We start from the raw sequence: 71,280 nt of genomic DNA on the forward strand, positions 1-71,280 counted from the left end.
ATATTATTAAAATTAGGGATTGTGAACTAAATATGGAAGAAATTTGCAGGGATATTAGCAATGTTGTGATTACGTCCCGGGTAAACTCATCTTCTTCATTAAAAGGGTATTTATTGTCTTCTCCATTAATGTGTGATAAATTGAAAACGAGTATGGACCAATGGAATATAAACTTGGTAAACCTTGTGAAGCTTATAGCAACTGGACAACAAAAATGGCAGTTGGACTTGACACTGGAGTCCCATGAGTTATCATTTTTTTATGCTTTTTGTTGTATAGGTACGAAATGATTAGCTTGCTCTGGTTTGACTTGAATATACATATGATCTCTGATTAGCATGCTCTTATACAAGTCACATGTACACGTGGACTGTTATGTTATGACTTGAATATGTATGAACTGATTAAGCTTGCTCTGATTTGATTTGCATTAGATGTCTAAATCAAATTAAGCATGAATAGGCATGAACTGATTAGCATGTATGCATAAGTTAAACAAACAATTTAAACTAATTAAGCTTGTTGTTTGTTTGACATATATGCATAAGTTAGACCAACAAGTTAGGTATGAATATGTATGAACTGATTATTATGATATGGTTTCACTTGCATCAGATGTCTACTTTGTATCTCAAAATGACAGAACAAGTTATTCGTTACAAAAAACGACATATATGCACAAGTTAGACAAACAAGTTAGGCATGAATAGGTATGAACTGATTAGCATGATCTGGTTTCACTTGCATATACATATGATCTCTTATTAGCATGCTCTATACAAGGCACATGTAGATGCAGAGTGTTATGTTATGACTTAAATAGGCATGGATAAGTATGAACTGATTATCATGCTACGGTTTCACTTCATTAGATGTCTACTTTGTATCTCAAAATGACAGAACAAGTTGTTAATTACAGAATACGACATATATGCACAAGTTAGACAAACAAGTTAGGCATGAATAGGTATGAACTGATTAGCATGATATGCGCCTTATCTAGCTCGTGTATCACACACACCAAATTTAGACTTATCAAAACCGCCATGATTTTCTTTTCTGTTTCAGTAAAATTACCTTTTCAGTCCGGAGCCTTAACCAATCGTGGCTGTATCCAGACAAAGGTAATATACCCGCTAGTGATTTAGATGCATCCACATTAACTTATTTTAGTTGCAAGTCACTCTTTTTCTATGACCATTAGGGATGCTCTTATATCTCTCATGTTTCTTGTTATTTTTTCTTTTCATTTTTTATTTTCATTTTGTTTGGAATTCATGTCTTATCGGATTTCTTTTTTCGTTTGATTTTCATATGGTATCCATAATTTTTTATGCAATAAGCTGCAAAAATACCTATTGGCAATAAAGAACAATTTTATTGCTAACATCATAAATTTGTACCCTCAAACGTTTATAAGTTGGACCAACCTTACTCGTTACTTACAATTATATTTTATATAGTCATGATTCTCGTTATCTCCACTTTGTGTGCTATGCTCATCACCAACATATCAAAAAATTATAGAACATTCAAAAAAAAATATCTCATGTGTACCAAAAATTATTATAAACACCGGAGTAAAACCCATCAACAAGCTAACACCACGATGATAAATCATCAAGCGATTTCAACCCCTTTAGCAAAATGAGATCAAGCGAGCAAAACGTCGATGAGAATTCACCGTAGCCGATGTGAGTGTAAACAGAGGGGCAATTGTCCGAAACACCACTGAAGGCATGGATAGTAAAATCATCCATTCGCCCAGGAATCCTAGCGTCCTATATACCGAATGAAAAACCCAATATTTTGTGATGTGTCTACCACACATGTTATCATACCAATGTAATGTAACACTTTACTAATGTCTCCAGGACCAGGTGGTTACAGAGGTATTCCACCCTTACATTAGTGTTATTCAATTTTTGTATTCCATCTGAACGGTAAAGACTGAAAAATGAGACAGAATTCAGGCGGGTATTCCCTCTCAGTTCTTACACATAAATTAAATATAATGGAGTATTAAAGTTTCGATTCGAAAATCTTCCTGCACCTTCCCTTCCCTCCCTCTGTAGGTAGAATGAGTGAGAGATGAAATAAATTCTCACATTGAATGCACCCAACAACCATAAAGCTATGGAATTCAATTCTCAAGCAGCACCTCACAAATGGTCCCATGTCTTTTGTAAGTTTTACTTACTTCATTGGCTTTTCCTTTTTGAATTAGCTTCCATTCCAACATCTCTCTCTTTCTCTCTCTCTATCAATTCAATTATAAAGAACCCATTTGAAGGCATTATTTCCTCTCCTCCTCCTCCTCCACCTCCTCCTCTCCCTTTGTTTGTAATTGGGTATTTAAAGCAGTTTGTTTGTGTGAATTGTATGATGCCCTTTAATTATATCATGAATTCCATGTGAGAGTTTGGTGTTTATGAGTTAATGATGAATAGTAAAAATGTGGATGATGTTCATACTCTTATGAAGAGAGAGAATGGAAGTAATTATTCTTTTCCACCTCCACTCCATCACAGACGTTCTAGGAGGTTTGTAATCAATCAAAGCTTCTCTTTCTTTGTTGTTATTTGGTTTTATGCTTGTGAATGCTGTGTTTGTTCAAAGTAGGAAAGCATAGATTAATATATGTGAAGATCTAGTTAGTTTATTCTCTAACATAATTGTTAGATATCCCATATTACTTAATTAGAGAGCTATATATGACTTCTTATTTAGGTAAGTCAATCATCCAGGGATGAATTAGGCCTTTGTTTACATTGTATTCAGCCTTTGTATCCGATGTCGGGTCACTCATGGCTATTTGCTTGGTTCCGATGGTTCTTTTGAGGTATCTTTTGGATGAGTTAGTCTTTTGCATCAGTTTCCTTTCTTTGACATGTATTTTGTGGCAGGTTGTACTGCATTTTTCTTTTCTTGATTCCTTTTCTGTGGCTTCTGATTTGAGTGGTATACTTTTTCTCTCTATTTATGTATAAGTTTTAGAGAGAATCTTTAAAAGTAATTTATAAAATTAACTAGTGTTTTCAGTTGTTCAGATTTTACTATATAGAAGTTGATAATAACAAGATTGGCAGCATCAAGATAGATGCTATCATTTTACCTCTTATTCTTATAAAATTGGCAACTTCTCTTTGGAAAAAAAAAACAAAAATACTTCTTCATTTTGAAGTAAGAGATATGATGATATGATTTATGGAATTCTAGCTCATAGCTCCAATTTGGCTAGCTGAAGACACTTATTCATAAGCAACCTCTCTGGGCACTTCTCCGGAAACATTTTCGAGAAGTTTGAAACTTGGTTGCAACTTCAACTGTTGCACTGTTCGCAAAGAGATATATTTTGTTCACAAACCTGTGGCGATCCAGTCTTGACGGGTGGTGCCGGTATGTAAGCCTTGAGTAAGGAGCCTCTCTAAAAGATGGTGATTGGAATAGGAACGAACTGAATCCCATATTGAAAATGGAGAGAGAATGGCTGAGCTATATTAGTAAGATGTGTTTTGGCCTGTTACACAACTGGCCCTGAACTCACCCGGTGATAAATGGCTCAGTTGCAACATAGTTCTTTCCCTTTGCTTGTTGCACAGTTCATTCACAATTCCATAGTCTTGTAATATGAAGTTATTTCCACATTTGTGATTCTTTATTGCAAAAATGGTTATATATATTGCAAATTTGAAATTAATCTTGATGTTTTCTTGACCCTCTGGCTGTACTTTATCCTTTTCAGTGCATCTGAAAAGAAATTGGTGGTTTCAAGAGATGGAATTTCGCATTCAGTAAAGAAGGAGCATAATGGGAAACATGTGAGACTGCAACTTTCCTTCTATGTTGGATTCTTCAAATTTCTTTTTCCTTTATACTCAAAATTCATGCCTGGTTTACAGATGCCAGCAAGGCTTAATAGGACACAAAGTCCTCTTCGTGGCTATCCTGCTCATTCTGGGAATAATGCTTCATCAAACCATAGAGCCTCCTTAGAAAATGATGTATGCACCCAAACTGTTTTTCTATCTCTACTGTATTATTCTGATTTTGACTTACAAAAAGGACTTAAATGCAGATAGAGCTACTGCAATTACAGTTGCAGCAAGAGAAGTCTATGCGCATGGTGCTCGAGAGAGCAATGGGCCGAGCTTCTAGTACTTTATCTCCTGGACATAGGCATTTTGCTACTCAGGTAACTGATATAAGTAAATCCGATTAATCGGTTCAAAGCTGTTGCATACACTAAAATTTAAACTCGATATCTCTAGCTTAACCTATTTCAAGTCCTTTAACTTAGTTCTCAGGATTTTACTTTTGAGTCCAGAAATGAGCATAATTTGGTATGAGCCTAATTATCCTATTAACAGCAGTATACTAGTTGGCTTCTGAACTTGCCACATTAGTTTATGGGTTTAGCCTTTGACCTTTTATTTAATAACATTGAGAGCCTTGGCTATTTGATGCCATTGAGCCCCTGATCTTGATGAACTATATAAATTAGGTGTTAATAATTTGGGTAAATAATTTATTAGTCTCTACATTTTTAGCTAACATACTGTTTAGTCCTTGTATTTTTAATAATACACTGTTTAGTCCTTAATTTTTGCTTAATTCAAAAGTTTAGTCTCTTATAGAGGGTCTAAACTGTTGAATGATTCAAATATTTGAGTGACTAAACTGTTGAATATAATGACTAAACAGTGTATTACTAAAATACGAGTAGTAAACAATGTGTCAAGTAAAAATGTAGGGACTGATAAATTATTTACCCTAATAATTTTGCTAAAGTCAAATGCCAAATGTTAAAGAATAACATCAAGTAATGACGTAATCATATTCGTTAAGGTGACATGCACAGATGACGTGGTGAGTCGGGTGTAATGATAAATTTTTCCCAAAAATGTGATTTTAACTGTAGTCTTTTTAGCTTAGAATTGGCATACGCGTAATAAAGCCTAGTTTTACTTGCAAATTGTTGGTTGATGACAGACAAAAGAGTTGATTTCGGAGATTGAGCTACTGGAAGAAGAGGTTGCTAACAGGGAGCAGCATGTGCTATCTTTATACAGGAACATATTTGAAAAGAGTGTAACTCGAGCTTCTTCTGAGCAGAACTCAAATGTGGCTTCTCCTGCCCGCGGTGCAAAGCATACATCAAGAAAACATCCAAGTGTCATTTCGACTGCTTTCTGCTCCTCAAAGAACTTCCCTTTCAGACCTTTGCAAGCCCTGGTTTCCATCGCTGGCTCTGGGAAGAAATCCTTCAAGCCTACTGATGCTCCATTATTCATTGGAAAAGCCGACCTTCATTTTGAGAAGGCTTGTCTTGACCAGATTAAGGTATCAATTTTATGCCAACATTTCACTGTTGTCGCACAAAAGATCGAAAATTCATCCAAGAAAACTCATAAAAGAATTCATATCAGTGCTATTAAAGTTATATAAACTCCACTTCTCGACCAATAACAAGTGGAAAAGCAATCATTTCTCATCTCTCAAATTAACAAGAATGACAAGTCATCTAATTCAAATTCAGATTACAGATTGTTTGGACTAAAGTGTAGAGTTTATGGCTTTAATCTTCTATAAATTGACCTTTCAGATCATAGTGTAACATTTCCATAAATTTGATGAAGTTTATATGCAGTATAGTACTGATTTCATCTCAAGTTTCAACCCTTTTGTGTATGTTATTTGTTAGGCTTATGAAAAGATTAAACCAGGCATGGATGAGAAAACTTCAATGGTGAGAACTCTGAAAGATCATCTGTATCAGTGCCCAGTAAAATTGTCGGAAGATATGGTGAGGGGCATGGCTGCAGTATATTGCTGGCTCCGCAGCACAGCATCTGGGAAAAACAGATCACCTGTATTGTCAAGGTCATCCACCAATGTTGTACGAATTCCCCGCCGCGGAGAGGATCAAGAATGGTCTTGCAAATCCATATCCTGGATTTCAACTGATAAAAACCATTTCTCTCGTGCATCTTTTGCCATCAATAACTATAGGTACATTACATTTTCAATCCATGCTATTCCATTTTGGTAAGTATATGACAACTTGCATTTTTATAATATATTGTTAAATTCAGGGTTCTAGTTGAGCAACTGGAAAGAGTAACATTCAATCAGATGGAAAACAATGCACGAATCGCGTTCTGGATCAACGTGTACAATTCCCTTATCATGCATGTATGTAGCGATATGTACTTCATATTTTTTTATTTTCAGTTTGCATATAGGTAAGAGATTGTTGAATTTTGTTGATAGGCATATCTAGCGTATGGAATACCCCACAGCTCTCTGAGGAGGTTAGCCTTGTTTCATAAGGTACTTCCCTTCCCATCCTTTCTCTTCATCTAAAAACTAATGTAGAACCCACAAATTAGTTCAAAATGGCATGTCTTATTTTGTATTAATTTGTGTTCTATGAGCCAAGTTGAAGGTGCACAGAAGATTTTGTGGTCAATGTGTGTGGGGATATTCTTTGTTTTTTGGATAATTTCTTCATCTGGAAATGAGAAGTGATTGATGGGCATCCATCCATGTGTAGTGCAGGCTGCTTATAACATTGGTGGTCACATAATTAGTGCAAACGCAATAGAGCAGTCAATATTTTGCCTCCGAACACACCGAGTTGGGAAGGTACTTTACTCTAATCCTATTGCAAAATGCTTTCTTTTATTCAATTAACAGCATGATATGCATAGAATTCAAATATTAAGGGTGATTCATTGCATAAGTTATTCCCAGTTTAGTAATATTCTGTAATCAGATTATATTTCTTGATTAGCTATTAATCTAATGTACCGGATACACCCTATGCGCACACATATGATATGCATAACATTCTATAATTGCTAAACTTTGGGCTTGGTTCTGTAAAAAATTAATGCAGTGGCTTGAGACTATCCTCTCCACTGCTTTGAGGAAAAAATCTGGTGACGGAAGACAACTCATCGGTTCAAAGTTTCGACTTTTAGATGCCCAACCGCTGGTCTGCTTTGCGCTCTGTACTGGAGCCTTTTCTGATCCTGTGGTAATTCCTCCTCTCCATTTCTTTACAATGATTGTAGTTTGTGTACATGATATCTTAAACACCAACAACAACAACAACAAAGCCTTAGTCCCGAAATGATTCGGGGTCGGCTAACATGAACCATCATATAAAACCGTGAAAATCAAGTCGTGTCAGCGACACAGATTCGCTCCCTCCACTCCGTCCTATCCACTACCATATTTTCCTCAATTCCCAATAAACTCATATCACTCTCGATCACCCTCCTCCAAGTTTGCTTAGGTCTTCCCCTACCCCTCACCACTACATCTCTTTGCCACTCTTCGGTTCTCCTAACCGGCGCATCAAGCCCTCTACGTCTCACATGGCCAAACCACCTTAGTCGGTTTTCTCTCATTTTATTCTCAATAGATGTGACCCCTACTTTTGTCCTAATTATTTCATTACGCACCCGGTCCTTTCTCGTGTGACCACACATCCATCTCAACATACGCATCTAAACACCAGCGAGAAATAATTGCTGACACAAATGATTTGAACAACGCTCTTTTAACTAAGTTTGATGTTTATAGCTAACTTTTATGGTAACTAGAGACGTAAAATGTGTACAATTATGATGGATCAAACTAATAGCTTCTTGTGATTTGCATATTGGTAGCTAAAAGTATACACAGCATCTGGTGTTAAAGAGGAATTGGAGTCTGCAAAAAGAGAGTTTCTTGAGGCAAATGTAGTAGTAAACAAGTCAAAGAAAGTTTTTCTACCCAAATTGATAGAAAGATATGCAAAGGAAGCCTCTATAAGTTCAGATGATCTTCTCAAGTGGGTTACAGAAAATGTTGTTGAGAAGAAACTCCATGATTCAATTGTGAAATGCATGGATCATAAAAAGGCGTCTCAGATTATAGAATGGTTACCTTACAGTTCAAAGTTCCAGTATGCATTCTCAAAAGAGCTAACAGAGAAGCCTAGATGGATATGATATGACCTCCTTCTAAATGCCTTATTCAAAAGGGAAAACACTTTAAGGAGCAGAGGGAAATTAAATTATGAATGCTTCTTTGTGCATATGAACTTTGCCAATTTTAGATACAACTTTGTTGTCCATGAACCTATAGTTTTAACTTTCAAATTAAATTAGCCGTTGTAACATAATTTTAACATCTTCTGTCTAATTGTAGAATGTGGCTGCAGACAGTCATGTTTTTTATGTATTTGTATACCAATTTAAGCTGTTAATCTACATCATACAGACTCTCTTATTTTCTTTTCTTCTCTCTTACGCATGGCTGGCCTCTCAACTCAAGGTAGACTTTCTTTAGGTAGACCTTACTTTCTTTGAAACCAGATATAAAAGTTTCTAAACTTTGTTCTTTATTAATACAAAGCACCTTATAAAAGCAAACGACGATACGAGATGTAAAATTCTAAAAATGTAGTTTTCCCATGAAATCATTATTTTTTATTTTCCAAATCATCTTTTTCTGAAATTTCTCTTTCTATATAGTTACTTTCTCGCCTCTAATCAAATAACATGTAAACAACCTCAAACTTATAAGATTCAAGAAAAACTGTATATTAGGGTCATGATTGTAATTTACCCTCTCTTTTTCATTGTGCCTCAGAATGTTAACTTTCTTCAAGTGCCTAGGAAAGGAAATTCCAATAAGTTTCTAGTTTTGATATTGATTTTTCTTTGATTTCAAATGTATAATGATATCATTTGAAGAACTTATTTTGGAAGTTTGTTATTGAAGCAGAACTGCAGAAGAGATGAGAATTAAATGCATAATCAATGACCCACTCCAAGAGCTATAAATGTAATGACCACATCCTTCCTTTGTTGTAAACAGAGTAAACCATACTTGGCTTATGATTATCACCTCAGGATGGAAGCAACCATACAGCACTTTTTTCCTTCATTAAAGACATCCTAAAACAGCATCACATACATTTTAAACCGTTATAAGACAAGAGTTAAGAGGAAACAAACTTTCACATCTTCCTTCTACAATCTTATAGGTTACCTACCTAATCTGACAAAACTACAATGAAACAAGGAATGTTCCATCTATTGAGATCAAACAACACCATCATTTCCTACTATCAACAGCCAGTGGGACGGGAAGCAACATCAAACAACTACAAACATTCGTGTCATTTTGCATCTTCAGCACCATCACCACCAGAATTCCCTTGGCCATCACCACCTGATCCTCCTGTCTCAGAGGCATCCTGTTTGTTTCCGCTACGACCATCATTAGAACCCCCAGTTGCAGAGGGCCCACTGCCTCCAAGATTGGCCTCGGAATGCATGGGATGCATTCCATTATTGGCTCCCAAAGGTCTCATTCCCATTTGTCCTTGGAGGGCTGCTTGATGTAACTGCTGAGGGTCCTGTATTTGATGAGGATTATTGAATTGTAACGGCATCTTTGGAGGGAATATACCAGACTGCTGAGCCATTGCTGCTGCTGCTGCCGCCTGAGGATGTTGCATGTAATAGGCTCCTTGTTGCATCGCAGGATGTGGGGCCATCTGAAAGCATAGGTTTAAGATGAGCATGACGCGTAATAAGAATCAATGAATAAATCAACAACTACTACACACCTGAGGTGGCATGGTCGGTGTCGGTGGTTGTGCATCAGCAATCGCAGCTAAATACATCAAATTCTTTTGCAGCACGGCTTGATACCTAGAGGATCAAAATTTTATATGGACACTGCACAAATGTCGGATATGCAAACATGCACCAGACAAACAAATCTCAAACAACAGCTAGATCTCATTGCCCGGGAAAAAAAAAAGGACAGGGGCAAAACCAACCCCCATCCTACATCAAAAAGAAGTCATGAAGTTGCCTGCAAGCTAAACAAGTACATGAAATACTAGCTTCAAATACACCCTCAACTACACCCAGAACATATTTCAGATATACTAGCAACTGACTTAAATGAATATTATGATCATCATTAATCATTAGCATATAAGTGATTTTGAATAGCAAAATGATTGATGGTCCCTTCTGATGTAAAATAATTGAATATACTCCCAGAAATTTATGTATTGTTAATGGATCAACATGTGAACCAAGGTCTAAGCATTTGAAATGCAATTCCAAATATTCTTTTTTTTTTTTCAAATCATAATCTTATTATATTTGTTTATGCTCAATCATGGCAGTATTAATAACAATAATCAAACGCTAAATCATATGAGATAATGCATGTCAATAACACACTATTTACCATCTTTAAGTAATGGCAAGAACAGCTCAGTGGCCTAAATTGGAATCAGTTAACACCAAACCACATCATTTCTTCATTTTTCTTGTCGACAATGGAAAAAGAAAAGAAAAAAGAGGAAGAAGAAGAAGTTCCAAACAAAGGGAGTGCAACTCCAAGCCAAGTTACTGAAAGCAAGGTACAGAACCTAATATTAAAGCTCAGATTGGATATATCTTGATAAAGAGGTATCAAGAATAGTTGAAAACAAGCTTATCATGCTGATGGATAATGAATGCACAGCAGTCATCAAGAGGTAACTAGTGACACTTATATGCACTTATATCATGTGTCACTGGCTGTTTAGGAACATGTATACAAATTGAAGAAAACTCAAGAAGCATAGACTCGAGACATGATCATTAGACACACACACATACTCTCTCTCTCTCTCTCTCTCTCTCTCTCTGTGTATATACATATATTATTGTCTCTCCCTATGTTAATCTCTGCAAGTGAATGCTAACTCAAAAATAATATTGGACATGCTGGCCACCTTAGCATGCATTCTAAGTCTTCTTTTGTGTTCTCAGATAGCTTCCTCTTCACTATGTATAAAGCCCGGATTGCATAGGATTGCTTTTGTCTAGAAGAGTTTAGGTATACACAGTCATACAAACCCATCAGCAGAAGGAAACATGCAACTCCAGGATTTTAATAGGAACAATGTTCTCACACTTGAAACTGCAGGTATTCATTTTAACAGATTGACAAAAATTTGAACTGGCAATGGGGAAGTAGCGGTTCCAAACTACTGATATGGTCATGTTCTGAAGCAGCACTAAAATAAAATAAAAAAAATATGACATTCAACACAATTTCTAATTGGCAAGGGAAGGCTTGCCCCCAATACACCCTTGTGGTGGGACCCCTCCCCGGACCCTCGCTCAGCGGGGACGCGTAATGCGACCGGGCCGCCCTTTACCCTTCACAATACAGTACTTATAAAGCAAACAATGAAGACCTCACATTATGACCTAAAATACATAAAATTACACCTTAATATATAAGGTACATGCAGGATGGTGTGCACTCACTGCAAATACACACACAGAGAGAAAGAGAGAGAGAATACGGAACTTACTGGGCACATTCAGCGAGTTTTCCAAGGTTTTGATTATCCAAGATCGCCATAATCAACTTTTTATTTTCATCAAGATACTGCATCAAGCATTAAAGTTACAAAAATCAAGTTTTTATTTTCATCAAATTACTGCATCAGAAATAAATGTCATAAACATAAACTTTATGTACATCATTACATCATCTGCTCTAAACCTGATAGCTTTAATTGGCAAACAAGTTCACCAAAATGATTCTTGAAAATATAGACATAACCCAGTTTTCATTTCTCAATGCTCAGCATAAATGGATGTTACTACTCATGTTTTCTCTTTATGTTTAATTAACTTGCAAGCTTGGTTGAAGGCAGATAGATTATGAATAACCTAAGAGTAAGAGTGTCAGAATAATAGTATACAGATAATGTGGCATTCATTCACTATAAATTAGAGTTATTTAAACCTTATTGGTTGCAAAATGGATAAATTTTAATATTGCAAATACTTATGAATATAGAACAACTAAGCTAGTGAATCACCAGGAATTTCATGAAGATGCTACATATTTGGACCAAATATATGTGCATCTATACTAGAGAATTATGATTGACAAGGGAAAATAAATTTCCTTTCTTCAAATAAACAATAAAGTTAACTTCCTTGGGATCAAAATTGTAACCTTTTACTTCCATATGGTAAAACTTCAATTACAGATTAACCAGTTTGTCCTATATAACAAGCTGTAACGTCTTTTTACTAATTACTGCCAACCATTTATTTAAGGGGAGAAATAAAAAAACAAACCAAAACCTAAAAGCTGAATGCATCAAATAGCCAAATCTAGTTTATCAATCTTAAGCTATTATTAATTAGATCCTCTTCTTAAGAATTGTCAAAGTATGTCCGTCCATAAAGTTCGCAACTATTATCATGGTTCTGATTAATCAACTGAATAAGCATGCCAATTTAGCATAAAGGCATAAAATTTTATTATTACTTTGATTCCTGTGACAACTTTATCACCATAGAAATAGGTTTAACTTTGTTTTAAAAAAAACATAGAATTCCCCTGGAATAATAGAAGGATAAAAAAGACTCACAGTATGATATTAAATGATAAAACATCATAAACAAAATGTTGCGAAATGTATCTTCAATTGGAGAAAAACAAGTAAGAGCATCACTGGGTTGCAATCCAAGTAACTTTTTATTCATCAATACATCAGTTACTAGCAAGCAAAAGTTAGTTATCTGGACAACATATTTGTTCAAATACCCAAATCGTAAGCATTGGCGCAACGGTAAAAACATTGTTGCCGTGTGACCTGAGGTCACGGGTTCGAGTCTTAGGAGCGGCCTCTTGCCAATTAAATTGGCAAGGGAAGGCTTGCCCCCAATACACCCTTGTGGTGGGACCCCTCCCCCGACCCTCGCTCAGCGGGGACGCGTAATGCGACCGGGCCGCCCTTTTTTACCCAAATCGTAAGCATTATAAGACCCAGTCTTTGACTAACACAAAACCCCAAGTAACCATATCCTCATCCATGCACACATTAAGCAATAAATGACTACAGAAATGCAATAAGGTAAACCTTTTGGATTTGCTCAGTGGTTATGTTTGCTGGTGGATATGAAGGCATCATAGGCATCATCTGCGGTTGCTGCTGCATCTTGTGATCCTCGGTTTGCTTTGCTTTAGACAAAGCCTAAACCTATAGTCAAAAATTCCCCAAATGGAGTTCAAAAACAGAAAATGGGCACACAAAAAAAATAAATGCAAGTATCAGAACATACATACCGATTTAAAGATAGGGAAAAGCAGAGACCTTTGCATGGTTTTTATAAGAGGTGTTTAAGTTTAATTAATTAACATCGAGTGGAATTTAAGACAGAAGTAACGTGTTGTATAAATTCTTTATTCACCAAAAAAACAAAGGTGATGCTTTTAATTTGATAAATGTTACTAAGGTGTTATCCTTCTATTCACCAAAAAACAACGATGTTTAAGTTTGATAAATGCTATTAATGATCAGATAACCCGACCATTAATAAAGCCCAGTCCGTTATTCATCACGAATAATTCTCCTAGGCAGCAACAACAGCTTACCTTTTCAAGAATTGAAGGTTGAGAAATAGAGCTAAGTTGTTGGCTACCTGCTGAAGAGATGAACGCAACACTAGTCCATCGGCGAACAGAGAAGATCGGCGGCAAGACACAAAGAGGGTCAGAGAAAAAAGAGATGCGGACAGAGACAGAACCAGTGAGTAACAAACGGCGAGAATAACGGTGAAAACAGAAGAGCGGAGGCCGGCGAGTGTGAGGGAGAAGAATAATCAGAAAAGTTAGGGAGGGTATGGTTTACTTGGGCGGCTGCTAGGGTTGAGTAGAAGGGGGAAGTTGCATGTGATGAAAAAGATTGGGAATAAATGGTCAAATTCGCCCATAAATTAGTATGAATAATCAATTTAGCCCAAATGAATTTTTGGGTATTAATTCAATCCATTTTAATAGTGAAGTAATCGAATCTAATCAACCTATTTTGAAAGTATAATATATTATTGATACATCAACTTTGTTATGTTTATATTTTGATACCTAAAAATTCATTTTTATACGTAAAATATATTAAAACCGTACTAACAAAAGAAATCTCTAAAAAAAACCCTCAAAATAGGAGTATAGGTTACGAACAACTAATTCTCACAGTAGCTCTTCGAAATAGGGGCAAAAACATCACTAAATCTCTCAAAATAGTGTTACTGCATCGATATTATGCAATGTTATATAAAAAATTTTGTACTCATGAATATTGTAGCAAAAAATAATATGTGCATATAATATTGTTTGAATTTTGTATATTTTAGTTTTTACTAAAAAAAATCACTTTAATTGGAAGACTTTTAGCATGAAATAGGTTTCACGTACAAAATAGCACCAAATAGGTTTAATGTTTAAAAAATGTACCAATTTAGGCCTCGATAACAGAACGTGACACGTTATATATATTACTTCGTTAAGTTCTATCAATTGTACGTGGAAAGAGGAATCATAACTTAACGGATTAATATGAATGACGTGTTACGTGCCGTTATCAATGCCTAAATCTGTACCTTTTTTAACGTTAAATCTATATTGGTGATATTTTGTATGTGGAGCCTAAATTGATATTTTCTCAAAAATATAGACCTGTTTTGATACTTTATCCCTTTTATTTATAAAAAGAACATACTCGATAGAATTAATTAAATTTAAAATTTTAATTCTATTAAATTGTTTTTTAAAATTGTTTTTTACTAATGACATAATTATATTAAGTGACAAAATGTGAAAAAATAAATAGAGGTGAAAACCGGTGGTGAAGCTCTTAGCCTAGTGGTTGAGAGCTTACCTATGCCTTGGGAGGTCATGGGTTCGAATCACATCCGGGTCTGGTGGGGATACAAAATAAAATAAATCTTTAAAATCCCTCAAAATAGGAGTATGGGCAAGAACAATTCATTATGGTAGAAACTCTTCGAAATAGATACAAAAAAAACCTTCATTAAACCCCTCAAAATAATATTGGTACATTTTTTTTTTTGGTAGGAAATGAAAGAAAAAAAACAAACAAACAAAACAACTCAACCCGGGATCAGCCTAGGAAAACTGACCCCCACCACATCCTCCAAGATCAAAGAAGAAATGAAGCCCGGTGGAGAAGAAAAGGTAGAAAGACCCAACAAACCAGAGTGCCCTTCCATTGCAAGACGGTCCGCGACGCGGTTCTGCTCCCTATAAATATGAACAAACTTAATAGACTCAAAGGAGGACCCAATCCTTTTAATGCCTTTAATAATATTCAAACTATTCCGGCAAACAGATTTGCCCTCAGAAATCATTTTAACCGCTTCTTGGTTATCTGACTCAACCAGAAGCTTCTTCACCCCTAGATCCTTAGCCACCTTCAGGCCAGAGAGAATCCCCCAAAGCTCTGCAGAAAAGGAAGAACCAATACCCAAATTCTGAGAGAAGCCAGAAACCCACCTGCCTCCATCGTCTCTAAGGACCCCTCCTGCAGCAATTCTCCCGTCTCTCAGACAAGAACCATCAGTGTTGAGCTTAACCACACCTTCACTCGGCCTACACCAGCCTAAAAGATTGACCTCCTTCATCTGAACCACCCTAGCTAAGGGGTCCTCACCAAAACTCTCAACCCAGGTACTAATCTGCTTAGAAAATAAATCAAGGACATTTGGCATAGAAACCACTCCTCCTCCAAAGATCTCCTCGTTCCGCCACCTCCAAATCTGATGGCACACCGCCACAAAAAGAAGAACACCTTGATTCCCAGGCAGAAGAATCCCATTAATACCATCAACAAACAAATTATTTTCAGACTGGGCTAAAAATGAAGGAAGCACATCCCTAGGGAGAATTCTTCTCCAAACCTCTAAACTTTTCTCACAATCCCTGAGAGCATGGCACAACATCTCCTCAAACCCTCTGCATCTGCCACAGGCTCCAGAATCCACCAGGTGCCTCCTTTTTCTATCCGAGTTAGTAAGCAACCTATTCCTAGCCCCAAGCCACATGAAGCTCCTAATGCGGTATGGTACTTTCAAGCCCTAAATCGTCTTCCACTCCCCTGGGGAAGAAGAATCCAAACCCTGATAGAATGCCTGAAAAGCAGATTTACACGAATAGGCCCCATTATTTGTCAGCGTCCAACAGTAACTATCCTGATCCTCAATTTGATTACTAATGTGAACCTCTCTAATAGAAAGGAGCGATTCCAGACTGAGGTAAGAATCAAATTTATCCCAAATCCACTCACCCTCAGAATCCACAACATCAGCAATCCTCCAGTCCTGAACGTCCAACGGAGGCAAGGAAGTACAAACCTCTAATAAAGGCTTCTTACCTACCTAAATATCCTTCCAGAAACTGATGGACCTGCCATTACCCACATTCCACCCAATCCCAGAACAAAATTCAGTAAACACAACACTAATGCCTTTCCAAAGAAAGGAACAATTAACCACTCTCTCCTTAGCCCCCCCCCCCCCCCCCCCAACACCTTATCCTTCCGGTACTTCCCGCATAAGAGCTGGACCCAAAGAGCTGTAGGACACTGCCACATTCGCCACAGGAGTTTCATTAATAAGACTTTATTATTATCTTTAGCTTTCCTAATGCCCAGACCTCCTGAATCTTTAGGCTGACAAACCTCACTCCAAGGCACAAGATGGATCTTTCTCCCCTAAATAATATTGGTACATTAATATTCTTTACTGGCGCATAAAATAATGCGTTGATGCCAAAGCGTTTTACGGATGCGCATAATATAATAGTTTTTAAGTATAAAAATAGATTTTAAATTCATAACCAAAGATTCCTTTAGGCTAAATTAACCCTTCGTACCCAAAGATTTCTCAGTTTGAGATTCGTTAGGCACTCTTTAAGTGGATCCTTTCCCAATGATGTGACTCAAACTCGAAACCTAACTTAAGCAACTTGAAGCCTTTAACCACTCAAACCCTAATTGGTTGTTGGGCTATTAAGTTGATAAGTTCAACTCAAAATCTATTTCCTAAACATGCCATGTCACCATTAGCTAAATTAAGGTCTAAAAAAACTCACAAAAAATTCATACAACACCATCACTAAAATTTAACACAACAATATATTGAATTAATTTATATTGACCTTCTTTTTATATTCTTGAAACATCTTTATCTTATTGACTTTTAATTTCATCTTCAATCAATTAATAAATTGATATTAATTTTATATATATATAAAATCTATATCTATCTATATAAAAGCATAAACGATTCTTAAAAAAACAGAAACCAATAGTATATTTAAGATTAACATATAGGATTTTTTATGATGTGTCAAAATATAAAAAAATCTCAATTTATATAATTTGTTTTCCTCTATTCTTTCATATTTAACAACATCCAAAAATTACCTTAGGGCGAAACCTAAGGAATCAATGGATACTGTGAAATGAGACACAAATGTGAAATATAATAAAACACTCTTATTGATTATGATATTGTTTACATGTATTTATACTATTATTTACAATATCTATTTACGATTCTACCCTTTATATGTTTATGTAATTATATTAATACCCCCTCCTCAAACTGGAGGCTGTGAGGAAACGAGACCCAGTTTGGGAAGAAAAAAAATGAAGCGCCGCTGCGGGTAAAGGTTTTGTAAGTAAATCAGCGAGTTGAAGTTTGGTAGAAATATGTGAGGTAGAAAGAAAACCATAAGTAATGTGTTCACGAACAAGATGACAATCAATATCCAAGTGTTTGATTTGTTCACGAAAGACCAGATTAGAAGCAATGTGAATAGCGGCTTGACCATCACAATGTAGTTGTATAAGTAAGGAACACGAAATTTGAAATTCGCGGAATAAATATGAGATCCATTTAAGTTCACAACTGGTAGTTGCCATACTACGATATTCGGCTTCAGCAAAAGCTTTACTAACCGTAGGTTGTTTCTTTGCCTTCCAGGAAATGAGGGCTTTTCCGAAAAAAATGCAGTAACCACCGATGGATCTGCGTGTTTCTTTGCACCTGCCCCAATCAGTGTCACAATAAGCTGCGAGTCGAAAATCCGAATTGACACCATAGAATAAACCATAATGAAGTGTGCCTTTGAGGTAGCGCAAAAGATAGAATAATGCCTCAAGGTGATGAGAACATGGTTGGTGCATAAACAGACTAAGTTGTTGAACTGCAAAACCAATGTCAGGGCGAGTAAAGTTTAAATATAGTAGTCGTCCAACAAGCTTTCGATATTGATCGGGAGCGGGAATAAGAGTGTCAAGAGAGGGGTCCAAATTAGTACAAGATTGCATTGGATATGGAGAAGGGTGAGCAGAAGCTAAACCCATATCAGAAAGCAAGTCAGAAATATATTTTTGTTGGGATAAAAAAATATGCCCGTATTATCACCAGCAAGTTCAATCCCTAAGAAGTATTTAGCAGGACCAATATCCTTAATAGTAAAAAGAGAATGTAAGTGATCTTTTACGTGATAAATGACCTCCTCGGAGTTACCGATAATGAGGATATCATCAACATAAACAATAAGTACAATGAAAATATGTGTTTGGGTATAAGTGAATAAGCAATGATCACAAGAAGCTTGGATAAAACCAAAAGCAAGAATCTGAGATGTGAATTCTTTATTCCATAGACGACCCGCTTGTTTAAGACCGTAGAGAGATTTACGGAGTTTACACATACTTGGCCTGATTTAACCTTTAGATACCCATCCAGAGGATGGAGGTAGATGTCTTTGTCCACGAAACCGTGGAGATGGGCATTATTTATATCAATTTGATGAATGGGCCAAGCGTTGGTGGCAGCAATGGCAATCATGAATCGAACGGTGACAACTTTGGCCACCGAAGAAAAACTCTCTAAATAGTCAATACCTTGGATTTGGTTATAACCACGGGCCACTAAACGGGCTTTATATCGATCAATTGAACCATCAGGTTTATGTTTAATGTGGAAGATCCAACGAGTGGTAATAGCTTTCTTTCCATGAGGTAAAGAGGTAATTTCCCAAGTATTATTTTCTTCTAATGCTTTTAATTCAACATCCATAGCTTGAAGCCATTGTGGATTAGAAGCAGTCTGTTTGTAACTGGTAAGTTCAATAGATGTGTTGAGTGTGGAAATAAAAGCAGAATGTGGTTGGCTAAATGGAGGTAAAATTAAAACAGAAGAAGAAGAAACATGAGAAGAGGAATTAGGGGAAGTAGTATCGAAATCTTGAAGCCATAATGGGGTTTTAATTGGTCTTCCAAAGTGAGAACGTTGTGGAAGAGTAGGAGAATTATGTGGCTCCAAATTTTGTGAAGAAGAGATAATGGGTTGAATAGATGGAGAATTATGAGTAGATAAAGGACAAGAAGAGGAAATAGATGGAAGATTAGGGGTAAGAGATTTGTCATGTAGTGAAGGAAAAGGTGATGAATTAGGATTATTAGGAGGAACGGCATCAGATGGTAAAAATGGTGGTCTCAATGGGAGGAATAGTGGGTGATGAATTGATAGGTGTAGAAGAGGTGGGGGCCGAAATAGTAGGAGTGGAATTAATAATGTGAGGTATGGTTGGTGTAGGGGGAGGATTAGTAGTAAGAATTGGTATTGTAGTAATATTAGATGGTATACAAGGTATAATATTGGTAACAGGAAATGTGGTAGATTCAATTTGTATAAAATTTGAATTGGGAGGATTTGAAGCATGTGGGAAAAAAATTTCATTGAACACAACATCACGGGAGATAATGATTCTATGTGTTTGAAGATTATAAATTTTATACGCTTTATGATCTAAAGCATAACCGACAAAAATACCGGAAAATGCTCGAGGATCCAATTTATCACGGGATGGTTGAAGATAATTAGAAACAAAGCAAAAACAACCAAAAACCTTAAGAAAAGAATAATTTGGTTTTGTGCCATGTAATTTTTCGTAAGGAGATTTCCAATCCAATAATGGAGTTAGTAGTAGATTAATGAGATAAGTAGCGGTTAAAAGTGCTTCACCCCAAAACTTTTTAGGAAGGGATGCGTGAAATAATAATGCATGTGCTATTTCAAGTAAATGTTTATATTTACGTTCAACGATCCCATTTTGTTGAGGGGTATAAACCGAAGTTTTTTGATGAAAAATTCCTTGATTTGGAAAAAAAAAACTTGACAATTGTGATTAAGAAATTTTGTTCCATGATCGGTCCGAATCTGTTTAATTTTGGTGTTAAATTGATTTTCAATTAAGACAATAAATGACTTAGTGACATTAAAAACTTGGCTTTTATCACTTAAAATAATAGTCCAAGTAGCATGTGTGTAATTATCAACAATGGACAGAAAATATTTAGCTCCCGTAAGGGTAGCTAATTTATAAGGTCCCTAAAGGTCCATATGTAACAATTGAAATGGTAAAGTAGTGGATATATCAGTATAGGAAAAGGAAAGACAGTGTTGTTTAGCCATAGGGCAAATATTACATGACATAGTATGTGAAACAGGAGGAACAACTGAAATATGTGCTAATTTGTATGCCGAAGCATGCCTTAATCGATAATGCCACAAAAAACGGAATCATTGTCATGAACAACATTAGTGAGTGGAAAAGTAGGGAAAATAGATGGAGTGTTGTCAACTTTATTACAAACATAAGTAGCTATAGTGGTAGGATCAAAAGATTGAGCTATAAGGTATTATAAGCCTCTTTGGGAAAAAGCCAACAACAACAACATGATCAGACTGAGGGGCCTGAAATAAGCAAAAATGAGGGGGGAAATGGAGAATGAAATGAGAATCATGTATTAAACGTCCAACCGATAACAAGTTATGAGTAAAAGCAGGGATATGTAAAACATTATGAAGTATAAAATCAGAACTTATGGTAATAGAACCAACATGTGTAATTTTATTTTTGGAGCCATCTGGTAAATGAACCCAATTATTAGAAGTAATAGAAGTAAAACTGTTAAGCATATTACACATATGCGATGTAGCTCCAATATCTATAATCCAAACAGGAGAAGTAGACTTGGAAGAATAAGTAGAATGATAAATAGTATAATTAAGTTGTGAATTACCAAATGATAATGAATTTTACCAGTTGGGCAAAGCCATGAGGCATGGTATAGTTAGAAAACATATTTTCCTTGTTTTCAGAATCAGATCCGTCCAAAGGTGTATCTCCTGGAATTGAAACATGATTAGGACGAGTCTTAGAGTTCTTGTTTTTCTTCTTTTTAAACTCCTGAAACCATTCAGGAAACCCATGAAGTTTGAAACAGGAATCCTTCTCGTGACTGGGCTTGTTGCAATGAGTACAAAACCTATCAGCCTTGTTGCTTGAATCTCTTTTCTGACCATGTAAGTTATTAGATGTAGTAGGAACAGAAGATTTTGTAGCAAGAGCAGCAATATCCAATTGAACATGATCCGAATTGACCTTCCTTTGTTTCTCAATATTTTGCAACATTGAATAAGCTTTGTGTAAACTTGGTAAAGGATCTAATAGTAGCAATTGATGTATAACAGGAGAATAGTCAGAGTGAAGGCCCATAAGAAATTGCACTAGCTTATCTGTATTATATGATTCATGCATCTTCTGTATAGCTAAACAAGTACAGATGTGAGAAGCTTCACATGAACACACAAAAACAGGGCATAAGTAGGCTAACTCATCCCATAAGCGTTTAAGTTTAGTAAAATATAGTGCAATGGATAAATTTTCCTGTCTAAAATCATTAATCTCTCTTTTCAATTGGTAAAGTAGAGGACCATTTGAGCCTCCAAAAACGTTGTTCAAGTTCCTTCCAGAGTGTCCTAGCAGAAGAAGAGAACACAAAAGCATCTGCTAGATCTTTAGAAATTGTATTTAGGATCCAGGACATTACGATGCAGTCAGCTCGATGCCATTTATGAAAGTTTGGTGAGGTTTTGCTAGGAGTGAAGTCATCACTAAGCACAAAATCGAGTTTCTCCTTAGTGGAGAGAGCCAATAACATAGCTCGCCTCCAAGTGACGTAATTAGAACCATTCAAAGGAACTGTAACAAGCACAGTGCCAGAATTATCAGCTACAATAAGCTGTAGAGAGTATGTATGATCATTTTGAACATAAGAGGACCGGTGTCTATAAGTATTTCTGTCATGAAACCGTATATTGTTCATATCATGTAATGGTGTAGGAGATAGAACTTGATCAGAAAAATTAGGCCGATGTACCTTAGAGTTCAGTTGAGACATAGAATCAATGGTTTGTGTCTGGTCAAAAATTACACGTCTGGTTGTTAGAGGAACTAGAGCAGAGACAGGCAATTCCGGTAAGAATAACTCCGGTGGAGGTGCTGACGATTTAGCCATCATTGATGGAGATAGAGAAGAGTCAGAAGAAACTTCGAAGTCGATAAATCCAGGTTCTGTCATTTCAGTTGAATTAGAGAAAACCAGATGATATGAAGATCAGCAAAGAGAAGGATGAAATCCAGACAAAATCGATTAGATGAAATGATAAAATCCAGCAAACCAAATTAGAGAAAACCAGATGAGATGAAGATCAGCAGAGAAAATGATGAAATCCAGACAAAACCGATTAGATGAACTGATAAAATCCAGTAAATCGATTCAGAGAAACTTATGAAATCCAGAAATGCCGCTCAACCGATGAAATATGGAAAAAACACGATCAAAAAAGAAACTGATGAAATCCAGCAGAATATCATTCATAAATCTGAAGGAAACGATGAATATGAAAGCTAGGAAAAAATCGATCTATAATCTGAATAAGACGAGCAAGATGAAATACCGATCTAGAGAAAGTCGATAAAAAAAACACAGATGAATACTGATCAGTTATGTAAAACGGGAAGAGAAAGAAAACTTCAATCGGAACCAGACATTAGAGAGATGGATCCGTTGAAAACAAAATTAAAGGAGAGAAAATGATTATAGAGACTAGTGATTCTTCATTCCAAGACGTACAGGGACGTGATGGGAGAGAAGAGAAGATAAAAACAACGCAATTTTTCTTTCCAATGCAATGAGAAAATCAATTATAACTGTTGAATGTAAAATTATAGATTTGGTTCATAAGAAATATGAATATTCTAATATGACTTGAGAGTGTGAATTTTTTTGCTCTGATACCATGTGAAATGAGACACAAATGTGAAATATAATAAAACACTTTTATTGATTATAATATTGTTTACATGTATTTATACTATTATTTACAATGTCTATTTACTATTCTACCCTTTATATATTTATGTAATTACATCGATACTAAATACATTAATAGATACAAGGACCTAATGGTATAAAACCACAACAATGGACTACATCCACTATCTTAAAGATGCGCCATAAAGGATCTGACATGTCGCAAGGATACGGATCCGCCACCCAAGATGGATATGCTTGCGCCGCCATATCACCGTTTCCCTAGAAAATGGTGGTATTTAAGAGGCATTAATCAACCTCAATAAATGCATTAACAGTCAAACATAAAGAATGTATACTTAATGAACATTCAATGGCAATAAATGCAAGACACTTCGATAGTTACAGAAATATATATAAATACCCCAATCTTGAGGTATTCAAGGTACATTTTCCAAAAACACTACTTTGTGCTTACTGTGTATTCTCTATATAATTATTACTAACTTAAGCATCGTAATGTCCCCGGCCGAACCCAGCGGCGCCTCACAATGAAGTATTCCGGTGAAGGAAATTCTGCGAGATATCAATATTGTATCTATTATAAATATATAATAGTTGAAATGGATAATATATCTAAAATTGACACATATGATTTTTTAATGACATGTCAAACTATAAAAATCTTAATTTATATAAAAAAAATCTATATTACTATTAACGGTTTGTCTAATTTAATAAATAAAAAATTTAATTTTTTGTCTAAATATAAAAAATCCTAATTTAACTCCGCCTGTGAGGGCCATTTGGTGGCCTTTACAGCCAGTCCCAAGCCCGGACAAAGGAGGAGGGTTCCGGTAGGTTTGTGGCGGCCAGCATAAAACTTAGCCACATCTTATGAGATGAACCATACTATAAAAATCGTTGGGGCGTTCCCTACTCAGCGATGCGCTGCACTTCCTAGACCCGGGTGTAGTGATAAATGTGCAAGGGTTGCTAGGTCGTCGCCCCGAAGCGGCACGCCACCTCAGGACCCGGGGGTGGTGTCAAATATGCAAGGGTTGCGGGTAAATAAGCTAGTCCACGGTAATGGTAGGGGTAGGGTAAGGGTAGTAGGTTACGCTTTAGGACATGGAACATAGGTTCTTTGACAGGAAGATTAGCTGAAATTGTAGATGTTATGAAGAGGAGGAGAATAAATATAATGTGCCTACAAGAAACCAAGTGGGTTGGAGCCAAGGCTAGAGAGATAGCTCCTTGGGGTTATAAGCTTTGGTACTCAGGAAAGGATAAGGGTAGAAATGGAGTAGGTATTCTTATTGATAGGGAGAATATTGTTGATGTAGTAGCGGTGTCTAGGAAGAGCGATAGAATTATGAGTGTTAAGCTAGTGATAGGGGATGAGGTTGTGAATGTCATTAGTGCATATGCGCCACAAATAGGATTAGATGTCTCTATAAGACAAGCTTTTTGGGAGGACTTAGAGGAAGTGGTGCAACAGGTTCCTAGGGATGAAAAAATGGTATTGGGGGGTGATCTCAATGGACACGTGGGTTCTAGGCGAGATAGGTTTGAGAGTGTTCATGGAGGGTATGGTTTTGGAGATAAGAATGAAGCAGGAAATGATATTTTGGAATTCGTATCAGCCTATGACTTGAGTATCATGAACACATGGTTTATGAAGAGAACATCCCACTCAGTGACTTATCAGAGTGGCGGTAATGCGAGCCAAATTGACTTCTTCTTAGTAAGGAGTGCTTAGAGAAAGAGTTATATTGATTGTAAGGTGATCCCTGGTGAGAGCACGACAACCCAACATAGAGTAGTGGTGCTTGATTTTCGAAGTAGGAAATGTATAAGAAAACAAACACCACAAGTAGAGACTAAGATTAAGTGGTGGAAATTGCAAGGGGAGAATCAACAAAAATTTGTGGATGAGATGACCAAAAAAGATGTTTGGACTTGTAATATGGATTTAGATATAGATTCAATATGGACTAATATGGAGCATAGTATAAGGGAAGTAGCGAAGGAAGTTCTAGGGGAATCTAAAGGTAGCATGCCACCGGGTAAGGACACATCTTGGTGGACAGAAGAAGTACGACAAGCAGTAAAGAGTAAGCGAGAATCCTATAAAATATTAGGGAAATGTAGGAGTGATGAGAACTACGAAAAATATAAAGAGGCTAAAAGGGAAGTAAAGAAGGTCATACGAGATGCTAGAGCAAAGGTGAATCGGGATCTGTATACAAGATTAGATACGAAAGAAGGGGAAAGAGACATATATAGAATTGCTCGGATGAGAGATAGGAAGACGAGAGATCTCGGAAAAGTTAAATGTGTGAAGGATGTAGACCAGAAAGTCCTAGTTGGAGATAAGGATATCAAGGAACGATGGAGGTCCTATTTTGATGACTTATTTAATGGAGATCGCAGACAAGATGTTGGAGATATAAGTATCCATCACGATATGATAAATCATGAATGCCTGCGGATAATTCAAAAGGGTGAAGTCAAAATGGCATTAAGTAATATGAAGTTGAAGAAAGCAGTAGGACCTGATGGCATCCCTATTGAGATTTGGAGATGTTTGGGAGAAAGAGGAATCGAATGGTTGACGACGTTCTTCAACAAAATTTGGAGAAACAATAAGATGCCATCAGAATGGAGGAAAAGTATCTTAATCCCTTTGTATAAGAACAAAGGCGATGTCCAAGATTGTGCCAACTATCGGGGAATCAAATTAATGAGTCACACTATGAAACTTTAGGAGCGAGTGATCGAACAAAGGCTAAAGAGTGAAGATCTCGGAAAACCAGTTTGGCTTTATGCCAGGAAGATCAACTATGGAAGCCATCCATCTAATGAGACAATCAATGGAGCACTATCGAAATAAGAAGAAAGACATGCATATGGTTTTCATTGACTTGGAGAAAGCATATGATAAGGTACCAAGGGAAGTACTCTGGTGGGCCTTGATAAGGAAAGGCATTTCGCGGAAATATATTGACATCATAAAGGACATGTATGAGGGAGCATGCACGAGTGTACGTACTAGTGTTGGGAAGACTGAAGAGTTTCCTATTACGATTGGAGTGCATCAAGGTTCCGCACTAAGCCCATTTCTTTTTGCCATCATTATGGATGAACTAACAAGTTCACTTCAAGATGGTATACCATGGTGCATGCTGTTTGCAGATGATATTGTGTTGGTTGATGAGACGAAAGAAGGAGTGGAGAGGAAGTTGGAACTATGGAGACAAACTCTAGAATCTAGAGGCTTTAAGTTGAGCCGAAGTAAGACAGAATATTTGGAGTGTAAGTTTAGCGGCCATAGGAGTAGGGAGGCAGGGACAATCACCCTAGATGGGAGAGTTGTTCAGGCCTCGGATTGCTTCCGGTATTTAGGATCTATTCTCCAAACGCATGGAGAAGTAGATGGAGATGTTGCTCATAGGATTAAAGCTGGTTGGTCGAAGTGGAAGAGTGCTACGGGTTTCCTTTGTGACCCCGGCATTCCTAATAGATTGAAGGAAAAATTCTACCGGACGGCAATTAGACCAGCATTGTTATATGGTACGGAGTGTTGGGCAGTGAAACACTGCCACATCCATAAAATGTCGGTGGCGGAGATGCGTATGTTGAGATGGATGTGTGGTCATACGAGAAAGGATCGGGTGAGTAATGAAATAATTAGGACAAAAGTAGGGGTCACATCTATTGAGAATAAAATGAGAGAAAACCGACTAAGGTGGTTTGGCCATGTGAAACGTAGAGCGTTTGATGCGCCGGTTAGGAGAACCGAATAGTGGCAAAGGGATATAGTGGTGCGGGGTAGGGGAAGACCTAAGCAAACTTGGAGGAGGGTGATCGAGAGTGATATGAGTTTACTGGGAATTGAGGAAAATATGGTAGTGAATAGGACGGAGTGGAGGGAGCGAATTTGTGTCGCTGACACGACTTGATTTCACGGTTTTATATGATGGTTCATGTTAGCCGACCCTGAATCATTTCGGGACTAAGGTTTTGCTGTTGTTGTATAAAAAATCCTAATTTATATAATTATTTTTTTTATCTATTCTATAATATTATATTAACGATTTATCTAATTTAATAAATAAAAATTTAACAATTTGTTTAATGAATAACAACTAAATATCGTATTAAGGTATTTAGACTGTCATAATTCTTTTTAAATTTTGAATGATGGTTACTAAAGAATTAAATTTTATTAATGAAATTGAATGAAATTAATTGTCATTATTATTTCTCTAAAAGGTTTTACTGGTTACAATGAATTTAATTGTTAATAGTGTGAATTCATTCATTAAGATTAATTATTCATTAAGTAAATTAATTGAAAGAGAAAATATTCTAACGGTCTGTCCATATAAGAGTGATTTTTTATCATTAAGAAAAATAGACAATTGAGGTTTCAAAGTTGGTGAATTCTGAGCCCAAAGTGGCTCTTACTTTATGTCTTATTGAATGGGATAATTCATCTTATGTATGTCTAATGGTTTGGCAATTTATTTTTTCCGCTTTATTCATTCTAGTTTACTCTTAAGGTAACCATAACGGCTAAGTGAACGTGTGTGGTGTGAGGGATTACATATAAGGGTACGATTTCTACTAATTAATTATATGTTACATATGACCCCTTTTGACATACTCTTAAGCTAGAAAGGGTAAATAAGGTATAAAAATGATATTTCTTATATCCAAGAGTAATTTAAGGTAACAAATGAGCAAAGACATTACATAAAAGTCTAGTTAGCATATTAGAGGCTAATTAACATGTAAAGGACTAAAACATGTTTAAATGAACGGGTAAATGACATACGTAGTGTACAACCTTTACCCATTCTCACACTTTGGTGTACAACCTTTTAGTGAGTTCACACTAAAGTGTACACAAGAAAAAATGACCGGTCAACCCTGTTAACCACTTGGTCAACGTGACACCTCATCAATTTTCACTCTTTAAAAATTAAAAGTGGTCCTCATATATTATTAAATTACTTTTATACCTTTAATAAAATAGAATTTCTTAATTCTATCTTTTCACGTTTTCTCTCTCTAAATTTAATTTTTTTAATCCATTCGCTCCCACTTATATCTCTCTCTAAAACCTCTCTCTCCTCAATCTCTCCGCCATGGAAGTTGAATCCAACTTAGCTTCAAAATTAATTCATGCTGCCATAGGAACAAACAAGCCCTAATTTCAAAATCTATTCCATATTTTGTTCAACATAAGTTGAATCCAACTTAAAATCAAGTCTTAGCATCTCCATGTATTGCTGCTTTCCCGTGCTCCCCGCCTCCCCGCCGCTGAGATTGTTCCCTCATCTTATTGTTCTTCGGGTTCAAGTCTCAACATCAGCGGTCGCTCATTCTGTTCATCTTCTTGAACCACCGCACAAAGGCAAAGCTGCTCGTTTTTTGCAGCGTGGGTGAATATCTCCACGTATTTAGGTGTTGTTTACAGATTTTCTAGCTCTCTGAAATTCCAGATAACTCGTACAAAGTGTTCTGCTTTTAATTCATAAAGTGTTTTGCTCTCTCAAATTCCAAATAACTCGTACAAAGTGCTCTCCGTGTTTACATATACTGGTTTGACTTCCACGGCTGTTGCTGAAGCTTTAATTCGAGAGGATTTGGATTGCCTTCTGATTGGAGGAATTAAATTTATTTTTGAAGAAATTGGTATTATTGAAGTTGAAGTGAGAAGATGATGATGATGATTGAAGATAGGATTTTGATTTTGAAAATCCAATTGAGGAAAAGTTGAGATGGTTTTGATACCCATTTTCTTTTCTGCTTTAAACTTGTTGAGATAAAGGAGGAGATGGAAGATGTTATTTATTTAAAGAAGGGGATGAGAATAAAGGAGCAGCATTTTCTATTTTTGCATATGATTTTGTATCTCCAAGTCTTTTGTACGAGATTGACAATGATTTTTTATCAGCTAGTTCCTGGCTGTGAAAAATGGTGAAGAGAGAGAGAGGAGAGAGGTTTTAGAGAGATAATGTTGGATAAAATAAATTTTATGAGAGAGAGAATGGATTAAAATAAAATAATATTTAGAGAGAGAATGGAAAATTCTTTTTATTAGGGGTATAAAAGTAATTTAATAATATGTGATAACCACTTTTAATTTTTAAAGAGTAAAAATTGATGAGGTGTCACGTTGACCAAGTGGTTAACAGGGTTGATCGGTCATATTTACATGATGTACACTTTAGTGGGAAGTCATTAAAAAGTTGTACACTTTAGTGTGCAAAATTGAAGGTTGTACACCAAATTGTGAAAATGGATAAAGGTTGTACACCACGTATGTAATTTACCCTTAAATGAACCTTTGAACCATGTAAATACACCAAATGAATGTTTAAAACAGATTAATACATATTAACTAATATCAAGAGCATTTCTCACTTAATAAATGAAAGTGTATTTTATTACCAACCTTGAATTTTAGAAATCTGAACACCAAGTCTTTTGATCTACAATGTCAGGTACTTTTGCTACTTTTGCTTACAATAAGAAATGAATATTGCAATGAACTGAACCTTCAAACCAGCACTAGCTTTTTGGAAGAAATAAAAATAGACCTTACAAGATACTCAGTTCTCTATGTTTTTTTTTTGTTTTTTCTCAGCCTTCCTTTTCTTTCTTTTTTCCTCCCCAAATCAGGTGTTCAATCCTTCTATTTATAGATGTCCCATGTATGGTTGGGATTGAGATGTTTGTCTTTTTGCTCCTTTCTTCTGCTGCATGCGTCCACTATTATAATGGTTGTTTTTTGCTGCATGTGTACACTGTTATAATGGCTATTTTCAAGATGGCTATTTTCAGCATTTATTTTTTCTGCTTTTGAACTCAAATCAAATAATGCATTTGTGGTTTTTTCTTGCAGCCTTGAGAAGAGTGGATTTGTGGTTTGTCTTTTGCAATCTTGAGAAAAGTGGATTTTGTCTTTTCTGTCTTGGAAGTGGATTTTTTCTCTTGAAAGAAGAAATTGTAATGCAGTCCACTTTTAGATTTGTTCAGAAATTTGAAATTTGGATTTTGTTTGGGTTGAAGCTTGATTTGGAATCTTGAGAGGCTTAATCTTATATTTACCTGCAAAACAAATAATGTAATTTGATTAGTTTTATTAGTAAAATTTTATTTCTCTATAAAAGAATTCTATTTTATTTTTGTTTCATTATTTTCTGAATATTAATTCATTCATCATTAATTGGGTTTAAGAATAAATTTTGCTCTAAATATGATTTTATGTAATTTTTTTTATCTTTAATAAACCACCTCTTAACAAAAATCATATCTAAAACTATATCTATTCTTTGAAATAATTGTAGATTGAATGAGTTAACTTAACTATTAAACAAAAATTGATTTTAACTAACAATCATATTTTGAAATATAACAATTTTAAAATTATATTCAGAAAACAATACATTATATCTCACATGTAGTTTATAGCAAGATGGAAGATACTTATGTTCCAATAAATTATACCTTGAATGTGATTTGATAATTATATTGACACATAACAAATTGGTATACAAAAACTCAATTTTTTGATAAATCATACGTGAGAATGAAATGTTTTATTTCTGATATAATTTATAAACCTGTCGAAATTTCAAATATTGTCAGTTAAAGCATAAAAAATGTCCCGAACAAAAATGGGTATCTACAATCTCAACATAGTGAACAAAAAAATATTTAGATTCAAATCTTGAAGAACATGACACCTCAATACAACGAGCAAAATAAATATCTAAATATTTTGACACACTTGTCAATCAAGGTCTCATTTTTTACAAAGCTTGTGCTTTAATTTTTGGTGCAGGGGTTCCCTGAGTTTTTAATACAAAAAGGTCTCATTTTTTACAAAGCTTATGCCTTTTACGTTGTTTCAAGGAAAAAACCGAGTAGTATAGGAAGTGCAAGGGGGAAGAAACATAGTAACAACTTAAAATAGAATAATGGTTTTTTTAAAAACTATTCTGTCTAAACATCTTGGGGACTTCTTCCAGATTTGGAAAATAGTATCTATTTTCTAGATCTTTTAGAGTCTCCTTGCATATTAAGACTTCTGTTCTAGTCTCCAAAACCTGGGGACCAGAAAATGTTAAAATAAATGGCTTTGTTGATTGAATAAAATGGATTTGAAGTGGGGGGTATATTTGTCTTTAAGGACTTTGCTTTCAAGAGCACTTTCACAATCCCACATAGGAAACTTACAAAGGTTTGAGTGGGTATATATAGAGTTGGGCTTTAGAAGCCTTTAAATTGTGTTAAGTGGTTTTTAGCAAATATACCACACGCGCGCGCTCGCTCGCTCGCTCGTGCGACGCCCGCCCGTCCCAACTGGACTGGGCCCGAATTTTATTTTTCTTTTTATCCGTTTTAACTTCTTTGAATTTTTCTTCAACTTTTTATTTAGTCAAAAACAGAACCTTATTTTTCTCCTGGTCTTACTCCACATACTAAACGTGTATATGAATGTTCTAACGTTCATATTTCTGAAGGCTATAAATACAACCAGTTTCCAGCTTTGGAAATACAGTTTTTCTTTCTATCGTTTTTCTGGGCAATTAAAATACTCTTTTGCTGTTCTACAATATTCGACTTTAAGTGCACAGGTTCGAAGGTTTCTGTGTTAACCTTGGGGAGCGACCAAAGTTACAGATTGCACCTCGGTCTGCCGAAATCGCGTTCAAGGCAGTGGCCTCCGCCACGGCACAGTTCGATTTCCGTTCTTAATTTCAATTCGGTTTTTTCTGTAACCCTCGTTTGTTTCTTATAATTTGAAAGCGAATTTCTGTTTCGCAATCATGTCTGCTTTAATTGCAAAATCCCTTCCTAACCTCTCCAAACTTGAACCTCTGGACGGTCTTAATTACAAAAGATGGTCGCAGAAAATTCTGATTTTCTTTGAACAGCTCGAACTGGACTATGTTATTGTCCAGGATCCACCCTTTGACCCAAATGGTCCTGCTATGTCTTTGATTGTTCAGCAGTACGACACTCGTTCTGCAAAATACGAAAAAGACAACAAAACAGTTAGGGGTCATCTCCTAAATCATATGTCAAACCCACTATTCGATATTTTTGTCAATAAATGGTCTGCCAAAGAAATTTAGGATACCCTCAAAGAAAAATGCGGGTCTAATGATGCAGGTAAACGTAAATACGTGGTTGGAAGATGGCTCAATTACCAAATGGTTGATGAAAAACCAATCATTGACCAGATTCATGAATATGAGAATCTAGTTGCTGAAGTTCTGGGTGAAGGCATGACAATGTCTGATCTGCTGCAAGCCAATGTCCTCCTGGAAAAATTTCCACCCTCCTAGAGTGATTTCAGAAACCATCTGAAACATAAGAAAAAAGACTTCAGTCTCCAGGAGCTAGTCAGCCACATGAGAACTGAATAAGCAAATCGAATGAAAGATAAGCAACTTTCCTCTAAGTCTGTTTTAATTAATGCTAATATTGTTGAATCTGTTGTGGTGCCAAAAGACAGGAACAAAGGACCTTCAACCAAATTCCAAAAAGGCTCAAACCAGAACAAGCCTTTCAAGAAGAATGGAAGAATTCAGAAGAGGAAAGTAGTGGAATGCTTTGTGTGTGGTAAACCTGGCCACAAAGCATTTCAGTGCTACCAAAGGAAGAACCAACAGAACACCAATCATAATCCAAACAACAGAGCTGCTCCACAATCCAATCTGGTGGAAAATGAAGAAATTACTGCTGCTGTTCTGGTTGAAGCTAATCTGGTGGAAAACAAAACGGACTGGGTTCTAGATACTGGAGATACAAGGCACTTATGCTCAAACAAGGACCTGTCTAATCACTTTGAGGACGCTGCCGATGGGGAATGCGTCTACATGGGAAACACCACTACTGCTGGTGTTGTCGGTAAAGGAACAGTTTTAATTAAGTTAACTTCTGGAAAAAGCTTGTCTTTAAATAATGTGTTGTATGTGCCTGCTCTTCGTAGGAATCTTATTTCTGGTAGCTTGTTAAATAAGGCTGGTTTAAAAATTATTTTTGAGGCTGATAAGGTTATTCTCACTAGGAATGAGACTTTTGTGGGAAAAGGGTACCTAGCTGATGGCCTCTTTATTTTGAACACTGTCTATGTGAATTCTGTTGGAATTAATGCAATTACATCTGCTTCTGTTTACTTGAGTGAATCCATTAATTTGTGGCATGGTAGATTAGGACATGTAAATTTTGCTTCCATTAAAAAATTGGGAAATATGCATGTTATAAATGTCACTAATTCTGAAATTAATTCCAAATGCTCTATATGTGTGGAAGCAAAATTTGCAAAGAAACCTTTCTTACCTGTTGAGAGTAGAAGTACAGAACTGCTTGGTTTAATTCACTCTGATTTGGCTGATTTTAAAAACTCTATTAGCAAAGGTGGCAAAAGATATTACATTACTTTTATTGATGACTTCTCTAGATATACCAAAGTATATTTATTAAAATCAAAAGATGAGGCTGAGCATATGTTTATTAAATTTAAATCAGAGGTAGAGAATCAATTAGACAAGAAAATAAAAAGGCTTAGGTCCGATAGGGGAGGAGAGTATGGAACTTTTTTCCTTAAGTCCTTTTGTGAGAATAATGACATTGTACATGAGACTAGTGCACCGTATACACCTCAACAAAACGGTATAGCTGAAAGGAAAAATAGAACTCTCAAAGAGATGATGAATGCCATGTTAATTAGTTCTGGGTTATCTGATAACATGTGGGGGGAAGCTGTCTTATCTGCATGTTATATTCTGAATAGGGTTCCTCATAAAAAATTAGATAAAACTCCTTATAAATTGTGGAAGGGGTTTGCACCCAATTTGAATTTTTTGAGAGTTTGGGGTTGTCTTGCTAAAGTTGCTTTTCCATCCTTTAAAAAACCAAACATAGGACCCAATACATTTGATTGTGTTTTCATTGGTTATGCCTCAAATAGTGCCGCTTATAGGTTCATGAATCTGAACGACTATAGCATATGTGAATCTAGAGATGTAGTGTTTTTTGAAAACACCTTTCCCCTAAGGAAAGACGAACAGTGTGATGCAACTAGTGCTTCTGCTTCATTACCTATTCCTACTCCAACTGTGCCTGCTTCATCTCTACCTCAGGATGAAAATGAAAATGATATTGCTTTAGAACCTAGGAGAAGCAAACGAAGAAGAATAGAAAATAGCTTTGGACTAGATTTCATTGTAGCCTTTCTATTAGAAAACCCAGATAACATTACTCATGAAATTATGTCTGCCTATCTAATAGAAGAAGACCCAAAAACATATAAAGAAGTTGTTACTTCTATAGATGCTGATTTTTGGAAAGAAGCTATTAAGAGTGAAATAGATTCCATTATGGCCAACCATACATGGGAATTAGTTGATCTGCCAAAAGGCTCTAGACCTATAAGGTGTAAATGGATATTTAAACGAAAATTGAGGCCTGATGGATCCATTGAAAAATTTAAGGCTAGATTAGTTGTAGTGGGTTATAGTCAAAAGAAAGGAATTGACTATTTTGATACTTATTCTCCTGTTACTAAAATCTCTATTATTAGAGTTCTTATTGCAATTGCAGCAATTGATAACTTGGTGATACATCAAATGGATGTAAAGACGGCTTTTCTAAATGGGGATTTAGAAGAGGAGATCTATGTACAGCAACCAGAAGGACACATCATACCTGGACACGAGGACAAAGTGTGCAAATTGAAAAAATCACTCTATGGGTTGAAACAAGCACCCAAGCAATGGTATGAAAAATTTAACAATGTTTTACTTTCCAATGGGTACGTGGTTAATGGATCGGATACATGTGTCTATTCTAAGTCTTGTGATTCGAATTATGTGATTATATGCCTATATGTGGATGACATGCTTATCTTAGGGACAAGCCTATATATGGTTAATGACACAAAATCCTTTCTCTCTTCTCACTTTGACATGAAAGACATGGGAGAAGCGGATGTAATTCTCGGCATCAAAATTACTAAGACAGAAAATGGGTTCTCATTAGGACAGTCACATTATATTGAAAAACTGTTGAAAAAGTTTAACAGTTTTGATGTAGTTCTAGCTAGAACTCCTTATAATCCTAGTGTAAATTTAACAAGTAATAAGGGAGGAAATAGTGTCTCCCAAGAGGAATATGCTAAGATCATAGGTAGTGTAATGTTCCTAATGAATCATACTAGACCGGACATAGCCTATGCTGTTAGTAGATTGAGTAGATATACTTACTGTCCAAATAATGAACACTGGAGTGCACTTTATCGCTTATTGAAATACTTAAGAGGTACCATGAATTATTGTTTGCACTTTACTAAATTTCCTGCTGTTTTAGAAGGATATACTGATGCAAATTGGGTATCTAATAATGATAAGGTGAGTTCCACTAGTGGCTATGTTTTTGTTCTAGGTGGTGGTGCAGTATCTTGGAAATCATCCAAGCAAACCTGTATTGCTCGATCAACCATGGAATCTGAATTTATAGCTCTTAAACTGGCTAGTCAAGAAGCAGAATGGTTGAGGGCTCTAGTAGCAGATGTTCCATTGTGGGGGAATTCTTCTGCACCCATTTCAATGCATTGTGATTCACAGGCAGCTATTGGTACTGCAAAGAATAGTGTCTACAATGGAAAGAGAAGACCTATTCGCATTAGACATGGAATTTTGAAACAACTCTTGAAGAATGGAGTAATTGCCCTAGACTATGTGAGGTCGGAAAAGAATCTAGCAGATCCTTTTACCAAAGGGTTACCTAGAAGAGTTGTACTTGAGTCGTCGAGGGGAATGGGACTAAAGCCTGTTGAATAAAGGAAATATAGTGGACACCATTCGTGGTCAAACAAAGCCATATTGTCCTTGTTATGCACTATACTACTCCCATTCCTATGGCAAATAATAGTGCGTGTGTAATCCATAGCCCGATTAAGTGGTGGTTCATGATCATGGACCTGATGGATGTGTTTTGAAGGTTGAGTTACGAGAAACTCTTAATGATCTCATTTTGAGATCACCTACTTGAGTGTGGAGGTGGGTCGCCTTCTATGAAAGACTCAGGCAGTCTTTCTAGAGCACTCATGAGACCCAAGGTGTACGCATGGCCTTCAAAAGCGTTGTAATGTACTATCACGAAACAGCAAAAGTTCTTAAGGTTATTTACGTGTTGTGGGGGTCTCAGATGAAGTTTTAGAAGTTCAAGAGCAATTCACTTCTAAAACGTCACCCTGTTGCCTCATCTCACTACGTATCAATTCAATCGAAAGACATTGATACTTAAGTTCTTCATAACCTTATCCTACTTCTTTTATTTGCCCAGAAAATCATTTTCTTTATACTATTTTAAAAAATGTTTTTATAAAGCCATTTGTGGGGGATTGTTAGAATAAATGGCTTTGGTGATTGAATAAAATGGATTTGAAGTGGGGGTTATATTTGTCTTTAAGGACTTTGCTTTCAAGAGCACTTTCACAATCCCACATAGGAAACTTACAAAGGTTTGAGTGGGTATATATAGAGTTGGGCTTTAGAAGCCTTTAAATTGTGTTAAGTGATTTTTAGCAAATATACCACACGCGCGCGCTCGCTCGTTCGTTCGTGCGACGCCCGCCCGTCCCGATTGGACTGGGCCCGAATTTTATTTTTCTTTTTATCCGTTTTAACTTCTTTGAATTTTTCTTCAACTTTTTATTTAGTCAAAAACAGAACCTTATTTTTCTCCTGGTCTTACTCCACGTTCTAAACGTGTATATGAACGTTCTAACGTTCATATTTCTGAAGGCTATAAATACAACCAGTTTCCAGCTTTGGAAATATAGTTTTTCTTTCAATCGTTTTTCTGGGCAATTAAAATACTCTTTTGCTGTTCTACAATCTTTGACTTTGAGTGCACAGGTTCGAAGGTTTCTGTGTTAACCTTGGGGAGCGACCGGAGTTACAGATTGCACCTCGGTCTGCCGAAATCGCTTTCAAGGCAGTGGCCTCCGCCACGGCACAGTTCGATTTTCGTTCTTAATTTCAATTCGGTTTTTTCTGTAACCCTCGTTTGTTTCTTACAGAAAATAGGTCTTAAAATAGCATTGGATGATTAGGCATTAAAGTTTCTGCCCTTTTTTTAGAAGGAAGAAAGAAGTATATCTCAGATCATTAAAGAAAACTTAATGGTTTTGTCTCTAGAACCTAGAGACAGAACTATGAAGAGTTTATTGATCCGAACTTTCCCTTTTTGGAGATGAAAGAAAGAGATGAAGTAAACACACTCCAGTAATAAAGGAGACTAATAAAGATAGATTAACAAAGGAATAAAAAATTTGGTATAGTGGTGGTTACCTTTTTTGAAGATCTGCATGAGAGAAGATTCAAGCTGGACTTCCCTTTTCCTTCTATTTTTTTTTCTGTATTCTCCCCCCTTTTGGGTCCACCAGCCAACTTTTTATATAGGCGAGTTCTTTTGATTACTTAGTATTAAATGTTGTTAATTAGTTTTATCCACCTTAATTATTGATTGATTGTTGAATAAGTTTGGATTTAGATTTGGGCCTTAAAGCCTTTCTAGTTTGGATCAATAAAATTTTTGTAAATATCTTTTCCATTTCAAGAATAAAATGCTTATCACATAAACATTAATTAGTATACAATACAATTGAATTTTAAATATACGAACTTCATCCAATTTATATAAAAAAATAAATAAATTCCGTTGTGGACATTTTAACTTAAAAATAACATTATTTTAATTAATATCCTAATCATTTGATTAAATCTTTATAACATAAATATTTAATCAACTATAAGAAACCATACATATGATTCGTTTCTTTTTTGTACAATTAACAATGTTTTCTACAAAAAAAATATTAGTATATTGAGCAATATTTACAATGTGAATATTTACGAAATTAATCGATTTAAAGGATAAAAGAAATAAGAAAAATGAGAATTTATCCCAGACAAAATGGGTATCTACAGTAACGTTTGAATTTTCTCATAAGGTAATACCAGAGCTTTCTTCTAACGTTCGCTTTCTTTTATCTATATTTGCTACTAACAAGTTTAATTTTTCTAGTATTATCTTAAAAGTTGGTATTTCATGTGTGTTCAATTTTGCTAATTCTTGTGTCATAATTCCTTGCATTTGGATATGATTTTCTTTTATTCTTTCTTGTATTTCATTCATTAAACTAAGAGTATTCTTCAATTGTTCTTTTACTACAATTTCTTTCCATATATTTCGTTCAATTTTTCGTTAAGATTACTCAATTTTATAGATTTTTTTTATCCATCATTCCTCAAGTTTTATCCATTCTTCTTAGGATTTTTTTAATAAAGATTTTAATTGTTTAATCGCATTTTCTAATTTATGTTGTTTAGTTTCAATTTCTAAGTATTTTAGCTTAGATTCTATTGTTATTTTTGCCATAATACTTTTAATTGTTTGTAATTTTTTCTCTTTCTTTTCAATTTGTTGTCGTAGGTTCCTATTTTATTTACAAAGCTTATTTTATTTTGGTCTTCTATTGGAATTCTTTCATTATTAATCTTATATTTTACTTTATTCAAAAAGTCATATCCTAATAATAATGCATATATATATTATCATATTCTGTTACTCTTACAATTATTTTATATTTTAGATCTTGAATTTTAAACCCGATTCTTATGCATTATTATTAGGACATGACTTTAGAGATTTTTTTTGTTCCATAATACATATCTTTCTAGAGATTTTTTTTTATTCCATAATACATAATACATGTTGTAAATACCCACTTTTGTCCGGGTCCTTTTTCTTGTCTTTTTTGTAAATTTGACTTAAAATCTGAACAATTCGTAAATTATTCAAAATATGTAGTGTTATCTCGAAAATAATTCGCTAGGAAAAATTATAATACCCCAAATTATATATATTAAGCTATTTGCTTAATTGAATTAATTAGAAGGAGTTAAAGCTAAAGTATAATTACTTTTGGGAAAATTTTAAAAGATAATACAAATGTAGGGACTAAAAGGAGAAGTTGGCCAAAATTAAATACATTGAGGAGCTGCAGTATACGGCAGACTCCATTTCTCTTCTTCTTGAACCTTCATCTTCTTTCTTTCATTACAAATCATTAGTCTAACTCATTCTTCCTCATTTCTTCACCGTTTTTGGCGTTCTTTATACCGAAACGAAGCTCTCAACTCCAGCTACAAGTGCATGTAAGTTTTATGGTGAGATTTTGAGTTTTTAAAAATCGTTTAGAGAGAGAAAATTCGTCACTTTTGCTATTTTCTCTATTTCTCGGTCCTATGTTCATTATTTTGCAATTCTAACACCAAAAATGGACTCAGGGGGTCGATTTACCTATGGATTCATTAGATTTTGATGCATACAAGAAGTTTTGAGGTCTAATCAGAGCTATACCGGAAAAAGTAAGAAATCTAACCAAAGTTTAATTTTTCGATTGATTTTGGGTGTTTTGAGAGTGATTCTAGACTCCTGGAATCATAAGAAACAAGGTGGTATAATTAATTTCTCAAAATAATCAACTTTAATTTTTTCCGATAGGCGGATCCCGACCACCGGTGATATTTTCCGGTGACATACGAAATAAGGGCAGAAAAATGTTTAGTTAACTTCAGAATATTCTAAATATTATTTGGAGCAACGTTAATTCTTGGACTTTGGTCAAATTCCTTACCGTTTAGTCTCTATAAATTGCGAAAGTATATACTTGGGTGAAATTAAGGAAAATAATTAAGTCGGGTTAAAAATAATTGTTGGATCCTCATTTAAATAAGAAAATCAGAATATATAATTTTAAAAATACAGGTTGAAGGGAGATTGGACTAAGCATAATTAATTAATTATGCTCTTAAGATTATTGGTTAGTTAATTTGATTGATATAGATATTATGAAAATGGTATTATAAGTATATATGTTTATATATTGTTTGTTGATGAGTAATTTTAAAAGTAAAGTATTGGAATTACCGACAGTTATGGAATTGTCGGATGATTGATGTCCAACCGGATTGATAATTGCAGTCTATGGAGTACCGGTTTGGACTTTGAATATAGAAGTGTATTTTATTGCAGGGTTGACCCTAGTCATTACTAGGAGGATGTCCGTTTTATAAGGGGACTCTACCGAATTTTCGGTAGAAAGTCTATAAAACGTGACGAAATAAATTTCAATATTTTCCTAAACCTATATAAATTCTAAAAATAATATTATCTCTTTTAGATACTCAACCGATAGGAGGAGGAGCAGTGCCTCAAAACTAGAACAATCAGCTAGGAGCAATTTGTGAGTTAATTATATGTTATGCATTTTTAATTTAGCATTTGCATTCATAATAAATGATTTCATGATATTTCAAGTAAAGTATTATTTTTACTTATAAAAGTGTCTTATTGTTTATAATAATTTATACGTAATTATTTGTGGATAAATACGTGTTATGGACATGCTTCCTGGTGAGCGGCATTAGGACCTTGTGCGCACAGGTACTATCGGGTTATTGGATATTGATGATACTAATATTGTGAATGTTGTGATATATGGATAAGCTCGGTTGAGATATTCTCAGGCTATATGATATGTGGATTTTGGATTTAAGTGAGGCTGGGTATGGAATCAGTTGAGTTATTCTCGGTCCTCCAGCTAACTGGGGGTGTGGTCGGTTGAGTTATTCTTGGTCCCCCAGTTATTGGATATGAGTGAAACGTTGATTATTGGTGGATTATTAGATTGGGTATTGAGGTTTAGGGTCCAACACACGTATTAAACCACCTATCTATTTATTTATAAGACAATTTTATGAAAAGCATATTGTGTGATCACTTATATTATATATATTGTTATTATTATTGTGTGTGACATAAATGTTAAATTACTCATGCATCACATATAATTAATTCACTATGGGAGGTTTGACTCCTTTAATTTTTCAGGTGACTAGAAGTCTGTTGCAGCCTAATTTCTTTCTTCGGGCAGCACATCTATCTTACTATGTATGACTATTTAATAATTATGTTAAAAATTTATATTCTAGACCGTAGTACCAGTTTGAAGATTATGTGTGTGTTTCTTTTTGAAGGTTTTAATATTAAATTATATTAAGACTATTGGTAAGGTTGATCGTATATTATATTAAGGCTTGCTACGGGTTCCGGTAGCTTGAGGTTACCCGTTCCCTAGCGCCGGTCATGGTCCGTGGGATGGGTCATGACAAAAATTGTGTTATTAAAGCTAATTTGTCACATCGCGATATAGGTTGGTATAAATATCGGCTTATATTCCAAATGCGACTTAATAGAATTAAGGTACAATTTTAACCTGTTATGTATTTTTATTCGAGATATGTTCCCCGTATTTTGAATAAAATCGAATTTGCTTAAATTTGAGTTATAAATTATTTATTTATGCCCAAATATCAACCAATCAGATCGAGTCGTCAGTTTATGATAAATCAGTGTGACTCATAAATAGTGAGCCGTAATTAATGCCGTGTTGAACAATTCTTTAAATGCTAGTCATAATCATGGTCCAATTTTTTTTTTTTTACCAATTGGCATTTTTTTATGATTATTAGTCGTGCTCTTTTTGTGATTATTAGTCGTGTACACATGTTTAAATTATCTTGTCTCCAAATTTTAATCGTCAAGTTGTTATAATTAGAGTTGCATTTCTGAACGCTTATTAGCAATTAATTAATTTGGCTAATTGGAGTATACTAATAAAGACAACAATATGGAAACAAACTTAAGCTTTATTAATATATAAAAGTACAATTACATTTTGATACAAATATCTAATCTATAATTACATTCCTGTTTTTTTTTTTTGCAGAAAATTAAAGTGTAACATATATATATAGCGGACCGGAGGCCCGCACTTCAATATCGGGAGTTTCTCTACTCCACTTCAGACTCCGAGGCGACTCAAGGCCCTCGGAAAGTAGGGTCAAAGCCCACATTCGATCTGAGGCAACCAAATTACATCTAAGGCGATCGAATTACATTTGAGGTGACCGAATTACATCCGAGGCGATCAAATTACATCTGAGGCAACCGAATTACATTCGAGGCAACCGAATTACATCCGAGGTGATCGAATTATATCTAAGGCAACCAAATTACATCCGAGTTAACCAAATTTAATCGGGGCTATTGAATTTAACCACGTTAAATTAAAATTCAACCGAGGCGGCAAAGGTCGTCCGAGATAAAAAGTTCAATAGGCGTTCCAAAAGTTCAAGGACCAAATGTTGATTTTGGTAAATCAAACTAGAGGAGAAGCCTCACAAATTAAAAAGTGTGAATTCATCACATTCAGAGGGTGGAAGAATTCAGAAGCTTCTGCACAGTAAAAAGGTAGGCAAATATCCCTCACACTCCTCAAAGGGTAGGGGATGTAATATAGGAATTACCCAAAAAACAACATGTGAACCCCATCATTTTAGTATAAATAGGGGCAAGGTTCCACGAAGAAAAGGGGGGAAGAAGGAAAAGATCTCTTCTTTTTGTTATTGCATATAGTAATCATAGTTACGGTATCCAGTGATTGGAGAAGAAGAGAGCTTATGAAATTCAAAGTTGTAATAGGTACACAGAGATATAATCAAGGTAGTAAAACTACCACCTTTCCATATATTTCAATAATGTATATACTTGATTTAAAGCTTATTGTTTTGTTTATTTTTGCTCACTTCTCATATTCACAAAGTATCTTGTTCATATGAAGTTAAACAAAAAATATGGGCTCAGTAAATGGTTTTCACCAAAAGAAAAACATAAAGTTCATCTTTTTCTAGGACAAAATGCCTTCCTAAAATCTAACATAGAGATGGTTGCAGTTTTTTGCCTAAGAAGAAAAGAATCGACATTTTACTAGTAAAAAGCTTTTTCTTTCAAAACAAAAACGTTTTCATCATGTCCCTCTCTCATTTCCTTTCTAAAAAAACCAAAAGGAACCTTTTTTATGCTTCAAAAGGTAGAGCAAAAAGCAAGTTCCTTTGGAGGGGCAGAGAAATCATGTGAATAAAAAGGGAGATTCTTTATGTATAAAAAAGGCAGAGTCTTTAAAAAGACAAAGACAATCAAAAAGCAACGCAACAAGCATTCACTTTCATCCAACCACATAGAACAGGAATGGGACAAATAGGGTTAAAATAGCAAACATTCATCTTACATTCGAGTTCTAGAAACTCAAGGAACAAAAAAATACCAACAGAGCAAGCATTCATTTTTCATCCAATAACATAGAATAGGAGTGGATTAGGAACAACACATAGCACTCTCAAGTTTGAGTTCCAGAAACTCAGGAAACCAAAGAAGCCCAGTACAACAAGTATTTAACCCTAAAACACCGAATATGGTTATAAGAGTTCTCAGAACTCGTGATAACCCCAGGGAAAAATAGCCAAATCAGAGAAAAGAGGGTAGAGAGAGAGAGAAGACCAAAAACCACCAAACTTACCTTGCATGTCGAAGTTAGGACTAGATCGGACCTCATCATGTCCTCAAATGTTCTCATCGGAGGTGGAAAAGGGGCGGTCGCCACCGTCGATGGAACCCGTTCGACAAAGCCTCTTAAAGCTCGAAATGAGACGAGAAGCCATGGGGCTTGGTTCAGAGAGCCCACGGAAGAGTGAATGAGAGTAAAAATGGTGAGGAAAGAAGCCGAAATCTATGGAGCCGGCGAGAGCTTACTGATCGCGATACATGGGAAGTGAGAAAAGAAGAGAAACCAAAGGGATGCGTTGATGTGTCTGTAAGTATGAGAAGGAACATGTGTGTATGGTTAAGTTTAGGAAGATCATTTTTATTTCTTGCTTTGGGCTTTACACTTGGCCGAATTCTTTGCCTCACAAAAGGCCCAACTCAATTTTATTTTCCATTTGGTATTAACTTTGTAATTAGTTTGTTATTCTCATTTTTCATATATGACAATTTAACTAATTAAACCACTAACTCTAAGGTTAGACTCAACATGATTACGTACTGGTTTAATCTATTTCTGTTATGTTGTTATAAATTAATTTCTTAGACTATTTTACTTTCTTTTTATTAATCTAAGTTATTTTCTTATGTTAACCTAGTTTGATTAGTTACATGTTCTAAACTAATATTTGTCCCCCATTTTATTCTTATTCTTATTTTAGTTTTTTTTTTTGTTAAATCTAGATTTGTCCGTTACATATACTCTTTTCGTTAATCTTATGTTTTGATCTAAATATTTCATTTTTTTTTCTAACGAAGTATAGTCTAGAGATGATTTCCATGTTCAAGTCAATTTACATGTAATTTTACATATTTTTTGCAACTTTAGGTAATATTTATCAATTCTCTATTATAGATGGATAAACTTTTCATAAGCGAATCAATTTGGATAGATGAAAACGCCATTCAAATTCGCGAACCAAGTTAATTCTAAACGGCGTGAAAACGTTAGTAGCGTTCAATAATAAACTCGGAATACCCTTTATTAAATTCCGTTATTCTATTTATCGTATATGTGATATACGTAAAATAAGATAGGATTTTAATTCGATAAATACGAATACGTGTATGGTATACACTTATTTCCAAATAAAAAAATAATCAAGTCAAGATGTTATCCCGAACGCACAAAGTCAATCAAATTAGCCAAAATGATGCGAAAATGTCTCTTGAACTAAATAATACATTTAAAATACTCCTGATTATAATCCATGTTTTATTTATCGTATATGTGATATGCGTAAAATAAAACGGGATTTTAATTTGATAAATATAATTACGTATATGTTATATACATGATTTCAAACTAAAACAAATCTAAATCCCAATAACCCCAAAACACGAGTATCCAGTTTACATCAAATACTTAAAGCGAAACAAATAGTGGACACCTAATATCATTATAGTACCGATACATCGGGCGGGGTAGGATGAGATCACGTCTCATCCCTACACGTAATCGGAAAAACAAACTCTGATCTCTGCGACGACTATCATTATCAAAACCCAAACTATATAAAGTCGATCCAAATAAATAGGGTGTCCAATCACGCCCGCACACGTGTTTTAAAGTGTTGATTGGTGGCGACACGAAACCTCCAAACATGAAAAGGCAGATCGAGCCAGCCACGCACCCTGACCTACGAAAACCGAAAGTTAGGATGCGATACATGTCTTTCTAGAGATTTTTTTTGTTCCATAATACATGGCATTTTAATTCAATCCATGCACATTAATTGATTTTTTTTTTGCCAAATATACCCCATTTAAGTTGCCTTTTTACTTTAGGAATAGATAAAAAATAATTAAGCTTTTATGAGGAGTTAGAGATTGAAGAACTAATTCTGGAAATTAAGACTTTGTTTAGACTAATTAGATGCTAAATGATGATTTCTAAGAACCTAATGATTGATAAAATGACCGATTTTGGCAAGGAATTCAATAGGCAAATTTGTTTGTTCTGTGCTTAATTGATTTTTGAGTGGGGCTTGGAATGAAGGATTTGAGCTCAATTTATAGTTTTTTGAGCAACAAATTCCATGTTAGTGGCCCTTAAATTTCTCATCCATGGTCCCATTACCTTCCCATAAGTTAAAAAAAGAACATGGGTGAGTTAGGAGATGTAAAAATGGAGTTAAGGCCATGAAATACGTTCCTAAAATGCGTAGACAAGTTCAAACCCGTTTTTCTGCACTAGTGCTCTTTGAAAAATTCTACCGGCTTCGTTATAGCTCCGTTTTTTACATTCCGGAAAGTTAACATCCCGAACTTTCTTAAAAAAATACTGGTTGTCCGATATTTTACTGTTTTGGGGTCCATTTTTATCGTCGAAGTTGCTGGACGGGTTGCTGAACAAATGGTGCAAATTTACCTCTGATTTTTATTATTTCTTTTTATAATAATCTTTTGATATTATTTTCTATTTTTTATCACATTTTTATTTTGTTGAGAGATAAATTTAATTAAATAAAAATAACTATAGAGTAAAATTATAACCTATGCTAAAAATTAAATTACCCCCCAACACTATTCTATCTAGTTATTTTAATAATTCTCTTATATAGATTGTATTTTACTAGAATTTACTAACAATTCTTTGTTTTTTTTTCAGAGTTTGCAAAAGCTAATATTGGTACTGATGGTGCGTGTTCGTCTGCTTTAAGTAGTAACAAAAATATTTAAACTTTAAATTTTGTTGTTTTGTTTTTTTTATCTTGTATTTATTCATTATGTTCTAATAATGTTTTATTGCTTTATTTGATTTGTATTAGATTCTGATTTATTTTAGTATTTCATTACTTTGTTGAAGTTTAATAAACTTCGTATTAATACATTTCTTATAAATTTTTCAGGTCCAAGTCGAGTCAACTAGGGCGGGTCAATCAGTGGTCTTTTTTGAGATTGGAAATGCAGGAAAATGTTTTTTTGTTGTAAATTTTCGTTAATATCATACTCTTGAATGTTAAATTTTGTGGATGAAAATGTCCAATGGTGCTATATGGGTTGCATATTATTTTTTATGGATGATAATGTCAACATCCATATGTAGTTAACAGGTGCTAAATATTAACTTTTGTAGATAAAAATATCCATTAAGTATAGGAACTAGAAGTATTTAGTTCAGTGACATTGAACTTTGGATATGGATCACTTATTTTGGTTGATGAGTGAATTTTGTTGAATGAAAACTTTAGTAATTAATTTCACTTGATTACATGATTTTTATGTTTTTTTTGTGGGTTGGTCACTTCAGTAGCTTTTAATTTTTTATAAAAATATACAAGAGAGTTTTCGGTTATTCGATCGGTAATTGAACCGAACCAAAAAATTTCAGTTATTACTCTTATTTGGTTCGATTCGGTTATCAAAACAAGTGATAATTCGGTTTGGTTAACCGATAGTTTGGTTCGGTTAGTGACTGAACCGAACCGATGCTCACCTTCACCATTCTCTTCTAATCTTTTCAATTCCTCTTCTAATTATAAAATTCGTCTTTGTAATTTTATTTTTTTCGTTATTCCTAGTGTCTAATGTGTTCTATGCTGTTTTCAATTGTTTATCTTGTAATTATATTATTTATAATGCTCTTCTACAACTTATAACGTGTTGATTATTATAAATTAATGGGTTTTCAACTATAATTCTAAGACTTCAACTGGTATATCCATTTTATCTTAATAAATGAATTAGTTTGTAATATATTCTATTCAAAGTATTAAATAATATAAACATTGAAAATCAGAATTATAAAATTAATTAGACAATAAATCATTTATACTTTTTTTATTAAAAATATATACCTAAATAGGTCATTATTTCTTAAATGATATATTCTATGTCTAAATTGATAAAATTCTAATAATAATATTAATTTTTCTATTATTGCTTAAGGCTACTTATAAGATTATCTATTTTCCTATTCATTCGACGTTAATGGGACATATTAATTTTAATTAAAATTCTTATGGCTATGATTTTTTTTTTGAAATGACGACTATGAAATTTTTTAATTTTTTAATTTATTTTATATTAAAATTCTTAATACTATATATTAATTTATTTTTACGATTCTTCTGATACCAATTGTTTGACGTATAAATTTCTCGATGGAGGGTATTGTCGGGAGTAAAAATATAATTCCAACCATATGAGTTGGAGTTGCCCCAAGTGGCATTGGTTTGGATAAGATCAACAACCCCTAAATGGCAAATCCAAAAAATTTCTCATGTGTATTTATATTTTACTTTGGAATTGGGCACGTTTGTTTAATTAAATTTTTAGTATATAAAAAACCCCCCTTTAAAAAAGTAATCTAATCCAACGGTCCCAAAGACATCGTTCTTTCGGCTTCTCACATCTTGTTCTCACCCAACCTCAAATCTAACTTTCTCCTGCCACGTATCCACCATTGGATTTCCATTTCCATTTGTCGAAATCTACGGTCAACCTACGTTTCACATGCCTGTCACTATATCTCCCTCACAGCACCATTACGATTATCCATTTGGTCCTACCTTACAAATCCAACGGCAAAAACTCCTACTGTCACAGACTTTCGATCAGCTGTAGCTTTGTTTTTCACAGTTCTTCGGACGTTTGTAGTAGTTCCACGTGTTATATTCTAATCAATTTACACCCGTCCGATGATGATTAACTAGAAATATGGACCCCACCTTCCCCAAATTCAATCCCCTTCGCTTATCATTTTACCTAGCGTGAGTGAGAGCACAAAGAGGAAAAACAAGAAAAACACTGACAAAGAGGGAAATTATCATTCTCTTTTTTCTTTCTTTCTCCATCTCAGTCACTTCACCTTTGTTCTTTCGATTAACCGGAACCCTAGCTCGATCCACCGATAAATTCAAGGTTCCGGTGAGTATATAGAGTTCAATGTGACGAGATGTTCTTTTTGTGTTGTTCTTGGAGTTTTGGTGTTACTTAGGTTTTTGTGGTTTCTTCAAATTAAACAGTGACCAAATTTGAGTGAGGAAAGGCTAATTTGTGCTTTTTTTTTTGATGTTTTGGTTGTTGTTTAGCCGTAGATGAGTGTACGATTGCGGAAGAGTTGAGGATCAACCGGGCTGGATTTCGTCACCGGATGGAGGGAGGTAGCGTCTCTAGACTTACTTATTCTGGTACTGTTCATTTCCTACTTCCCCCCTACAGGTTAGGCTTTTTGTTTTCGTTTTTTTTTTTGATGAGGGTGCAAGTGAAAAATAGCTCGTTGTAGTGGTTTTTGCTTGGGCATAGTGAGTTTAAGTTGAAAAGCCTATAACTTTTTTTTTTTATCCAAGTGAAAAATAGATTGCTAAGTGGTTTTTGCTCCGTCATGGTGAGTTTAAGTTAAAAAGCCTTCAACTTTTTTTTTGATCCAGTTTAGAAGACAATTTCAATTAGCATTAAGTTGAAGGACGTGACTTGAATTAGGGCTGTTATGGAACCTGGTTCGTTCCTAGGGGTGTAGACTAATTTTGTAAGTTTACAGCGAAAAGTAGCAGTTTTTAAGTTACTTATCGTTAGGATAAGTTTGCTTTTCCTTGATTTCTCAGAAAAGTTGCACCAGCTATGTTCACGTGAAATTTAAGTGTTTAACATATGTATGAATTGTACTATGTCCACAGTTCTGCTATTTTAGCAATTAATACCTTTTAGGGACATTGAATTAATTTGTGAATGTGACTGTACAAACTTTTCTCTGACTAGAAAATTTATTAAGGGTTTTCCGAGCACTGAACATGTTTTTAGTTAAAGTAATAAAGTATGTCACTTCCCTCTAGTTTACGAGCCCTTTGTTATTGACTGTTACTCATCTAAAATTGATTTAGCCATCATTCTGCTACTTTCAGGCTCTGCCCTTTGTTCAATTGAAACCATTAGATTTTATTGTTCCTAATAGAGGTTAAATATCTCTTTTTGCGAACTTCTTTGTCATAATACTATAGTAGCATGCTATCATCCCTCTAAAGCATACTTTTGCTGATAAGATGTTATCTCTAGAAGTTAAGCTTTATTGTTTCCATGAATTTTTCTCAATGCAAATCCAAACTCTATATTTCACACATAAATCTCCCTTTTAAAAGTAAGACTTTTCTTTTCCTTCTTTGAACATTAAGATATAAGGTAAAAAAAGAGAAACTTGCTCGTGACTTATTTTGGTTTCACTTGTCATTTCCTGGAATTATATTTGGGGAACCCAATTTTACTGACATGGATAAGGAATAGAACCTTTTGGACCCTCTTGTATACCATCTAAGCTGTTTATATGGTTGTCTCATTATACATGTACCCCCTAAATCCTTCAATATACTTGGTTTTGGGAATTTTTTTTGGCGCTCTTTATGGCTTATCATTACAGAATGCCTCGATTTTCTAGTCCTTTCCCTGACGAACTTTAGCTATGAACCTTGACTTTCCTTGGTTAAAAGGTAATTGCTGAACAAAATCCAGAAGCGTACATTGATGGAGTAAATGACATAGGCTAGGCTTAAAAAGAAACTTTGCATACATTTTGCATTTCTCTTTCAGCCTATTATTAAATTCATATGATTGTTAACTATATATTACTTCAGTAAGATTATATTTTGCACAGATTATGCTTCTTGTGTTCTCTCTTCCTTGTTGCTTCTCTTTATCTCTCCGTCTCTCTCACCATTTTATGTTGTAGGGATATACCCATGGATTATGATGACAATGATTTTCAAAGCCAAAATCTTCAATTAGCTGGTGAAAGTAGCAATAAGTTTCCACCTGTTCTACGGCCATATGCTCTTCCAAAGTTTGATTTTGATGACAATCTTCATGGATCTTTAAGGTTTGATAGTTTGGTTGAAACTGAGGTTTTTCTTGGCATTGAAAGTAACGAAGATAGCCAGTGGATCGAAGATTTCTCCCGAGGTAGTGGTGGGATACAGTTCAGTTCGAGTGCTGCAGAGTCTTGCTCTATTCCACTGCGCAACAATGTCTGGTCTGAGGCTACTTCCTCAGAATCTGTTGAAATGTTATTAAAATCTGTTGGCCAGGAAGAACTTATTCTTGCACAAACGCATACTAAGGAGTCAGATGCCTGTGATGAACTGGGTTGCATAATAAAGCAAATGGAGCCCAACTTGAAACAAATTAGTAATATAGCAACTAGAGTGGAAGATTTTAGAGATTTACATCCTGCATTGCTGCCAGTTCAATTTCCAGGGAAAGCTGGATTAGATGATAATGGTGTTGGGCAGCAGTCTCAGATTGAGGATATTTCACAGTCTGGAGGTGATACACCTGTTGATCAAGGTTTAGGTGACCTAACTGCTATTCGTGTAGAGGTCAGATTACCCATTTCTGGAAGGGGTCCTTTTATTGATAAATGCGATAGCATTAATGAAATGAAAGTAGATAATGCTGTAAATGAATCTTTAGACAACAGGATACATGAAAGTTCTGCTTCAGGGACAGATGTTGATAATGTAGTTGCTGCTGTGCAGAACATCATTCAAGGTGTTGATGGAATGGACAATAAAGATGCCTCAGATAATGTAATAGAGACTGCTGATAAAGAGGTAGACATTTCAGGAACATATAAATGTCAGCATCATGAGAAAGGAGATGTCAGTGAGGGGGTTCAAATGCATGTTCATGTTCCGAATGCAGAGATCTTTGGAAGTGGTCCTCATTTGGACAACCCTCTCTCTCTATTCTCAATGGAATCTATTGAAGAAAAAAGTGCAATTGAATCTAACTTGTGCAGTATGGGGGAACCAGATGTAATCCCAAAGGAGGACTCTGGCATAGAGATGTGCCATCAGTCCTCAGTAGATACACATGAGGCATCTTTGGTGGTTAGTAGAGTTGATTCTGCTGATAATAGGCATGAAGTTCAAATGCATGTTCATGTTCCGAATGCAGAGATCCTTGGAAGTGGTCCTTCTCATTTGGACAACTCTCTCTCTCTATCCTCAATGGAATCTATTGAAGAAAAAAGTGCAATTGAATCTAACTTTTGCAGTATGGGGGAACCAGATGTAATTCCGAAGGAGGACTCTCGCATAGAGATGTGTCATCAGTCCTCAGTAGAAACACATGAGGCTTCTTTGGTGGTTAGTAGAGTTGATTCTGCTGATAACAGGCATGAAGTTCAAATGCATGTTCATGTTCCTAATGCAGAGATCTTTGGAAGTGGTCCTTCTCATTTGGACAACCCTCTCTCTCTATCCCCAATGGATTCTATTGAAGAAAAAAGTGCAATTGAATCTAAAATTTGCAGTATGGGGGAACCAGATGTAATTCCGAAGGAGGACACTGGCATAGAGATGTGTCATCAGTCCTCAGTAGATACACAAGAGACATCTTTGGTGGTTAGTAGAGTTGATTCTGCTGATAATAGGCATGGAGTTGAGGATTTTAATGGGTCCCATTTGGACAAGGACATAGTGACTAAGACTGTACCATCTCCATTGCCTATAGAAGATAATAAAGGTTCTGAGGATAAAGTCGATGAGAAGTTCATCAGCTTTGGAGCTGTTAATTGTTCCTCATCTGAATTATGTGGAGAGACTAATACTGAGGGCCATGTTGCATCATCCATGATGGCTGAGAACATTCAAACGTGTGTAAAAGATGTATCTGGACCGCTTGATGTAACAGATGTTGATAAACATGTTTCTGATGAGCAAAAAAAGAGTATAGAGTTGCCTTCTATTGATAGTGATATTGATGGAATCAACTATGAAAGTGTTCGTACCTCTTCTTTTGCTGAAGGTAGCAGAGGAGAGCTGGTAGTTTCAAAATCTGAATCAGATTCTACTGATGGAGATGAATCAGGTAAATAATCAATTTTTCAACAAATCTTAATCATTAAGCTTGCAGAATCCAGTTATTTTGAAGCTAATTCCTTGTTTTACCTTTACAGCTCCATATATTATCTTCAAGATAGCTAATTTTGTACCCTGTGATGCAGCAAATGGTGTTTCAATGCCTTCTGAGAATGATAGTAACAAAGGTACTGTTTGTGAGCACAAGGTTGAAGCGTCACCTTTGACTACAGTATTTACTTGTTCAGATACAGAGAAAAAGGTTGCTGCTAAGAGTTCTGCAGAAGCCAGCATAATTGATCATAAAACTACTCCCGAAGTGACAACTGGAGCAGATTCTGTTTCTGATTTTAGGAAAGGTTCTGCTGTTGTTGCTGAACAGATGGTGGGCAAGTCAGCTGATCAGTTAGCATTAGATGCCTGTGATGCAGAGAATCAAATTGAATCTCATTCAGTAGTAACTGAGAAAGTCAGCGAGGAATGCATCAAAGATAAAGATGTGACCCTACCTATGCGGGATTCAACTGCAGGCAAGCGAGAAAGTATTGAAGAACAAAGTAAAGGGAAAAGAAATGATGAAAATGAAAAGGAACATGTAAATGTTTCAGGTGAGATACTGTATTTTGTATAACAAGTACATGGGACTTCAGAATTTCTATAATTTTATAATTTTCGGCATGGTTTACACTACTTTGTAACATATCAGGAATGCTTTGCCAGTTTTAGTTGTCTAGCATTCTGTCCCAACCTGCATTTTGATTTTCGACATGCCGTTAATCTCTCTCTCCCTCTCTCTCTTCATGCGTGCTTAGGTGTGCATTTGTAGAGTTGATCAATTTGTGTTTTTGAATATCTGGAGTTGATCAGTTCTCTCTTTTGGAACAGTCTATAGTTTTTTTTTTTTTTTTTTTTTTTTTGTGAGAAACATTTTGTCATTTCATATACTGAGAACTTGGTATACCGTGCATATATTTATCCTAATATACAGATCCAGCTGTTGATGTTGAGATGTCTGGACCTGTGCCTTCAACCATGATGGAATCGTTACATGATACTGGTCGTAAGGTTCAGGAGGAAGTTGTCATGGCTTCTGAAGATCTAAGAGTTGAGCAGATTGCTGTTCCAAGTACTAATGGTAGGTCTTGTCATATGATTTCTAATATGAGTTATTGCTGCTACCATTACAATTTGTCTGTTTTAGTTTCTGCAAAAATCCTGGAGGCTTTGATTTGTTTTGCGCTCTCTGAATCCCAAGCTATGCTTTGTGCAGTGGAACTGGAAGGTACTGCTGTTCTTGACAAGCCAGCTAGTGATTCCCCTACGATCATTAGAAGTCAGTCTTCTTATGATGAAAGGAATAACGAGGGAATTAAAGCATTATCGAATCAGAGCTGTTTAGTTTCTGTAGACAAAGTGCAGTCAGCTTCACCGCATCTGCATAAAACTGATCCGTCTAAGGATGATGGCAGTTTCAGTTTTGAGGTCACCCCAATGGCGGATATGCCTCGAAAAAATTCCAGGAAAAGGCATGCCTCCTCAAGTGTAGAAGCTAGCATAGCATCGGCGGTAAATTATTTTTCCAACTTCCTTTTGACCTAATGTTTTGTACTTGAAGAGTACTGATTCCATAATATGTTCTCTGTTCAAGGGATGTCTACTGTTAAATAGAAATTTTGAATATGATTACTGCATTAATTGGTTTTTACCTCTTTTTGAAGATTGTGGATGCATCTACTCCAAGTGGATTAGGCCAATTAGACCCTAAGGTTGCTCTAGATCTTTCTCATGGAAGTCCAAAGGTTTCTGATGTAGCTGTTGTGCTTAGTGGCTCTAAAGGTAATACTGAGCGTAAAACAAGACGAGCATCAGGTAAAGCAACAGCAAAGGACACTGCTAAAAAGAGGAACTCTGCTAGTACAGCTTCTGGTAAATTAGATAGAGGGGACAAAATGACGGGTGTTTCCCCGAGTTCATCTGGTGTTTCTCAACTTGTGCAATCCAATGAGGTTCAACGCATTGGGAATTTGGATTCAAATAGTCTGAAACCTTTTGTGCTTGCAACATCAACTGCTGGTCTGCCGGACTTGAATTCTTCAGTTTCTCCAGCTGCAGTATTTCATCAACCTTTCTCAGATTTACAACAAGTGCAACTGCGTGCCCAGATTTTTGTTTATGGAGCTTTGATGTGGGTTCTATTCTCTAAAGTTCTTTCATATTGTTGTTTTCAATGCATGAGAAGATTGATTTGCATATTCCTCGTCTTTTGGTGGTGTGTGGTACCAATCACCCCACCCCACAAAATATTTCAAAGAAAGAAAGTAAACTACATGTTCAATGTTGGGTGACGTTTCAGTTTGTAGGATTGTTGTATAGTTGCTCACTGAAAAAGACATCTGATTTAATATTCAATTATTCATGATCGTGTATTTAATTTGATTTGAATTTTCTGCAGTCAAGGAACAGCGCCGGATGAAGCATATATGATATCTGCATTTGGAGGACCAGGTAAACAGTCCTTTTCACTCTTATCTCTCTTCCTGTTCTTGGGTGAAAAGATAGAAATGTAGTTGTAACATTCTTCCATTATTGGTGGCCTGTAGATGGTGGTAGAAACATTTGGGAGAATTCTTGGCGCTCATGTATAGAAAGGCTTCATGGTCATAAATCTCATCTCCTTACCCCTGAGACCCCTCTTCAATCTCGCGCAGGTATCCCACTGTTAAATCTGTTAAATTTTTGTTTGAGTTGGCTTGTCTCTAAGCATTTGATGATTGGGATTCGCAGGTGCTAGAGCTCCTGAGCAATCTATTAAACATGGTCCACTTCAGAGTAAAGTAGTCCCCTCACCTATTGGACGAGGAAGTAGCAAGGGTAGTCCTACAATCGCGAGCCCTATTGTGCCCTTCTCTTCACCACTTTGGACTATACCTACTCCTGGGGATACTTTGCAACCAAGTAGCATGCCCAGGGGTCCAGTTATGGATTATCAACGGGCACTTTCTCCTTTGCATCCTCATCAAACTCCAGGTATCAGGAATTTTGTCGGGCATAGCTCCTCTTGGCTTTCTCAGGCTCCCTATGGCACTCCTTGGGTGGCTTCTCCTCAGAATTCTACACTTGATACAAGTGGTCGTTTTTCTGTGCAATTTCCTGTAACAGAAGCTCTCCAATCGACACCTGTTAAAGAAACATCTGTACATCATTCCTCTGCTATGAAGCCTGTTTGTCCTCCAGCTCAGAATACAGCTTCTACTAGTGTTTTTGCTGGAACTTCCTCTATGCTTAATGCAAAAATGGCAACAGCATCAGGAAGTCAACCTTCTATCGGTCCAAAGCCTAGAAAGAGAAAAAAGAACTCAATTTCTGATAATACTGCACAGAATGTCTTGTTATCGCAACCTCAAACAGAATCTGTTATTGCTTCTGTTGTTGCAAGTTCTCTTTCTACTCCTGTTGCTTTTGTTTCTAAAGGACCAGCTGAAAAACTCATTACATCTACAACTCCTATTCCTGCTGATTTGTGGAAAGCGGACCAGACTTCAGAACAGAAGGCTATATTATCAGAGGAGACCCTTGGTAAGGTTGAGGATGCTAAGATTCAAGCAGAAGATGCGGCAGCTTCTGCAGCTTCTGCTGTTAGTCATAGCCAACAAGTATGGGATCGGTTGGAAAAGCAAAAAAATGCTGGGTTGTTACCAGATGTAGAAACCAAATTGGCTTCTGCAGCTGTTGCCATAGCTGCTGCGGCTGCTGTTGCTAAGGCTGCCGCCGCTGCTGCGAAGGTTGCATCAAATGCAGCATTGCAAGCTAAATTAATGGCTGAAGAAGCAGTTGCTTCTGGTAATCATACCAACTTTAGTCAAATGAATGTCATGTCTTTTCATGATGGCATGAAAAATTTGGGAAAGGCGACTCCTGCATCCATCTTGAAGGGTGATGATGGAACAAGTAGTTCAAGTTCATTTCTTGTTGCTGCAAGGGAGGCTACTAAAAAGAGGGTTGAAGCAGCTTCAGCTGCGACAAAACGAGCTGAAAATATGGATGCTATTGTGAAAGCTGCTGAATTGGCTGCTGAAGCAGTGTCCCAAGCTGGGAAAATAGTGGCTATGGGTGATCCTATGCCATTGAGGGAGCTAGTAGCAGCTGGTCCAGAGGGTTACTGGAAAGCTGTAACACCTGAGATGATTTGGAGATCAAATGGCACTGATAGGGAAAACAAGAATATAAATTGTGGTAGAGAGGGTCCTAATACTTTGATGAGGCAGTTAAAAGAGGTTCCATCAGAGAAGAAAGAGAATCACATTGCTAGCCTTGGAAAGCCCCCTGCACCTAGAGAGAGGTACAGTGAGGACCAGGAAAGGTTGGTAGAAGGTTTGTCAGGATCTGGTGTAATCATGATGAAGGAAGCAAAGGTGCAAAAGGGACGCAAGGCTTCTGATTCAGCCAAAGCCGTTGGAGTGGTTCCAGAGTCCGGGAATGGATCTAGATCTTCCATTGTTCCGAATGAACCTGAGAAGGAAGAAACTTCAAAGGAGAATAACATGAAAGAGCATTCCCTTGTTGAGGTTTGACATTCTTACTTATTTGCAATTCATCTTTCTTATGCCATCGAGTATATTTAGTCTTGTCTTAAATTATGGGCGGATACTGCCGTCTAATTGAAAATGTGTGAAAAATAACCTATCTAAGTTATTGTTTTTTGTCAAATAATCTGAGTATTTTCTTTTGTTATTGCTGTTATTAAAGGTTTACAAAGATGGGAATGGATTGAAAGCAGCCTGGTACCCCGCCAAGGTGATGAGCTTCAAGGACGGGAAGGCTTTTGTGGAGTACACTGAGCTTGCATTGGGTGAAGGTATGCTATTCTTTTCTTTGACATAAATATGTCCTTTATGAATAATTGGAATGCTGACTCTGATTAATGCAGAAAACTTTGAGAATTCTTTTGAGTCTCGCAAACTCATTTTGTTCTTGCTTCGCATAAGGGATACATGTCTTTGATCGATGAATTATTCAGATTATATGATGTCTTGTCAATAATATATGTGGCTGTTTGTTGTAATTAAGTATTGCCAGGAAAAAATTATGATAATCAGAACTAGTTTTACCCATAGTTGTCAAATTGAGATTCGTTTCGTGAATCGAAATCCACATTTGATGAATCGTGAATCGAACGAATCATAAGATTTGGTTTCGTAATACTATAAAAAAATAAAATGTTTACCATGTTGAACTCAAAATATTATCAAATGTTGATCTAGAAATGCAATTTTAATGTCAAAAAGAAATCAAAAAGAAATCATATCAACCAAGTACTTAAAATTCAAATCGAATGCAAATGCGATCCTAATAAAACTTCACAAATCGGACTCTGTTTAATAACTTAGTGGAGATGGAGAGTTTGAGTTTCTGACTGTTTTTTTTTTTTTTTTGCCTTGTTGTCGACTTGATTATGTCTGAATGGATCTATCTAGTTTGAGTTTATAACTTGATAACTTGATAAATAACAATCGGACTAGAGGAGAGTGAGTTTAGTAGTTAGTGTTGTTGAAGTTTTTGATGAACGTTGATGAGGATCCGGCTCGAAATAGAGCTGAATCGAATCGTGAATTGTGAAGCGTAAGCTTCTGTTATAATTTAGATTCGCCCTATAAATTCAGCTCGAAACAGAGCTGAATCGAATCATATGATTAAAAACAGTGGTTTTACCTGACAAAGGTGCCAAGTCTGAAGTCCTACTTTCATGGTTGTATTATTGGTGCATGAACTTATTTCGGTGGTGCACATAAGGATGATATATTTCTCAAGCCATGGAGATGAATGATAATTACTGGGCCTAATTAATAGTTCAGTAATTGAAGATGGAGTGGCTTACAAAGTTGTATCTTGCTCTTCACGGGTTAATTACACCAATGATTTTCCAATTTCTTAAAATATAATATAATAATCATTAATTTTTTATTTCTGACAAAAAATTTCCAATAACTTGGAACTTTCTTCCATGCAATGTCCTTCTAGCCTGAATATAGTTGTGGAGTGGATGTCTGAAATTGACTGCTGGCTGACATGTCACATGGTCTAGTTTATGTGGCTGTTCAGCATGCACACTCATTAAAAAGAAGTTAATTTAAAAAAAAAATCTCTCCTATATCACTCTCTCTTTTGTCTCATTTAATAGTAACAGATGCATTGTTATTAATGCAGTTAGATGTTTGGGGTAGTATAAGAGCATGTCTAATGGGTGTGATTTGGTTGTTACCAAACTCAAATTGGTAACAACCAACCATTAGACCACATGTAACTTAATTTGGTTTGTTACTCTTCTTGGTAACAACAAAAAAATCAACCAGGATTTGCACTTGCCCACATAAAGAGACAGAAATTTAACATCACTCGGGCAACCATTAGAAATTGAACATCACCCGCACGTCTGATGCCGGCTAAAGCATCAATTTCTGCTTTATCTTTTTCTTACCCCATAAAATTCTGAAATAACAATAGCTCCTAATGGGTTGTAGCTTTTGATTATGTGGCACCCCCAAGTTGTGATCTCCCATTAGAGATGCTCTAAGTGAGGGGTGGTAACTCATATCACGGGAGGAAACTTCGCGGAGTGTTCCATTACTATTAATGGTTGGTTCCGCTATTTCAAACAAATAGGAAAAAATAGTAATAATTCTAACATTTCTGCCACTTGTCTTGGAAAAAGCAAATGAAGAGGTCTGTACTATGAACATATGTTTTGGAATCACAGTCCTTATTGGGGCGCCAACCTCAATCATGTTGATGTCATTAGACAGCATGAAGATGGGGGACATTGTGAATCTGAGGAAGGCGACGAAGACCATCTTGCAGGCATTGTAGAGTTCTTGAGTTGAAGTCTGATGGATGTTAGGTGGAGATTGGTAGACTGAGAGCTCTTGAGAAATATAATTTGAGAGGATAGACCATGCTCTTGGAGATGGATTTTTTTTTTTTTTTTTTTTGTGCTTCCATGCTGGCATAGACCCTGTGACAATGACATGGATCACATGTCAGCCAGATGGCAACTTCATCAACCACCTTCACTAGATGTTGGCCAAAAGGACATTGCATGAAGAAAATTAAAGTTGTCGGAGTTCATTTGTTACCAATATTATGTTTCAAAACATTTGGTGACTCTAGGTGGAACTAACATTGCTCCATTTAGTTTGGTTTGCTTATGCATCAGATGTGCATGATCCTTGAGCATTTGGGATTTTTTTTTGAATTGAGAGTATATAGGTGCATGGATCTATTTCAAGTTGTTCTTGTTATTTTGATACTGGCATGTCCTAAATTTGCAACTGCTATTTTTGTATAGTACTTACTTAGTCAAGTAGTTTTGTAGGATGTAAAGAATAAAGTACTACAGATGCTGGTATCTAATGTATGCATTATTATATTCTTCCCATGCCTTTATACGTATGACTTTTTTGTCAACAGGCTCAGAAAAGCTGAAGGAGTGGGTGCCCCATGAAGGTAATGGAGGTGAAGCGCCCAAAATACGCGTTGCCCGCCCTACTACTATCATGCAATTTGAAGGGACAAGGAAGAGGAGGAGATCTGCCATGGTGGACCATGTATGGTCCCTTGGTGATAGAGTCGACGCATGGATAGAGGATAGGTATTACATATACGTGCTATATGCATGGATACAATATTTCTTGTTACTGCTTTCAAAGTTCGATTATGAATGTGCGAAAAATGTTAAATACTTATCTAAATGCCTATCTCATTTCTTACTTCTCCATAATTACTTCTTTTTTTTTCTCTGGGTTGAATTTCCTATTTTTAATCATCTTTTTTTTCGTATGAAAATTATAATATATTGGCTAAGAAGAGAACATGGGCAATTCTTTGGAATACTGCAAAACTAATTCGAGTGTGGTTATTGGCTCATTTGACGTTTCATTGCTTATTAGTTGGTTTAAAATGTACCTGTTAAAAGAGTTGGATATTGGGGTGAGTGGAATAAACATTCTTCAAATTCTTTAGCATTTTGTTTCAGCACAAACTCGTAACTGAAGTTCTGCGAGAGTTTTCACTATGTCTTTTTGCACCATTTTTACATGTTCCAAATTTTCTTTAATTTCACAACAAAGCAGAGGAGAAATAAATATACATTTTCAAGTGCCTGGTTGCTAGGGGAAGGCAGTTTTCCTGATACTTGTCATGTCATTCTTCTATTCTTGATGCATGATGAATATGCTTGTGAACTGTTCGATTGCATGCCTGCTCTGTCGAATGTCATTGGTGGAAATTTTAATGTTGCCATAGCACACATAAGGTTAAATCGTAGTATCAGAAATGTTATGTCCGCATGTTGCCAGTTGACTGGACTTGGTAGCTATCTTTTAAGTGAGTATCTCATATCTTCAATCAAAATTAAGGCGGTTAAACTTTTTCCATGTTGAAGACCTTAGACATTTTGTTTGGTTTATTCTATCAGCTGGAGAGAAGGAGTGGTAACTGAAAAGAACAAGAAAGATGAGTCACTTCTAACTGTTGCTTTTCCAGGTATGCATGCAGTCTAGTTTATTGTAAGCCTGTGCTTTTCTGTTTAAGCTGATAGTGCTGTTTGTTCAGTAATATATCTGTCTGCTGCTTTTGTTGCAGCTCGAGGAGAAATATTAGTACTTCCAGCTTCACAGCTTCATCCTTCTCGTGTATGGAAAGATGGGGAATGGGTTGATTGGTCCAGTTCAGGAGACAAGAATACCCCTTCTCACGGGGTGCTGCTTTATTTGCTCAACTTATTTGTCGTATTTTTTTAGTTACTTTTTTTTGGTTCTTGTTTGCTTGATTTGCAACTCTTCCGTTCAGGGTGATACCCCGAAAGAGAAGAGACCAAGAGTGCGAAGCCCTGTAGCAGAGGCCAGAGGAAAGGATAAGGCTTCAAGAAGTGTAGATGCTGTTGAATCTGATAAATCAGATGATCCAACATTACTGGCGTTATCTACCGATGAAAAACTATTCAATATTGGCAAGAGCAGCAGAGATGAGCAACGGACTGATACAACGAGAATGCCACGGACTGGTTTGCAGAAGGAAGGATCTCGAGTGATCTTTGGTGTACCAAAGCCTGGAAAGAAAAGGAAATTCATGGATGTTAGCAAGCATTATGTTGGAGATCGAAGTGGTCAAATGAGTGAAGCAAATGATTCACTCAAATTCACAAAATATTTAATGCCACAAGGACCGGGCCGGTCATGGAAAAGTTCTAAATCTGAAACAAATGAAAAACGACCAGCCATATCAAAGCCCAAGACTCTTAAATCTGGAAAACCACAGAATGTTTCAGGTAGAACAATTCCTCATAAGGACAATCTATCAAATGCAGTAGTTTCTGTTGCTGACAGCAGTGCTGTTTCAAAGGATTCTGTAAACCAAACCGAAAACACTTCAGAAAAGCAGAATACGACGGCCTTTCAATCATATTCGGCTTCTGGTGGAGCACCAGAGGGTCCAGTCGTATTCTCTGCACGCGCTCCACAATCAGGTACAGTTTCCTCGAAGAGGATGCACACAACAAATGCCAAACCCGAACGGGTAAGTAAAGGAAGACTTGCTCCTGCTTCTACAAGGTTGGAAAAAATCGAAGAGAGCAAGACTTCGAATGGTAATTCTTCTGCAAGATCAACTAGTGATTCTATCGAGCCACGAAGGTCTAATCGCAGAATTCAGCCGACATCAAGAGTAAGTATTTCAATTTCAAAGCCTAGTATGTGTTAGTAAACTGATCTGACTTTGTGTTCATTACAAACAGCTTTTAGAAGGGTTACAAAGCTCCTTGATGGTCTCTAAAATTCCGTCGATTTCACATGACAAAAGCCAAAAAAGTAGGAATGCTTCGAGAGGTAAGATTTCGTTTGGCTGATCTCATAATACTTTGTGATCTCTGTTTTAAAAGTGATTGGTTTATTGTATCAGGGAATAACCAAGGTTGAAAGAAAGGTGTCTGGGTGATGGATCGATCCATTTCAAAGAAAGCTTTGATGGTTTGAGTAGTTTTTGTGTATATTTATAGTAGAGAAGGGAGATAGGGAAATTCTTGCTTCCGAGGTGTAGTTGTTAGATGTTCATATCACAAAGCAAAGTAATGATTTAATGAATTAGGTTGTATATGGAATTGTCCATGTAGTTGTTACTTTTGGGTTGAAATTTCAGGGAGCTTAATTAATCATAGAGATTGGATTTAATTTCCCTTTTGAGGTGGTTTCCATTAATAAGCAACTCTTTTTACCATCTCTATGAATGCTGAATGTTTTTATTTTGTGCGAATTTTCCTTCAAGTACCAGGGAAATCCTTAAAAAAGTATATTGTTGTTTTTGGTATGTACAAGTTGAAGGGAAAAGGAGTAGTTGGTTTCTCTTTGGAATGGTGAAATATATAGAGCAAACCATGACAGTGATTATTTGATAATCTGTAATTAAAATAAGTCAGTTGTTAATAGGAAGCGTAATTTTATTTAATTCTATTTAAAAGATCATTATCAAGTTATTTTTTTTTATCGGTAGGGTAAAAACTTTGCTTCTGAATTATGATGCTATTTATGATCTTTAAATTTCATTTTGAGTTAAAAGTAACCCTTAAGGATCAATTTGCAAATTATTAGAAGTGTTGGAAGTGACCAACCAGTAAAGAATGGTGGGGGAGTCGCTCGCAGTTCGCTCACTTGCTTGTGCAAAGAAAGACTACCAAAGATCAGAACTGTGACCTTCACACCCGCACTTTAATTTCCATAATTTTTGCCAGAAAGGTGGGACTTGCCACAATTTTAACTTTAAAAATTGTTTCAATCAGTTTCTTTCAAACGGTAAAAGTTCCTGAAAAATAAAAAATAATAGTTGATTATATATAAAAGAAAAAGTTTCTGAAATAAAAAAAAATCTAAATTTTATAGAAAGCAATAGTAACTGAATATAAAAAAACGTTGTAGAAAAAGGTAATTTTTTTTTGAATTAGTTAATTATACTATTTCATTATCAATTATATTATTAATAAAAAAATAGGTTAATTGATTAAAAATAAAAAAATAAAATAAAACACTATATGACATGTGCGATTCATTAAACCGTGGTGGTGATTATGACTAGTGATGATTTTCTATAGATGTTTTGTATAAAGAGTTGTTAAAAATTGATGAGTTCACGATTGGAAGGTATCTCATCCTCTAACCATTACTAGACTTAAGAGTAAAATTTTAACATATTGTCCATTTGGTGCTATTTTTCGAAACAACAAATATTTTATATTAAAATATTAATTTAGTGCCACAAATTGAAAATAGTATCCCGCAAAGCAATTGCAAAATAAAATACATTTAAAAATAAGATTAATATTGACGTGACAGTATGAATCTACCTTTCAAATGCTGTTATGAAATTCATGGATGGAACAAAACAAGTATGATCGAAGAAGTCAGCAACACAAGGTTTAAGAACTTGAAAATCTTCGATGGCAAGCTTAAAGTTGCACAAGTATACAAAATTTGAAATTAATTAATTTAGTCTCAACTAGAAAGAAAGAAGACACCTCGACATGTCCCATAGATAATATTGTAGACAAAATTGAACAAATTTTGAAGATGCAGATCAACTATTCCCATACATGAGATGATGACAACATTTGCATAATTGAATCGTGTAACTACCCGAACCTATTTATGAACAATTTCATTTCTTTAAAACCCATCTGTACACCCAACCGGACATTATCCAACAGAAGCCAAAGCCAAGATGACAGCAAGTAAAATTTCAAGTCAGCATCAGAATATCAACGAGCAGAGTATGGCCGTCCCACAGCTGATATAGTAAATCCGTCCAACACGAGCTGCAACTCGGCAAAATTTCAGCAGTTCGTATCTCTCTTGTAAGGGCTTCTCTTCTTCAACCTTTTACAGTTTTCTTTTTCTTCTCAACTATGACTTCTGAAGAAACTTTATTGTACTTTTTTTCTGGATTTGATACCAATTCGGTCTAACATGAGAGCTTCATCCTTGCTGCTCCCATTATTAATAAATGGTTTCTCACATATGCATGATGATGGATATTCATGGAATTCACCCCGTCCAGGTCTCATCTCGTCTGGCTCCCCCATAAATCCTCTCTGGCATGCCTTCACTTTTCTAGCGAATGTATGCCATGCCATTTTATCTTTCGCCATAAATAATGCACTAAGCCTCTTAGCGTTCGGTCGAATAGTTCTCTTATGTCCTGCATATCTCCTATGATCATGATAAAACATGTGCCCGATCAGGAAAATATCAACTTTTCACAAGTTAGAAAACCCTACTTTACCAATATCTAGTCTTATTGGAAATGACAGGTATACAAGCTCAGACTGAGTATTCAAATACAATCTATTTGACAGAAATTTGAATCCTGAATTCATTTGTTCTTTAATAATCTAATTTGACTATAGATAATATCCAATGTAAATATAACTTCTTAAAGGTTATATATAACACTGAGACATGTTAGTTTAGTTAGTGATTTCCATTGTTACAAATATTCCAAAATCGTCATGTTTACTGAATTATGAGGTAGTTCTTCAGTTCAGAATTAGCATTATTGACAGGCCAAATACTCATGTAAAGCACCAAATAAGACCAAAACATTAAAAAATTAGTACATAAGCCAAAAAGAGAACAGAATGGGTCAAAATTTCTAACCTTCGACCTGCAAGAATCTTTGCCATGTTTCCGTTATTATTGGTGATAAAGACATCACTTTCATCACAGACAATGTAATCTATTGCTGCCAGGCGAGAGGAGTATGGAAGGAAAGGTTTAAGCTCTTCATTAGCAAGCATCTCTTTTGTGTAAAAATTTGGGAACAGTTCTCTGAGTGGCCTGAGAGTCTCTTCTCCACCATATATTTCACCAGATGCAACATAGATGTACGTGTCATTAGCAAATCCAAGTGCTCGCAGCATCAATCCTACTTCATAAGGAGTAAGTGGACATTTCCCTCTAGCTCGCTCTTCCTCTGCACTTAAATCCTAAAATAGAATGAGCAAGCACAAATGTTATGTAATATGGAATAAAGCATAATTTTCAGTCTAAGCATAAATCTTATCTCTTGGTGATTTAAAAGAGAATAATATGTCTCAAACATAAGAATGCATGTTCAATCAAGAGTCAAAGTCCATCTTATGCACATGAAAATGGCAAAGTTAATCTTCTATTCATAAGGACTGGATGGCAATCTCACCGGTAATGTTTCCCATCTCTTTCTTATTTCACCGAGCTCAATTCTCTCTTTTTCACCTCCACCATAGTAACATCCAGAAAATGCAAGCATATCAGGTTCAAACCTGTAATTGATAAGAGTTAAGGACAAATGAAGAAATCCAAACATGCCTGAGAAAGTTCAACCACGCATCAGTGCTATACATCTGCTGCCCAGATGCTTAAATATGAATTTTACATATTTGACCATGCAAAATAATATGCACGAAAAACATATGGAGAAAGAACACCAGAAGAGCATTACATCATATTGGATAGTATGCAATACTTTGGTATTCAACACTGAGGACTAGTAAGAAAAGGCAAAAAAAAGTAGCACATATTCCCATTATTTGCTTTTGAACTCTCATACTTCCAGAGATGAAAACAAAAATACAGTAGATATATTTATGTTTAGTTAGGCAATCAAAATACTTCCAATGAACAATTTAATTAAATTTCTAAAACAGAAAAAGTTAAGTAGAATAAGCAAACCTCAAGTGAACTGCAATAAAACGTTTTGCCATCGTTCTCAATTTCATAACAAGACTTTGGCCGATGTTTTCTATGGGTTTTGCAAATTTTAGAGCGTGATAATTAACCCGACACCGCAACTTTTGTAGCTCCTCCTCATCAAGGTTACTTGCAAGCCTGTAGTCAAACTTTGTCAATTGAACCACCTGCAAAATCTAGAGTTTAGCGACTTGCCATAAACTGAAAACATCAACAAAGTAATTTGGACTTCTACAACATAAACAGAAAAGCAAGTAATTGCCAATAACTAAATTGCCTTACACGTCTCCTCATCAGTACAGGAAGAACTTGATCTAGGTAATACTCAGGAGGGGATTTTCTAGGAACACGCATGGTATATGGAGGTTTTTCCATTGACCGCATGATTTTATCAGGAACTCTTTTGACAATAGTCACATCTTTTGCAAGATAGGAAATGAACCAATCAGCATCAAAAATGTCGATAAACTCACTGCACAAGGAGGCAATGTAATGTTTTAATAAATAATTGAAGCCAACTTTTCTGCAAGATAGTATAATGATCATTAAAAATGAAATATTGACAAAGTCAATGCACAGCCAGGTAATATACTATTTAAACAACAATGGAGAAATTCAAAGAATACAAGAATGCAAATTGTAGAAGATATTCATAAAATGTTACTGTCAACTGATAATCTTCACTTACCTATCATCTTTCCAAAAAGAATGATGATCCAATTCTGGCATGACTAGTGTAGCATTAAGAATCCGTGCAACAATTACAGCATCAATTATCTGAGTGAAGCAAGTGTTTGTCACTGTCAGAATATATTATGTACTCATCTCTGGTGCAAATGATAAAAACCTAGCCTCATAATCTCAACAAAAATTTTACCTATCTTTTTTTTATCAAACTAACTATTCAACTCCACCAAGCATAAAAAGGGCGGCCCGGTCGCATTACGCGTCCCCGCTGAGCGAGGGTCCGGGGAGGGGTCCCACCACAAGGGTGTATTGGGGGCAAGCCTTCCCTTGCCAATTTAATTGGCAAGAGGCCGCTCCTAAGACTCGAACCCGTGACCTCAGGTCACACGGCAACAACGTTTTACCGTTGCGCCAAGGCTCGCCCTCTAACTCCACCAAGCATATTGAAAAAAAAAAAAAAAATCTAAAACTGATCCAACCAATATGTCTTCTGCCAGATATTGGGTGAGAAGCTTAATTAGCAATAGAACATTCACTTACACCAGTTCTTTGTTGGTTCAACCCTCCACTGGCTGCAATAAGTAAATAGCCATTTGATGACTTCTCGCGAATGGCAGCTGCATGAAAAAACTAAAGTGTTAAGCAGTTCAATCCATGAATATCTCCATATCTTACTCAAAGCTAAGCAGAAAAATTGAAAATCGAAAAAACCCATTTGATACAAAAAGAACATGTATAATTCTTTGACCCATAGCCCCGTGTAGGAAAGGAGATGACATATATAGAAATGTAAATGTAATATCAGAAAAAGAAAAGGATAAAACAAGCTATTCTGCCAACCATCTTTTGCACAGGGTAATATTAGAGATTGAGAGGGTGGATTTGACATGCAATGTCCTCTACACAAAATGATGATGAAAAGATGATAAACTAAATAATTATTGTAGAAGACCGGTGAAAGAGCACTACCACCATTAAACTGATTGAAGAATGGTTCCAAATTTTATAAACTAATCCACAAAGACACTTTTCATAATTTTCATCCTAAATGGTACATGCAAGGAATTACTGAAATCACGAAGGAGCTTAACCAAAATAAAAGATCCAAGTTCAGCTTTTACCCAAAATTAAATCCAAAAGAAAATTATCAAAGCAAGTGTTTGTCTCAGTAATAATGATTATGATACAAAGAATGCATCAAAAACCTACAACATAAACCGGGCTAAGTACATACATAAAGTTCGTTCAGATCAGATTCAATTCATTTTTGGAACACTATACAACCTAAGGCATATCTGAACTGCTATGTAACAAACGAAGATTGCAACCCTTTGAGGGATGCCCAGGAACTAGTTGGAAGAGCTTTACCACAACCTAGAAGAAAGCAAGGGGAATAATTTAATGATGATTGGCAATGTTTTAAATTCCAATTGTCACATCTTTTGTGTTCTTTCAACAGGCAAGTAGTTAAAATGAACTGCAGAGATATATTTGAATAAGGATTAACTTAGTCAAAGCAGCTTAGAATAAGAATTCATAACCACATATTACATGATAATTTTCAGTGATAAAGCAAAACGTCGTCATCACAAGTTGCAAGAATTTTCTGCACCATAGCAGTCACTATTTTCAAAACTAGGAAAAAATTCCACTAGCACTAACAGACTAGCGAAAGGGAATTTTTCAAGTTCCCCATTTCTTTTTAACTAAGAAGTCAACAACTAGAATCAACATTCTGGAAAACAGCATCCAAACATAGTGTAATCAGCGGCTAATGAATATATATATTGCTAAATCAAAGACTAGCTTACGAGTAAAATGACGTCCTCTTTCACTGCATCCATAGAAAAACATTGAGCTCTTCGATTGCCAAATGTCAATCGGTTCACGCCGAATCCCATCCTGAAAAAGAAAAATCAAATTAACAACAAACAGAAAATTAAAAATTCACTCAGAAACCAGAAAATTTTTTTATTCAGAAAATAAAAAGGGGATTACTAAACAAAAATAACAAAAAAATTTGACAGTTTACCAGCCGGTCCAAGCTGTTTTTTACCAATTTCTGAGAGTACCACTCAAGATCAGAAGCTACATGTCCAGTGAAAAGCGAAATCAAGCCCAAAGTGAATAGCATTAAGCCGCAAACAAGGGACCACGGGATCTTCCTGCGTTGCTGCGACATAGAGGATCTCCACCACCTCCACCACTCATTATGACTGTGATGGTGATGGAAATAGTGGTGCTTACTGCCGCCTCGTTGGGGGCTATGGTTACCATTTTGCTGCTGAAATAGCGCCAGGTTCGGCGAAATCAAGCTAAACCACCAGGTTTTAGTCACTCCCATTGTTTCCAAACCTTGCTCCTTGTTTCATCCTTTAATTACTCAAAAATGCCATCATAATCACCACAAAACGCCAAGCCAGAGAAACAGAAAATGTAGCTCTCTGCGTTTCCTCTTCCCTCTCGAATCAGAGACTGGAACGATAAAGTGAAATTCACAGCAGAAAGAGGATAAAAAAATAAGGAGAAACGAAACAGTTACAATGCTCGAATCTTGAAATTGGAAAACCCTAAAAATGGAAGGTTTAGCGTTGGATCAGTGTAGCAGAGAGAGTGTAGGTTTTGAAGAGACAAAGGGAAGGGGGAGAGTCGAACTAGAAGTGAAAACTGAAAAGTTCCTCTCTGATTATGATTTGTGAAATTGTACTGCGGAAAGATACCCCTTTGATATTTATTTATGGGTTGGGATGCTATTTCCACACCGTAATTTGCTATTTACGAGTATAACTAATTGGATTTGATACATTCGATTTTGAAGACTGGAATTATAAATTAGTGGGGACATAATTCTCTCTCAACTTCAATTAATAAAATAGGATTTGGATCCTTTACTTGAGAATTAATTTGACAGACTGTATTTAATACATTTTAATTATTTTAGGTTCTAAATTCTAATAAATACCAAACAAGAGCTAAACCGAATTTATAGGAGTATAAGCTTTTAAAAGACGTAATTCTATATCCGATCGATTACTAGGAAGGAGTTCGTCTCAATAAAGTGGCTGAATCCTGATGATCTCACGGAAGAAGTCGGGTCCTTTTTTCCACTTATGTTATTAACTATTGTTCTACTTTCTCATCTTTTGCCCGATCTTATTGATCTGAACTAGCACACAAAGGCTCTTATAAAAAAATCAAGCAGTGGCTCAAAAATGGCATCAATGAAATAGCATGAATCATCATTTGCATAAGATATCTGATTGTCAGATTCATTGACCATTGTTTGCATTTATAAGGGCATTTTCTCGTAATTAAGAATGGGTTGTTTAAGATGATCGCATATGAATATCCTCATCCATAATGATGAAATGTATCAGTAGTATAAATATGTCGATTTTTACAAGGACATATTCCACTATTTTCTTAAGGTGTATTTCACTGAACGATTTGATAATTGAATGGTTACACTAGTGGTTCCCCTAAACCTAATTGCTTATACATTGAGTAGGGAAACAAATGAGCATTAGCTTATAAATCATATAAAGCATTATCAATATTTATATTGCCAACATGACAAGGTATAGAAAAACTCATCGGAGCCTTTAATTTATTGGGTAATGGTTGACGGTTTTGCAGGATTGAAGAGCAATTTTTATTAAGTTGCACATCGCCACATTCTCTCTAGTTTTTTGGCCAATAGTTCTTTCTAAAATTTTACATACATTGACATTTGAGAAAGAGCCTCAACAAATGGTATGTTGATACAAAACTTCTTAAATACTTCAAAAAAATTGTTGAGATCTTGTAACTCAGCGTGGTACAAACATCAACTATCAAGAGATTTTGCACAGCTTGAAGATAGTTGAGGGCATGATCCAATCGACCAGAAAGACAACTCTGCTTCAGCCCGAGGCCAATGTATCCACCATGGAAACAAATCAAGCAAGGAAGCAGAATCCAAAGAAGAGAAGAAGTGGCAAGTGCTACAATTGTGGTGATCCAAGCCACCGGGCTGACAAGTGCAAAAGACCAAAGAACAATTCAAGAGCACAATATAATCCTGGACCACAAGCACACATGCCATGGCAACAACCACCAAATCCATTCATGGGTCCTAATCAGCCGTGGTACCCAGACACAGGAGCAACCAATCACATGACGGCAAATCCGACTCAACTTCATCAAATGCAGCCATATCCAGGATATGATACAGTTCAGTTTGGCAATGGTCAAGGTTTGCAAATTTCTCACTTTGGAAATTCAAATATCAATAATTTGTAAATTAATGATGCCCTACTTGTTCCCAAGCTTACCAAATCTTTATTATCTGTTCAAAAATTTACCCGTGACAACTCATGTTTCTTTGAATTTTGGCCTAACCATTTTCTTGTGAAGGACCAAACAACTGGGGAAATCCTGT

General features: G+C 35.6%; 4 protein-coding genes and 1 long non-coding RNA gene across 12 annotated transcripts; 3 read left to right on the plus strand and 2 right to left on the minus strand.

Annotated features, from left to right (window-relative positions):
• The first annotated feature begins 1,626 nt into the window (after positions 1-1,626).
• LOC136210505 (uncharacterized) lies at positions 1,627-8,276 on the plus strand. 4 transcript variants are annotated; one of them, XM_066001778.1, is made up of 11 exons: positions 1,627-2,185; positions 3,746-3,821; positions 3,903-4,004; positions 4,079-4,195; positions 4,993-5,343; positions 5,705-6,012; positions 6,096-6,195; positions 6,274-6,333; positions 6,562-6,648; positions 6,902-7,042; positions 7,680-8,276. In XM_066001778.1, the coding sequence occupies exons 1-11, from the start codon at positions 2,169-2,171 to the stop codon at positions 8,001-8,003; spliced, it is 1,683 nt and encodes a 560-aa protein (XP_065857850.1). In that variant the 5' UTR covers positions 1,627-2,168; the 3' UTR covers positions 8,004-8,276. The 4 variants fall into 4 exon arrangements, with proteins under 4 accessions (XP_065857850.1, XP_065857848.1, XP_065857851.1 ...); XM_066001776.1 differs by lacking the exon at positions 1,627-2,185 and adding an exon at positions 2,229-2,543; XM_066001779.1 differs by lacking the exon at positions 1,627-2,185 and adding an exon at positions 2,829-3,399.
• Positions 8,277-8,911: 635 nt separating this feature from the next.
• LOC136210506 (GRF1-interacting factor 2-like) lies at positions 8,912-13,787 on the minus strand. Of its 2 annotated transcripts, none has more exons than XM_066001781.1 (5): positions 13,521-13,787; positions 12,959-13,078; positions 11,390-11,466; positions 9,632-9,716; positions 8,912-9,559 (listed from the first exon to the last, which is right to left on the minus strand). In XM_066001781.1, the coding sequence occupies exons 2-5, from the start codon at positions 13,034-13,036 to the stop codon at positions 9,179-9,181; spliced, it is 621 nt and encodes a 206-aa protein (XP_065857853.1). In that variant the 5' UTR covers positions 13,037-13,078; positions 13,521-13,787; the 3' UTR covers positions 8,912-9,178. The 2 variants fall into 2 exon arrangements, with proteins under 2 accessions (XP_065857853.1, XP_065857852.1); XM_066001780.1 differs by having other exon boundaries at positions 13,474-13,787.
• A 25,411-nt stretch (positions 13,788-39,198) lies between these two features.
• Positions 39,199-42,731, plus strand: LOC136212994 (uncharacterized). Its single transcript, XR_010680134.1, has 5 exons — positions 39,199-39,324; positions 39,457-39,537; positions 40,353-40,415; positions 41,063-41,122; positions 41,961-42,731. It is a non-coding gene; the product is annotated as an uncharacterized lncRNA (long non-coding RNA).
• Positions 42,732-48,326: 5,595 nt separating this feature from the next.
• On the plus strand, positions 48,327-62,677 carry LOC136210508 (uncharacterized). Of its 3 annotated transcripts, none has more exons than XM_066001782.1 (17): positions 48,327-48,484; positions 48,649-48,747; positions 50,277-52,417; positions 52,506-53,015; positions 53,396-53,542; positions 53,678-53,973; positions 54,126-54,592; positions 54,860-54,912; positions 55,008-55,115; positions 55,192-56,972; positions 57,154-57,262; positions 59,872-60,052; positions 60,878-60,945; positions 61,045-61,160; positions 61,252-62,124; positions 62,195-62,285; positions 62,359-62,677. In XM_066001782.1, exons 3-17 carry the CDS (start codon positions 50,287-50,289, stop codon positions 62,373-62,375), a joined length of 6,948 nt encoding a protein of 2,315 aa, XP_065857854.1. In that variant the 5' UTR covers positions 48,327-48,484; positions 48,649-48,747; positions 50,277-50,286; the 3' UTR covers positions 62,376-62,677. The 3 variants fall into 3 exon arrangements, with proteins under 3 accessions (XP_065857854.1, XP_065857855.1, XP_065857856.1); XM_066001783.1 differs by having other exon boundaries at positions 48,649-48,720; XM_066001784.1 differs by having other exon boundaries at positions 48,328-48,484; positions 52,554-53,015.
• A 1,233-nt stretch (positions 62,678-63,910) lies between these two features.
• On the minus strand, positions 63,911-69,580 carry LOC136210509 (O-fucosyltransferase 29). 2 transcript variants are annotated; one of them, XM_066001787.1, is made up of 9 exons: positions 68,917-69,580; positions 68,672-68,762; positions 67,401-67,477; positions 66,862-66,950; positions 66,456-66,645; positions 66,156-66,340; positions 65,644-65,746; positions 65,103-65,431; positions 63,911-64,655 (listed from the first exon to the last, which is right to left on the minus strand). In XM_066001787.1, the coding sequence occupies exons 1-9, from the start codon at positions 69,202-69,204 to the stop codon at positions 64,370-64,372; spliced, it is 1,638 nt and encodes a 545-aa protein (XP_065857859.1). In that variant the 5' UTR covers positions 69,205-69,580; the 3' UTR covers positions 63,911-64,369. The 2 variants fall into 2 exon arrangements, with proteins under 2 accessions (XP_065857859.1, XP_065857858.1); XM_066001786.1 differs by having other exon boundaries at positions 68,893-69,578.
• Between the last annotated feature and the right edge of the window lie 1,700 nt (positions 69,581-71,280).

This window comes from Euphorbia lathyris, chromosome 1 (genome assembly GCF_963576675.1).
Source record: "Euphorbia lathyris chromosome 1, ddEupLath1.1, whole genome shotgun sequence".
NCBI classification, from domain to species: Eukaryota; Viridiplantae; Streptophyta; class Magnoliopsida; order Malpighiales; family Euphorbiaceae; genus Euphorbia; species Euphorbia lathyris.

Bases quoted from the DNA above. Each gene is read 5' to 3' on its own strand.
- LOC136210505 (XM_066001776.1), top strand. From the start codon at position 2,440: ATGATGAATAGTAAAAATGTGGATGATGTTCATACTCTTATGAAGAGA. The intron at 4,196-4,992 runs GTAACTGATATA...GGTTGATGACAG, and splicing joins ATAGGCATTTTGCTACTCAG to ACAAAAGAGTTGATTTCGGA. The intron at 7,043-7,679 runs GTAATTCCTCCT...GCATATTGGTAG, and splicing joins GAGCCTTTTCTGATCCTGTG to CTAAAAGTATACACAGCATC.
- LOC136210506 (XM_066001781.1), bottom strand. From the start codon at position 13,036: ATGCAGCAGCAACCGCAGATGATGCCTATGATGCCTTCATATCCACCA. The intron at 11,467-12,958 runs GTTTACCTTATT...TGCTTGATGCAG, and splicing joins CCACTGAGCAAATCCAAAAG to TATCTTGATGAAAATAAAAA. The intron at 9,560-9,631 runs GTGTGTAGTAGT...CTATGCTTTCAG, and splicing joins CACCGACCATGCCACCTCAG to ATGGCCCCACATCCTGCGAT.
- LOC136210508 (XM_066001782.1), top strand. From the start codon at position 50,287: ATGGATTATGATGACAATGATTTTCAAAGCCAAAATCTTCAATTAGCT. The intron at 54,913-55,007 runs GTAAACAGTCCT...GGTGGCCTGTAG, and splicing joins ATCTGCATTTGGAGGACCAG to ATGGTGGTAGAAACATTTGG. The intron at 61,161-61,251 runs GTGCTGCTTTAT...TCTTCCGTTCAG, and splicing joins AGAATACCCCTTCTCACGGG to GGTGATACCCCGAAAGAGAA.
- LOC136210509 (XM_066001786.1), bottom strand. From the start codon at position 69,204: ATGGGAGTGACTAAAACCTGGTGGTTTAGCTTGATTTCGCCGAACCTG. The intron at 68,763-68,892 runs GTAAACTGTCAA...TTTCTTTTTCAG, and splicing joins AAAACAGCTTGGACCGGCTG to GATGGGATTCGGCGTGAACC. The intron at 65,432-65,643 runs GTGAGATTGCCA...ATTCTATTTTAG, and splicing joins AGAGATGGGAAACATTACCG to GATTTAAGTGCAGAGGAAGA.